This window comes from Ceratotherium simum, chromosome 23 (assembly GCF_057802395.1).
Source record: "Ceratotherium simum simum isolate JZ-2026a chromosome 23, ASM5780239v1, whole genome shotgun sequence".
NCBI lineage: Eukaryota > Metazoa > Chordata > Mammalia > Perissodactyla > Rhinocerotidae > Ceratotherium > Ceratotherium simum.
In genome coordinates, this window is record NC_141922.1 from 8731230 (window position 1) to 8803318 (window position 72089).

Below are 72089 nucleotides of genomic sequence, written 5' to 3' on the forward strand. Positions count from 1 at the left end.
TTCACGTTCTAGCCTCCACAAAGGCCTCTGCAGGGTCCTTCATATCCCAAAGGCCAATTTTATACATCCTATCCTTACACGCTCAACATGTGTCTTCTAAAACTAAGTAAGCTTTATTTCAGCCATAGAAAAATAATTCTGAAAAAAGAAAAAGAAAGAAAAATAGGACCCCTCCATTCAGCCTGATTTGTGCATTTTCACTGCATGTAATGCAATCACATTTTTTTCTGTTGGAGCAAAGGGAGCACTGATTTCTCTGATAAAGAGTAGGGGCCTTTGGGCATGAGAAAACAGGTGAGGACAGAGGAAATGTAAAAGTCAGCAGCAGCAGCACCATCACCACCACCATCACATCAGCAGAACACCTTCTGTAACAGTCTACTTCCAAGTGAGGTGAACTTGGAATCAAATCTTGGCTTGGCCAACAACTAATAGCGTGACCTTGGCCCAGTCACATCCCCTCCTTAAGCTTTGGTTTCCTAATCTGCAGAATGTAGATACCGATGCCTACATAGGGTTGTTGGGGGATTAACTGAGCTAATGAACGGAAAGCATTAAGCGTAGTCTCTGATACACGGTAGGTTTTACTACCTCATTACTACCCTTTCATTCATTTATTGTTATTTTAAGTACCTACTCATTACTTGCATAATACTGGGCATGGCTTTGTGAAGAATCAAAGAAATGTAATAGCTTTTTTCCTTCATACAGCTTATAATACATCCATTCATTCAAAAACAATTATTGAGTGTCTATTACATGCCAGACAACTTGTGGGTCTTAATTACATACAGGAATAAAATAAGCCAAGGCCTCTGCCCTCAAGTAGCTCACATTCTAGTGGAGAAGATAAGCCATGGAAACACATACAGTATATTTACAACACAGAAAAAGGAAAGCTCCACCAGAGGTCTGTAGCATGGGGTTCTCCCAGACCTCAAGAGCACAGATGAGATTAACCTGGTAGAGAGGGCCTGAGCAGAGAATTCTAGGTAGGAGAACCTGCGTGCACAGAGAACGTGGTATGTATGAGAAGCTGGAAGTTTTCAACATCCATGGAGCAAAATAGTTCTTGCAAAAGTAATGGGAGACAGGGCTGAAGAGACTGGCTGAGGACGAAGCATAAGCCACTGAAGAAGTTTGGTCTCTTTCCTGAAGAGGCAAGGAGGAGCCATGGAAAAGTCCCTCTGGAGTGTGGGGTATGATGGAAGTTGAGCTGGGCTAGTCAAAGACAAAATGAAAAGGGCAGTTAGGAAGTCATTGTCCAGATGAGCCATATGAGGGCACACACTAAGGCAGTGGCTGAGGGTGTGAGGAACAGTTCACGACTACCACCGCCACTGAAGAGGAAGACGTTATGGGACTCAAGACTGAGAGGATAGAAATGAGGATAAACTAAGACGGACCCATGCTACTGGGTGTTTGGCAGTGCCATTAACAATCAGGAAGAAGAGGACTAGGTTTAGTAAGGATTTATGTGCACACACACGCGCGCACACAGACGGTGAGTTAAATAGCACATAAAAAGGAGAACAATGTTACATACCACCAGGCTTTAGTTATTTGTGCCAAATTAGACAAAGGAACAAATGCTCCCAGTGCTGAGTAAGCAACACTGCTTGATCTCTTTTTCAAGAGTCCTTTTTGCACAATTTTTCCCCTTTTCTGGGAGCAACATCACTGATACATCTTGGAGTAATTTTTCTGTTACCTCATCCTTAACACCTAGAAATCTCTCAATCCTTAACACCTAGAAATCCCTCAATCCTTAACACCTAGAAATCTCTCATCCACAGCAGCAGTTAAGAAATTATGACCTCTTCTTCCCTGGTTTTCCTCCTTCTTGCTCTGCTCAGTATCTTGTGCTACTGCCAAAGCCTTCTTTCACTGCATGAGTGTGCCCATGTAATCTCTGGTGCATTTTAGAGTAGTCCAAGATTTATCGAGAACCCATAACTTCCCCCAAAATCTTTGATTCTGAGATATAAACAAGGTAAAGTCTGCTTCTAAGAACTTTATGAAATAGGCAAGGAGTTCATTTAGCCATTCAATAACTAGTTGTTCAGTAGCGTTGTAATACTGAGGAAGATGCTAGAAATGCAAAGTGGAACTAGACATGATTCCTGCCATTAAAGAGTTTTACAGTCTGATGCAGAAGACAAATAAATTGAGCCTTAAAGGAATGGGTAACAAGTGATACATTAGACCATAAGATGCCGTGGGAGCAAGGAATAGGAACAGCCAACCCATACATGAATGTTCAGAAAAGCTTTCTGTAGATGACATGCACATAAATCATAGAACACAAGTCTACTAGGAACAGTGTCAAAGCAAGGTATACACCAAGGGCTCTGGAAAAGGGACTAATTCATTCCTACTGAGTAGATCCGGCAAGACTTCTCGGAAGAGATTACATTTTAGCTGGAACTAGGAAGGGTCAAGTGAACTAATTCCTGGAAAGAAAGTGGGAGACATATGGGCGTGTTTGAGGAACTGGGTGATTCCTTTTACCAAGACCACGTTTAGATTTTTGGCTACAAGACAAAGAGGAAGACAGGCATATACTCTTTCAAAAGTTAGCAGATCTAGAGTTAAATAGTACTACAACATTCAAGGAATACTGCGAGGCAGTGATTAAGAGCTAAGTTAGAGGAAAATGCTCTGAGGACAAGTTTGAGGAACGGCGAGGTCACCAATGTGTCTGAATCCTAAGGTGCCTGCACAACCCTAAGGTCACAGGCTCCTGGGGGCTGGAAAGGCGCTCTCGCCCACGAGGTGGACGCGGGGTAAACGTTGGTTAACCGAGTTAATCTTTCCTCTCCAGCTAGAAATCGTGGAGGACCTGGAGCTCCTTGTCACTGTGCTTACACTCGAACCAAACTTTAGAAGAGACTTAGGCGCCCCAAGGGAACTCAGTGAAGCACCATTCTGCTGCAAATCGAGAAGCCAAGTCACTGCCCTCCAGAAGTTGCACCAAGGCTGTCCAGCCCTTCTGCCCCGAGTTCTACACCTCTGCGGGGACAGGAGGGGGATGGGTGGGGACTCTAAGGGATCCACAGACAGCAAAGGAAGCTCTTACAGGTTTTTCTGCAATGTTTTCTTTCCTCTCGCCCCGAGGGAAAGCTATGTAGGACAGAGTACTGAACTTGAAGTCTCTGCCACTACCTGACATTGAACAAGTCGTTTAATCTTTTAATCTCTCTGGGTCCTGTGTCCCCATTTATAAAATATGGAGGTTGTGAGCTCCATACTAACAGCTTAGTATTTAGGGTCTACCAGGTGCCAGGTGAGGCGTTTTCCACTAATCTTCACAACCACAGCGGTGTATTTTACTAACCCATTTACTCAAGACATTTAGTTCAGAGTGTTTAGGTAACATGTCCAAGGTCACACAGCAATAATGGCGGGGCCAGACTGCCATCCGAGGTTGCCTGACTCGAACACTAACCACTCCCAATTCGATACCGGTTAACCTCTCCTAAACTGAGGCCTCGGCTTCCCTTCTCGGGGTAACTACCCCGCCGCCGCCGCCGCCGCCGCCTCCTCCCTAATCGCCCCGGAACGCACCCCTTTCACCAGCACGCATGCTCAGTCGCTCTGGAAGAGTTTTCGTTCTGCCTCGGGAAATTTTTCACGCGGTTCTGGCAGCCGACCCCGCCCCGCCCACGGCTTCTCCTCACTGGATTGGTCAAATTCAGGGAGGTGACGAGGAGGCCAGATGACCTCCCAACCGCCCCCCGCCCAGCGCTCTAGGCGCGCGCGCTCCGAGCGTGCGTGCGTGCGTGTGAGTGAGCACGTGAGGCCCCGGAACGTGCAAGGAGGGCGGGGGCAGGAAACGGGAGGCGAGGGGCGGGGCTGCCGTTGCCATGGCAGTGACGTCAGGCGTCGGGGAGCGAACCCGGCCCCTTCCCCACGCGCGCGCGCGCACACTTGGAGACAGGCACACGCGCGCGCACCGCCGCTCTCCCTCAGACACACTGGAGGGAAAGGTCAAACTAAAGGCGAGGGAGCCGGGAAGCCGGAGGGAGCCGCCGCTGCCGCCGCCGCCGCCGCGCGCCATGACGGACGCGGCCGAGGCTGCTTTCTCTCCGCCGACGCCGCCGAGCCGCTGCTCTCGCCGCGCCCCCCGCCCCCAGCGCCCCCTCCCCGCGGCGCTCGCGCGTCCACGCGCCCCCTCCCCCCGGAGCTCCAGGCGCGCGCCGGCCGGGCGCGGGCGCGCAGGGTGGGGGCCTCGGCGGGCGGGCGGGCGGCCTCCTCGCGCGACCCCCGACGCCTTCGCCCGGCCCCTCAGCGAGAGTCGGTCAGGTGAGTGCGGGGGGCGGGGGGAGAGGGTGTCAGGAGAGGACAGGGTGCCCGGCGAGCCCAGCCCCCCGCCCGACCCCTTCCGGGGGCGCTGACAGGCGGTCGGGACCCGGCCTCTGGGGGGCGTCGCGGGGTCAGCCTGCCGGGGGCCTCTTTTGGCGCCCCTGCCCCTTGGGGTCGGGCCCCGGAGCGGTGGGGGCTCGGGACGGGGGCAGCGCAGCCGCGGGGCAGGAGTTGGCAGGGCGACCGGGGCGTGGGGACAGGCGGCGGGAGGCAGGTGGGCCCCGCTCTGGGGCTTGGCGAAGTGCGGGGAGGGGGCGAGCGCCGGGCCAGGTGCGCGGGGCCCGCGGGAAGCTCTCGGGACGTGTTTGTCGGGCGGTTGGGAGCAACTCTGCCCTTGGGACGAGGCGTCCTGCTTTTGCCCGGGCCAGCGCAAGTGGCGGCTTTTACAGCAAAACTCGGGGGAAGCCGGGCAGAACCGGACGGAAGGGAGAGGGACCGGGAGGACCCGTCTGGATGGGGACCAGACATGAACAAATCCGCCTTAAACTGCTGTGGGTAGCACTGGGGCATCATGTGTGGACGTTGCCATGCCAATGCTCGAGGTTTGTTGCTTATGGTTATTTTAGGACTAAATGGTTAAAAAGTTACACTTGGGAGAGAGGGAACTGCTTGAATGGTCATGAGTTCTTCCCTGTGTCTGCAGGAAATGGGTTAATCTTTCACCGCCCCCCCACAACTGAATCTATGCCCAGTGCACTTTAAAAATTATAAATACAAAACTAAAGCCCCGAAACAAGGTAATGTTTGTCTGATGAGTTTCAGGTCTCAGGCTCCGTGTTCCATGGGAGAAAAAGAGAAGGACACAGAAGTACGTGATATGCTCTGGCAGTCGTCTTTTTGTAATAAGCCTTGGAGCCCATCAGAGTGGAGTTGAGTTATAACTGCCAGGGTTAAGTAATCACGCTGACCCAGGGCCACCCACCAATCAGGAGCTTCCCTGAAAGTAACTTGGAAGACTGCTACCAGCCCAGTACTCTGCTGATTGTGGATAACCAGGGCTCCTGCTGCTTTTTTCTTTTTAATTTTCCACCATTATAATAATGTGTGCATGTTTGCTACTTATTGACCAAAGGTTGGAATGAATTACCCAGAGTTAAACTGCTGTCCACTAAGTCCCTTATAAATCATCAGGAGCTAGCTCTGACATATGTCTTTTTTCATATTTGAAAGTTGTTTGGAAATTTCAAATATAATAGTTTCCAATTGGTAAGGATTTTTGGAGTATAAGTCTCGCTTAAACGGCTTGTACCAAGTGGGTAATGTGTTTTAAGATTTAAATCTCATCCAGGAAAACTTCTTATTTGTGAAGGGTATGGGATTGTGACAGCTGAGGGACGGTCTGAAGGAGTCTTGGGTGAAGTAAGATAAGAGAACAACCAGGACACCCGGTGAATTTTATGTTAATTGGCAGGCTCAGCATATACAGACTTGCTCCTTACCTAAGCATTTCTGATATGTGGGTGCTTAGTCTGTTGATTAAGGCCCTTTGGTTATTTGTCATTTTCAGAAAGTTCTGGCAACAGAGAACCCTCACTTTGAAACTGAGTCGCTGTGGCGTGCAGCCAGGGTACCGAAGGTTTTCAGTACAAAATGTAAGGGAGGATTATTCAGTTTGGGATCTTGTTAATTCTTTCTGTGCTGCAGTTTTTGTACCTGGTTCTGTGCTGTGATGCCCCTTTGCATCCCGCTCCTCTTGGCTATGGCTGACATATGTTGCATACAATCCTGTAATGGGGTAGTTGAATGTTACAACCTAAAACGTCACTTCCTGTAATATATTAATAAATTTTTATTTTTATTGTTCTTCCTTCTCTCTTTTTAAAGGGAACTGTAGAATTGGGCAAATCAGCATTTACTCAGCATATCCCCCTTCTGTAGGTCTCATTGACCTTGGTGGCATGGTGGAGGTCATGTGTTCATGGAGATAAACAGTTCTTGAACACTTTCCTCCAGGTGATAAAGACACATGTGAGTGATGTGAGATGTGCATATCTTGATTTTTTTTAATCATTTTTTGGGGCATTTATTGTGATCATTGCTGGAAATAATTTATTGACCTCTTTTGGGGAATACATATATTTCTATTTTACATTAAAAAAAATAATCACTTAATTTCTTTGTTCAACTTTTCTAGTATTGTTTGTATATTCTACCACAGATGAACAGCTGGTTTTTTGGATGACATTTTTAAAACTTGGAAAATGGAGAGAAAGGCGGTAGTGCTGGGATGAATTTGGGCTATGAAAGCAGCTGTGCTCTACTTTAAGAAATTTGATATTTACAAGTATAAGATTGCAAAACAGATTAAGTAGTGGTTAGTTATGTTATATGAGAATTCCATATTTTACAAAAAGGATTCACTAAAAGTTACCTTCAAATAATCCCTTTTATATGGTACTTATCAAATGTGATTTGATTTATGAAAAATCAGTTGACATACAACAATTTAGGAACAGATTCTTGGCATAATGTAAGATTTATCAGTGTGTTTCTTGAATTGTCCCCTTCCCAAAAGTGTGTGGGGGCAAAGTTAATATTTATGGGCTTCTTAAATTCAAAGTTGTACCACTTATACGCTACCTATTAATGTTTTAACTGAATGGAAAAATGGTCATCTGATTTGTGCTGTACCATTTAAGGAATACATTGAAGCCTAATTAAAATGCCAAAATGTTATGTTCAGTTTTGTCTGGAGCCCCATCCAGAGTAGTTTAGTTACTGAAGTATCAAAAGCACCTTGTTGTAAGATACTCTGACTAGGTCGGTGGTCCTGCAGCATAGGCCAACAAGTGGTTGTACCCAGACTTCAACAAAATCAAAATAAATAGATTTGGTCTAAAGTCCACATGCAGTGAAAACCATTGCCTTGAATTTTTCTCGAGGTGCAAATTATTCTTCAGAATTAAAGGCTTGATTTTCCTAAGCTGTAATTCTATTTGGGTCACTTGTGAAAAATTCTATTTTGATAAAAGAACATCTAATTACTCTTTAAACTTTCAAGGGAGCTTTTTTTTTCTTTTAGTGCAGTTGAGTTTATTTGGAATCACGGGAGATGGCGAATGAAGTACTTGGAGTTTTCATTCTGAAGTCATTTTGCTTTGGTGATGTTAAAAAAAAAAAGGAATGTGAGTTAATATAAGTAGAACTTGTTTGTGAGTTAGCTCAAACTTTATATTAGGATAAGGCAGAAAGGGAGGAACTGGACACAAACTTTATTAGGGACAATTAATTAAATTTACTTTGCTTTATACTGTTCATGCCTGGCTTTGTAACAGTGACACCCCTCCTCCCCAATTTTAAAGTCTTATTCTTAGAGAAGGAATGTAAAGGATAAGAGCTAAGCATGTGGGTATATAAGTGTTCAAAGTATTTTTTGAGCACTAAATAGTTTTTTGTTTTCTTTTTGTGTGTTAGACAGAAAGCAAGAAATTATTTTCATACTGAGTAGGGGTTCAGAGCCCAACTTTGGGATAATGGGCAGAGTTTTATTCCTCTTAGCATAATTGAATAATATAAAAATTCAGGGAACAGCTTGAATGATGCCATTGATTTTTTAGTACAGGCTTTTAGTTCCTCTATTGAACAAATGAGCAAAAATGAAGATTGAAGATGGGATATGAAAAGAAATGTTTTCTTTTTTTTTTCAATCTCAAAGGACTGTCTCAAAGGGTTGCTAATTTTAGAGCATAGTGAAGTAAAAAAGTTCATTACTCGGACTTATCATTAATGAGGGCATGTAATTCAGAAATTTTAAAAAACATGCAAAAACAGACTACTTCATTTTTTAAATATTTGTGCTAAGATCTGTGAGAATAGAGGTAATGATTAGAAATTTTAATTGTAACTTAAGGCTGATTTATGTTCTCAATTTAATTATTTAACCCAATGTCACTTTTAATATGTCATTTAATTTTTCTGTTCCATAAAATGCAATCAATAGTGCAACATAATTTATGTAAAATTGGGTTTTTAAATAATATTTGCTAGACTTCTTAAGCATAAAATATTACCTAATAGTAGTATATATATGTGTGTCTACTATGTGGAATTTTAAAAAGTTTAGACCCTGTAATCTGCAGAAATTTGGGTAAAAGTTTTAAAAATAAGAAAGGCTGAGTTCAGAGTTTAGTCATAGATGATGCTGTAAATTGCATTTTCCTCATTCTCCTTAAAGGATTTTCTTTCACTGTTACATGTTTATATTTTCCAGACTCCAGTCAGGCTAGTTTTTAGTGTTGGATCATCTTGTCTATAGCATCAATAGAAAGTTTATTTGTAAAAACTGCCCTCTTTATTTTCTCCCAGCTGTTCCATCTGGGAGATTGTTTGCATTTCTGTTATTGAATGTGGTTTAATCAGAAGTTATTCTAAAGAGAAAGGTCACTGCAATTTTCACAAACTAGGGGAAAATGTAAATTTATTTTAAGATAATTTATGAACATTTTTGTATTACTGTGAGAACAATTAAACACAGTATGTATAATTTAATATTTCTAACTATGATTAGCATTTGTCCTAAGTTAACTTTATTTGATGTATTGTTAAAATCAACGTTGTAGGTATATAGTCTCTTTAGAAAATATCTATTTGTGGAATATTTTTTTTTAAACTTGCCCTTAAATGGGCAAGAGATGGGAATTTTGCTCTGAAACCTTCTAATTCAATATATAGTTAAATGTTTGATATTGGGTATTGTTTTGATTGTTATTTTACAAATGAAGATTTTTTTGTATGTTTTTGTAGGATTTTTTCAAGTATAGTTTTATTTATAAAAAGAAGCTTTTCTTTAAAAACAACAGGTCATTTTGTATTTAAAGGTTATTTGGTAGTCCTCAGACTTTTATATTTGAAAGAAATGGAAATGAGTAATTTATTAAGCTTTTTCCCTAAAATGCACCGATTTAGTTGGAGCATGTGATGTAATTTGTTTTTAGTGTAATGTAGAGTTATCTTTATCTCAAACAAATTCATAGTAGAATAGTTGGCTATTTTTGCAAATTTAGGAAGTGTAGAGTGTGCCCAGAAATGAAACGTTGACTGCTAAGTGTTGGACTGAGTTTGCAATATCTCATGGAAATGGTGTTTTCCTTTTAAAGGCATTTATATTGTTTCTAAGTAAAGACCATTTCTTAAACGTGCCTGTAAGTGAATATATAGTACATGTTGGTCAAATGAGGTATTGAAGGATTTAATTTATATCCTATGCTTCTCTCCCCTCTTCTTCCTTTTAATAATTGTCAATATTTGGCTTTTAGCCACATACTATGAGATAACTTTTAATGCATGATAGAGTGGCCCAGGGTGGTTGTTGGGTTTTTTCCTGTTGTCTTCTTATCTGCTGGAGAAAAGTAAGATTGTCCTGTAACTCTTAATATGTGTTAAACATTGTTTTGAACACTTGTTTTAAATCAATCTGCTATTTATAAAGGGGATAACACTTTAAAAATTCTTGACTGTTGAAGTGGTTATGTTCCCTGCAAATGTTAGTGTGAGGAGCAGGGAGGGTAAAGGTAGAGAGGATTGTAGGGATTAGATTAGATTGTATAAGGTGAATATAATTGTTTTGATATAAAACATGTTAAATTAATCATTATATATACCTTTTCCCTAGGACTGTAACCTTGCTTTTTTATTAGCACTGCTCACTGTGAAGAGTCAAGGGTAGCGAATTGCCAGGAGAGGCATATGCATATCTTTAATCAGTTTTACATGTTATTGCTGGAAACATATTAGATGGCTGTGAGAAAGATAAGCAGTTTCACACTGATGATCATTTTTGGTGATCACATTTAGAGCTCCAAATTTTATAAGGTGGGAGAACAGATGCTCAAGTGATAGGTAGGGAAGGATTTTCAGGTACAAAGTCATTGTTAAGAAAATTCAAGTACACCAATCTTGAAAAAAAATTACGTTTTACCAAGTACAATCATATATGCTGTATTTTCCAACACTGTACCAGTTTTGAATATTCTCTGGCCATAAATACACTAGTATTTGTCCAACCATAAATCCTAACTTTCAGGCTAGAAAATGAGGTCGCTTAAATTATAGTTTAACTGAAGAGTGAAAAAGCTGATAATTTATCTTCCTTTTTGTATTGTAACTTTTTGTCATTAATTTTCAAGGCCTAGTACTATTTGCTTAGTTCTATATGTGCCTAATTCTGTAATTGAAGAGAAACTAAGAGAATGAATCCTTGTACCTGAGAAATGAGAAGCATGTTGGCAGAGGCATGAAGTAAATAGAATGTGATTGTATAGATATATTAATTTTTCTTTCTAAAGCAGTGGTTTTGAAACTATTCTGTAAACAGTTCTGGAGGAAGTCAAGCAGGTTCATTCCAATTTCAACCTGTGTAGTTTTGCTTCAATTAATTTTAAGTGTGGTTTGCATAAGATTACACTTGAGAGCAGGGTTCTGTTCTTTAAAATAAAAAGTATGACAACCACTGTTGTTAGCATAATTGATCTTCCCACTGTCCTGCTTAAATCCTTGCAGTGCTTGGCTCTCTTTATTAGGACTTGTAAGACTTTTCTTTTCTAGCTCCAGCTTCATTCTTCGTCTCTTATCACTGTTTCCCTTGCTTTGCATATAAACCCCCACATTCTAGTCCTCCTTAAATTGCTTGATATTCCCTGACAGGAAAATATTTTCACATCTCTATTCCTTTGCACATGAAACTGCCATCACTCTTGACATGCTAGGCAGAACTCTGTTCCCTTGGAACCTTGGTCATAGCTCCAAAAAGCACTTATTTCATTGTTTTGTAACTGTGGCCTCCCTTGAGAGCAGAGACCATCTCATTTATCTTTGTATCCATACTACTTGGTGTTCATTAAGTATTCCAATGTCTGTTGAATAATTGCATTTAGAATTTGAGAAGTAGTAGAATTACTTTAATGCACACTCATGTGAATAAAACATCCCAGATCTAGTCTGCGTAAAGTATTTTTAGTGTCATAGTGTCAGATGTTATGCTGAGTATATAAAAGGTACCCAGTTGCACTTATCATGAAGTATAATAAAGCCAAAAGATGTATTATATGGAAAAATTAGATTAGGTACTAGTGGCTTTAAGTAATGTATTGGATTCAGTCATCTAATCCTAAAAGTTGGTTGTGAAAGCATTTTAATAATAATGCTATACAGTCCTGACCGCCTGTGAAAAAATTTCTTCATATGTGATTAAAGCTAATAGACTCAAAAAGACCTTCAAATGTCAAAGTATATAATATAACGATACCCACCGATAAAAGTTAAAGAATGGGCCCTGGAGCTGTCCTGCCTGAATTTATATCCCTTTCCTACCTGTCAGAAGCTGTGTGATCTTGTGCAAGTTACTTAACCATTCTGTGCCTCCTTTTTCGTATCTGTACAATGAGGGTATTGATGATAATACTTTATATGGCTGTGGTGAAGGGTATACATGAGTTAATGTATATTGAGCAGTTAAAAGAATGCCCAACACACAGAAAACACTCAATACATGTTAGCTATAATTAATTTCTAGTGGCTTCTTATTTAAATAAATGTTTATTGTGCACATTTCCATCCTTTAAAAATAATTGCTTTAATATACGAGTATCTAATTTAAAAGAAACTTAACATTTTTATTTAGTTACCATATCTGTAAACTGGCAACTGTTTTATCTCCTTACTGACTCATTCTTCTATCTCCCAGTGGAGTATAGACTGTCAGATGGATTGACATGGGAGATTGGAAAACTGTGTTCTGATTTCTCCAGCAGAGCATTGTGTTCCCATGACCTGTGCAATTCTTGGTAGTGCCCACGAGAGAGGAGGGAGAGAAATAACAAGTGTAGGAATGCAGTGACAAGTTCTTAAATAAGCCTTAACCTGTACCAAGTAAGTCTTAAACTTCCATACTCCTTAGCAGAGGATAGGTGTTCAGCTTTTTCCGTTTTTACATTTTCTTTTACTTTTTTGTCTTGGAAGAATAGATTTTTTTAAATCTGAATTTACATTTATTTCAGAAGGCACATACAAATTTACTTTAATAAGTCAATGAACCTGTTTTTTAAGCTCATTCTTTTTTTTTTTTTCTTTTTCTTTTTCTTTGTTGAGGAAGACTGGCCTTGAACTAACATCCATTGCCAATCTTCCTCTTTTTGTTTGAGGAAGATTAGCCCTGAGCTAACATCTGTGCCAGTCTTCCTCTATTTTGTATGTGGGACACCTCCATAGCATGGCTTGATGGACCGGTGAACCCTGGGCCGCAGAAGTGGAGAGCACAAATTGAACCACTGTGCTACTGGGCTGGATCCTAAGCTCATTCCTTTTTACATAAGTAGTATGTACTATGAAAATCCTATATAGTATGAAATCCTGTTAATGCAGAAAAAAAATTTAAGGGAAGAAGAAATTTATATTCCAAGACATTTTGCAAAGAGAGGTTATTCATTTCTTATTATAACAAATAATACCCAATGTGTCCTTACAGCCTGCTTTGACTTTCTGTCTCTTGTGTAACAATTCAAATATGATGGAAAGTTACTTGGGTAACTTTTTAAAAATATTTCTTTAAAGGGAAGAATTTAACAAACAAATTTGAGTGTTTACTATGCTAACTGTGAGTGATTTTAAGATGAGGGGCTGGCATATAAAGATAAGTCAGGCATTTGTCTTTATATACTACTTATGACCTGCTGGAGAGACCAGAGTATGCAGAGAATACTTGGGAATTGAAAGCTGGAAATAAGAATGGAAAAGAGCTAGATTTTGAATAGAGTAAGGAAACAAAATAAGACAAGAGACCATTTTTAAATGCCAGTGGCAGGCTGTGTAATAGTTTGCCATGGAAAATTTGAATGCTTATAAAAGTTGATTGATGCACTAGTATTGTCTTATAATTAGAACACTAGTTTAATATTAGCAAAATTTTGCTTAAGTGCCATTGAGAATTTTTAAAATATTTTTTTGCACCTCCTTGAAAATTATGGGAGTTATACTAGGTCATACGAGGAAAAACAACTTGTAGAATAAATAGAGTTTTGACTAAGCCTATTTCCTCTGTACAAACCAAGACGCTGTGTCTGTGTTTAATGTTATCTAACCTTGAAATTTCGTTTCCCTTCAACAGAGCATGCCTTTCTGTATCTGTTAGGCCAAACAACTTCTTGTTTTACTTCTTAACCTCAGTTCTTGTTCCTTGTTGTTGTTATTATTAGTATTAATATTATTATTATTGAATCAGAAAGGAGAAATACCGTTTGGGCGTTTTCAAATGCCTCAAAAATGTTTGGTTACATAGAGGAGTTAGATTTGTACAATTCACACCCAATTCGGCCTCCTCAGTAGCATTTCTACCATGTTATCATCCACCTTCTTGTTTTAGAAAGTTTCTGATTGTTAGAAATAACTTCTCACTGAGCTAGATCTATTTCCCCTCTGTCACCTATTGATCCTTGGCAGTCTAGGGCTATGTATGTGAAACGTTGTTATGCACAGTAACTCTTAAAGTATTTGAAAATGACTGTTAAATCCTACTTGAGTCTTCTTTTTGCTATGCTAAGGGAAAAGAGCCCTAATTCTCAAATCACATGCACATGACATGGTTTGCACACCTTTCTCCATCCACATTGCTAAACTCATGACAAAGTCTGTTTGTCAGTATACCTCTTAAAACACGGTGGGCAGAACTGACTACTTCAGATGTGGTCTGACCATTGCTGAATACAATGAAGCTATTATCTGGATACTGTACTGCTATTAATGCAGCCTGAAATTTGCATTACATTTTTTGGCAGCCACATTACCCTTTGATCATATTGAGCTTATGGTCAACTAAAACCTTGTCTCTTTTTCATGTGAACTGCTTTAAGTCTGATCTTTTTCATTCTTTACTTGCCAGCAGATGCTTTGAAAGTAAATGCAGAATATTATATATTGCATTACTATAAAAGTTTAAATGAATTTATCAAATTTTATTCCAATTCACTACCTGGAGATGTGAGCTAACATTTGTATAAAACAGCACAATTTCCATGGTGTTTTCCCATATATTTTTATTTAATCTTTACAACAACCATCCAAGAATCAGAAGAGAAAAACGACTTTCCACTAAGTCAGGAGTTGGCAGACTTAGTACTTTGTCACAGGTTTTTTGATTCCAGATCCCATGCTCGTCTTATCACTGTTCACTTAGTAAACATTTAGCATGTTCTTTACTATGTGGCCATCACCGTGTGGTGCTGCTGCGTCAGTGAGCAAGACAGATTACAGTCTCTGTGGTATTTATGGCCTGGCATATAAATAATTACTGCCAGTCACGGAGTACTTTTTATTGGGAAGGCACCGTGGTGGATTGTATTATTGTTCAAAATATTTGTTGCCTCTGTCTACCAGGGTCCTCTCTGTAGGAAGATTATATTTCCACTCTGTTGACATCAGTTTTGGACACTTGGCTTTCCTTGACCAGTAAAGTGTTAGAGGAAGTGGCATGTCCCGTATTTGAACAGATGTTTTAAATTCCATCTTGTGGTTCTGCCAGTGGCTCTTCTCCTTCTCTCATGGAACCAGCATGCCTTAGCTAGGGCTGGTTCCAGAATGATGGAGCAGAGTTGAAGCCGATCCATGACAGACATTTAACGTGAGTGAAAAATAAACCCTTATGTTGTAGGCACCGTGATTTTGGAATCATTTGTTACCATAGCATAATATAGCCCAAGTGAAGTGTGATACTGACATCATTCAAGGTGCTGTATAGAGATAAATAAGACATAGGCCTTGTCCTCAAGGAGCATGCAGGCTTGGTGGATGCATTAAATTTCTACCAGCTACTGGTAGTTGGGGAAGAGGAGAGTATATTTATGAAAAGGTCTTTGAAGTTGAGGATCTTTTCTGACCTTCGCCTCACCCCTATGCTGAATTAGTCAATATGTTTTAAATCCTGGGTCTATGGTCCAGCTACTCACTGTCACAACTTCTTATCATCCAAAATTTCATAAGCATGTTTTCTGTGTCCTCATTCGAATCACCATTTGTAAAACAAATGTTTAAGAGAATGCGCTTCTGTAGAATAGTCATCAGAAACTTCCTTCATAAATCTGTTAATCAGCATTCACTAGGTAACCTAAGAATCTACCTAATTGATCTTTTTTTCTGACATATCCAGAAAAATACCCTGAGATCCTAGGTTCTGTGTGACTTCTATTTGTGAGCGTTCACATTTCCCATAGCCACAGCTATGTATACACCTCACTTTCCATGCGGTTTTTAAAGACAAAGTCCAGGGTTGGATTCTGCGAGGAAGTTCCTTATGTAGATAAGCTAAGGAATACATGGCTAGGGTTCCGGGGAGCTCTTGAAACCTTTGAAATAAGTACATGTAAAATTTTGCATAAATATACATTGTTCTGGAATGTAGCTTTTGTTAGATTATCAAAGGGAATCATGACTTGCCTGGAAGGTTACAGACCCTGTTGTAGAGTGAGGATAGATGTGGAACAGGGATCTGGAGAGCACCAGTGTTTAAAGGACAGCTGGAACAAGAACCCAGAGAGAAATCCGAGAAGCAGTAGTTAGAAAGAGTTGAGCACCAGGAGCAAATACGTTACAGAAGCCAGTCCCTTAGTAATTCGGTTTTTAAAAATCTGTTCTAGAATTTTGCATGGATTCTACATCCATTTTCATGGCACTTCTTTATGACTCCTTGGAAATTACCAAATTTCTAGATACATTTAAAGTCTTAGGATATGATTTTTCTTCATCTGTAAATAAGAATTTAAAGCAGCTCCTTCTTTTGCTTTCGCCTTCCTTTCTTCAGCTTCAATTTCTTTTTCTTTTTTCCCCTTAATCTTTATTCACCCTTCCTAGATTAAAGATCATTCTTGTTTAAAAAGGCTGAGTTAGGATAGGAGTGAAACAGTTCTTTAGGTTATCTGTTGACAGCTGAGCCCAAGTAAGGAAGCTGGCCTTTGTTATTCTTTTTGTTGACAAGGCATTTTTAAGTCTTTTAAAAATTTTCCTTAATGCTTCTGACAAATCTCTACTTTTTTTTTTAAACAACTATATTGAGACATAATTGTTGTACAATAAACTGCACATATTGAAAGTGTACAATTTGATAAGCTTTATATGTGTCTACCCATAAGACTGTCATCATAGTACTAAACCATATCTGTCACCCCCAAAAGTTTTCTAGGCCTTCTTGGTAATCCCTGCCTTTATTCCCCAGACAACCACTATTTGTTTTCTTTCACTTGACTTTGGTTGGCATGTCCTAGAGTACAGTATGCCCCCTTTTTTGGTTTAGCTTCTTTCATTCAGTGTGATTATTTATTTTTATTTTTATTTTTTTAATTTTTTTTTTTGTGAGGAAGATCAGCCCTGTGCTAACATCTGCCATTCCTCTTCTTTTTTTTGCTGAGGAAGACTGGCCCTGGGCTGAGGAAGATCCGTGCCCATCTTCTTCCACTTTATATGGGACACCACCACAGCATGGCTTGCCAAGCAGTGCACCCGTGCGTGCCCGGGATCCGAACCGGCGAACCCCGGGCCGCCGCAGTGGAGCGTGCGCATTTAACCGCTTGTGCCACCAGGCCAGCCCCATCAGCGTGATTATTCTGACATTTATCTATTTGGTAGCACATGTTAATAATTTATTCCTTTCTGTTGCTAAGTAGTAGTTTATTGTATGAATATACTGTAGTTTGTGTATCCATTCACCTCTTGATAGACATTGGGTTGTGTCTAGTTTTTGGCTTTTACAAATAAAGCTGCTGTGAACATCTTTGTATTTACACATCTTTGTATGGACGTATGCCCTATTTTCCCTTGGGTAAATACCAAGGAGTGGTGTGGCTGAATCATATGGTAGAGGGGTGTGTGTGTGTGTGTGTGTGTGTGAGACTGAGTTATTTTAAGAAATTGGCTCGTGGGGGTTGATAGGTCCAAAATCTGTAGGACAGGCCAGCAGGCTAGAACCTCAGGCAAGTAAATTGATATTGTAGTCTTGAGTCCAAAGTCTGTAGGTTAGGCTGGCAGCGTGGAAACTCAGACAGGATTTCTGTTCCTCTGTTGACACAGAATTTCTTCTTCCCCAGGAAACCTCAAGTTTTTTTGCTCTCAAGGCCTTCAACTGATTGGATGTGGCCCACCCACATTATGGAAGGTAATCTTTACTTAACGTCAGCTGATTATAAATGTTAATCACATCTACAGAATACTTCCACAGCAACATCTAGACTAGTGTTGGACCAAACAAAGCCTAGCCAAGGTGACACATTAAAGTTAACCATCAGAATCCCTAAGTATTTCGTATTTTTTAATGCTGTTATAAATGACATATATTTTTAAAGTCCAATTTGTGATTGTTTGTTGCTAGTTCACTGTTTTGTTTTTGTTTTGTTTTTTAACTGTAGCCTTTTTTTCACTATTAAACAGATGAATGGCAGTCTTTATTTTAGGTTAGGATTACCTTCCATCTTTTTAGATATACCTTTTAAAAATAGGAATTATTTTAGACACTTCCTAGTGTCACTACTTTACCTCTCATTTTTCTTGTTTATTGGAATCATCTGACAGAAATGGCAATTTCATTTTAAGAATCTTGTCTTACCTCTTTGGAGTCATCTTTCTTTTTATTTTTTCATCTTAGGATTATAACAGTTCTTAAATATTTTATAGATTAAAACTATAGGTGGGTTTAGAGTCTAGAACCTAGATAATTAGCAGAGTAGAGGTGCTGATACCCAAAAAGGAAACAGAAAGTTTGGGAGAAAAGATACAAGTTCATATTTTAGATGTCACCTTTAGGCCATTCTCTTTCTTTGATGAAGTCATTTAACTTTTTTGAGTTTCAGTTCCTTATCTATAAAATGGAGCCCTCATGAAGTTAAATGAGATGCTTTGTGTAAAGAGCCTGGAATAGTGCTTTTAGACAGAATAGCTTCCGTTACTGTATTTTATTCAACAAATGTTTAATACTTACTATTTGTGTTTTTTAATGAATTTTTGAGTAAGTTTCTCAATTTCTCCAACAAAGCCTACAGACGCTGTTCCGAGCTCTGGCAGTATAGGAGTAAAGAAGATAAGCAAGATCCCTCCTTTCATAAAGCTTCCAGCATGGGAGGTCATGACAGGAGAGGCAGGCAGTAAGCAAGTAAAGGAATAAACAAGATAGTTTCAGGTCGTGATAAGAACTGTGAAGAAAATCGAAGAGGGAGATGTGATAAAGAATTACTGGGGTGGGAGCCCACTTCCGAGTGGGTAGGCAGGGAAGACCTCTTTGCGGAGGTGACGTTTGAGGTGACGTTTGAGTAGAGACCCCAGAAGGATTTGAAGGAACCAAGCGTGTGAAGGTCTATGTGAAAACTTGTCTGGCAGAGAGAAGAGAGCACAGAGCCTCTAAAGTGGGGAAGATTTGGCAAATTGGAGGAATTGAGAGAAGCCTAGACATGCCAGTGGAGAATAGTAGAGAAGGCAGAGAGGGCCAGCACGTGTAGCATCTTACAGGCCGCAGTAAGGAGATTGGATTTTATTCTAAGTGCAGAGGGAAGCCATTGGAGGGTTTTAAGAATGGAAGTGACGTGATCATTAAGTTAGATGGAAATGTCGCCGTGGACCTTTGGAAACGTGAACCTAACTCTGAGACATCAGCAAGCTGTATCCTTGAGTGTGACTTGGATTTCTAGTTGCCCGAGAAACATTGAAGTACTTGTTTTCCCTTATATAAAAATCCTACCAAGCTCTATCAAAGCCAAGTCTGGGTTAACTAGAGCAAATACTGTTTTATACCTTTTAAATTTTACTAAGACTTGTTACGTACCTGTGTTTTCAAAAATAGTGTTCTGTGGATTTTTTCCTTTTATAAGCACGTGTGGCAGTTGACTACCATAGCAGTAAAGAGCACGACTTTGGTTTCAGATATGAGCATAATTATTGACCACATGGAAGCATTCAGTCAATATTAACAAATCTTTATTACTAGAATATGATTCCATCATAGAATCATGGAATTATTGGGCTGAATGAACCTTACAAATTATTTAGTCATTAATTCCTTCCTTTTATAGAAGTGGCGGTTTAGATCCAAAGAGGTTAAGTGGCTCACATTATATAAACATAAAAAATAAAATAAGCCCAGTTTTTATTATCCTCCCAGTTGTAGGATGAGAGGTTCTTGAGTCAAAATATGGAACCTGGGAAAAGATAGTGACGTCAATTTGCTTTATGTCTACTGCCTTCTACTCTGTTGCTCATTTACACCTATGCCATTTTATATTTATCCCTGGCTACAGATATTGGGATGAATCAGACAGTCCCTCCCATACTGTGGAAACAGACAAGTAAACAGTTGCCATGTAAATTAAATGCCATGATCAAGGCAGCTTAGTGTGCTGTGGGAGCACGTGATGGGCATCTCTGTTAAGTGGCTCTAACTTCGTACAGTCTGTTTACCTACAGAGTTGAAGGTGCTTGGTCCCTTATTTCAGTGTAGTATGCATTATATTGTCTCAGCTATTTGGCCTTTCCTGAGCTTTTTTGCCTCGCAACCATAGCCCTGGGCTAAACATAAGCGAATTTGAAGGCTGTACATCAGACTGTACCTGACCAGATATCTGACCAGTAAGCCTTGTCCTGACAGCCCTGCTCTGCTCCTGCCACTCGAGAGTCCTGGGGCCTCAATATGTACCTGTGGCCAGTGATAAGCCACCATGATGGCAGCATGTCTTATTTTAAATAGAAAACCATTTAGAGACTAATTTAAGAATAATTGATCTTGATGTATTCCTCCTCTCAAGTGATGCAGATTTTATTCTTAATTTTTGAAAAATTTTTAGAGGAAAACTGAGAAACAATTATATTTTTTGTTTATTTTGGCTCATTTCCCTTTTCACTATATTTTGTTTTGGGGGTATGGCCATTCCTGAGAAAACTAGCACATGAACTTCATTGTTGATGTTATAACATGTTCTGAATCTTAAAATAAGGCACCAGAAATGCATTCAGAGAACAGATAGATAAAGTAGCAATGCTGTAATTATGAAGAAAAAATAGTTTCCTTTTAAGCCTTTCTCTTTCAAGAGCTTATAATTTTCTATATAACCCAAACATTATCCCTTGGGCAGGTATGTTTTATTCTTCCTCTTGTTCTCTGTTATAAAGTTTGATTAAAAAGAGAAGATACTAACTTTTTGTCTCCCACACAAGGAATGTTCATATTCATATTTCTTTGGTAAGACTCAATTCCATACCCCTGAGCCTGCCTTCGTCTGAAGAATAACATCAATATATTTTATCTACAAGGAGTATCTTTGACATTGTGTATGTGTGTGCGTGTAAAATCAAAACCCACAAGTATGGCATACCTTGTTGAGAATATTCGAGGATCAGTTCCTGATGACTGTATTATATTTGCACAGAGTGTTAGATGACAACCAGTTTTGACAGTCTGATGTAGTAGATGATCTGGCATTCTCCATCTCTTGAGTCATATGAAGATAAAGTTATCCATCTCCATTATCCATCTCCTGGACCTTATGAGGAAGGGAACTAGAATTTTAGAAGTGTGAACTGAGAAAATTAAACTCAAGTTAGCAGCCTAAAAAATGATAAAACCAAATTGTGTATGAAGAACTGTTTCTCTCCTTTATTTTGTGCAGATTGAGGAATTGAACTATAGAAGTATTTTCTATGAAAGGTGAATAAGCTATCTGTACTGAATGATTTTAGCTTGTATAGAAAACATCTTTAGCTGTATTAAATATAAAGCTGTCAGCTCTCTGAAGGTCTCTGCATTAATAACTCATCCTTCTCAGTTGACAGCGGAGGCGTGTAGCACAGGTGAGAGCAGGCTCTGGAGCCAGGCTGTGGGGTTCAGAGCCCAGGCCACCAGCTGCTGTGTGGCTCTGGGCAGACTGCTAGTGTCTCACACTCATCATTTACAAAAGAGGATGATAGTAGTACCTACCTAACAGGGCTGTCATGAGAATTAAATGAGTTAATATATGTAACATTCTTAGAACACCGCCTCAAACGGAGTAAGCACTGGATAAGTGTAACTATTCTTATTACTGATGCATCTCTGTAGTACATTTTAAGTAGCTGGTTTTATTGATAAAGTTTTCATAGAGAATTTGGCATTTGAATTGGACCTTGAAAGATAAGCAGGATTTATAAAATAATATTGAAAATGAGGAAAACTGTGTGATCAAAGTTGCAAAGAGGAAGTAAAGAATCTTCTTCCGTTCTGTTCTCCTTCCATTTATTGCAAATGTGTCTGCCACTGAGCTCAACATTTGATGAACATTGCATTATCTTACTCAATCCTCACAGTAACCCTGCAAGATAAGTATCGTAAATTTTACAGATGGGAAAGTAGTCACAGGAAAGTAAAGTCACTTTCCCAAAGTCACAAAGTTAAATGCTTGGCCTAGTTCTGTCTGACTGTAATGTAACTTAATTATCCAATACTGTCTTCCTAAGAGTAGACTATCAGAAGATGATTCCAAAAAATATTTAAAAGCGTGGATGCTCTGTGGTTGGAGTTCTAAACAATAATAGAATTAGGATATTAGGGATGCATGTGGTCACTTTGTCACAGTGGGGGACTCTGGATACTGTGCATGCTAGTCATTTCAAAAGATTGGCGAGAAATGTGCATGCCAGTTCTTGCTGAATACGTCCTTGTTTCGCCTGTCATTCTAGCGGTGTGGAAGTACTTGTTTTTTTCTCAACCGAGAATGGCAGTACTGTATTTTGGTTGTTGAAGTTCTTATTAGAAATTGTGCAAATGTCCCCAGTGGCGTCGTGACTGACACCCTGGACTTCAGTGCTTTTCACACACGTGGGTTCTCTAGGATTGGCTGCTGTTTGAGCACCCTTCTCGGTTCCCCACGTCAGAGGAGTGTCTCCAACTCTGCTTCCTAGTCTTCAGCGTTTATGGTTTCATGTTTGTAAGGTTTGTTTGGAGTAGAAATAGGATGATCTTAATTCTGTTACTGTTTATTCCTTCCATCCTCTAGCTGCTTTGTCACACTTTCTTTTGAAACTTTAAGGGAATTGGTAATTCCATCTTCATACTTTTTCTTCTCGAGTATCTCACTGGCCTTATTCAGACTTCAATTTTAAATTGTTCCGTCCTCATATATGACTTCCTTCCATTAATTAGCCGACGGTTCTTTTTCCCATCTATATTTTTAATGCCTTTTCTTTACCATCTAGAACTTCCCTTTCCAGAAGATAAAGCAAACAACTCAGCTGCTAGCCTTTATAAATCTAGAATCGAACTTAAATGAACTAGAATCTTGGTAACTAGGATCTTTCCGTAGAATTTATTTCTTTCCTCTGCTTTTAAGAAAAAAGGCCATTATATGGAAATAAATAAATACCAGAGATTTAGCCAAAAATTAAAAAATAAAAAGCAAGACCATTCAGGATTTGTCAACAAACTATTAACACCTGCTTTGTAGGCTATAAGAGACTATGAAGATTTTTACTTTTTAGTAAATTTCATATCTGTACCTTTTTTTTTTAATCATTCCTGTCGTCATGAAGCAGGCCTTCATGATCTGGACTGTTAGAGTAGCCTTATAGCCGGTTTCTTATCCTTCTCCCCTCCCCCCTTTTCAGATCATCATCTATATTACCAGCAGTCTGATCTTTCTTAAACAGGGATCTAATCTTGTTTTGGGTCTTAAAAATCTTCTTTGGCTCTTCATTGCCTGTAGTATTATTTAAATCCCTGACATGCTTCAACTTTGTAGCCTCCTTTAAATGATTAGCTCCATGAAAATAGGTATCTTACCTACTTTATTCACCACTCTCTTCCCACATCTAGATTCCATAAATACTTGATTTATTCTATGAATACTCTGGGCCAGGGCTTCACAAAAGGTGTGCCTCTAATTGGTTACAGGTTTGTTGAGAAGTACTGATGGGTGCCTTCCACCCTTGGGGTGGCCAGATGGAGCCTGGCTCGTTCAGGGCTCCCCTGAGAGTCATTGGAGTCTGAGGTCTCTGCATAATGATTGGTGTTGTGGTGAGCACAGGCAAGAAGATCCTCTGCAACCTGGACATTTGCGAGCAGCTTGCTTCAGATTATATCACTGCCCATTGTAGGTAAGGGGCCATGGAGCTGCTGGAGAGTTTGTGTTCCAGGTGCCTGAGGAGCCAGCACAGCTGAAGGTGCTACTAGTCAAAAGTTGGGATGAAAACGGAAGAGGCCAATGAGGGATTCCCAACTCTAGGGAGAAGTCTCAAGTCTGTCTTCACACGTGTTGGATGCGTTTGTGGCTGATATGCCCATTTAGTGGCATTCAAGTTAGCTATGGGCTGACCAGTCTAACATTGTATGTTCATCTGCAGATTTCTTTTTAATAATGCACATTGATATGAACTTGATGTGAAGATGTTTAAATTGCTTTGAAACCTATTCATATTATCCTAAGATCCTCCCCAAAACCCCACTGCATGGTCGTATATCCTAGTTGTAAGTCATTCTAGTTCTTTTATGTGAGCCACCGCCACAGCATGGCAAGTGACAGATGGGTGGTATGGTTCCGTGACCAGGAAGTGAACCCGGGCCAGCGAAGCAGTGAGAGCACCGAACTTTAACCACTAGGCCATCAGGGCTGGCTCTGTTCCAAGAATTTTTGACAGTACTTGCCAATGAAAAGATCTTTTGGATCTTTAAATATAATGTAATGTAACTGAGTGACTAAAAGAAATGATTTTTTTCACTTGAGCAAATAAAGTGTAAAGTTCTGGTTATAACTTAATTTGCACAATAGTTTATTCTTAAAATGCTATTTAAATTAACATTTTAATACCAATATATTTAAAATTCACTGGAGGAACTTATTTATGGGAACTCAGGTTCATTTTATAAAATGGAAAATATAATTAAAAGCAAGTTTATCTTCTGTAACTTAAGATTGTAAAGATTTTCTTAACTGAAAAGTAAAAACCAAGAGTAGTGTTTCTAATATAATTGTCATTATATCATTATTTATATGGGCCCAGTTAGCCTGTTTGGTGCAAATGAAGCCAGTGTTGTTGATTTTTTTTTTTTTTTTTTTTTTTTTTTTTTTTGGGTGCCCAGGTTAGTTAATGCCTAACCTGAGTTAAGTCAAATAGAATTCTGTAGAACGCTCTTGTATTCACAGACCATGACCCTCATGATTGTCTTGCCTTTCAGATGCAGACTCTTGCTTTCAGGGGGAAGATTTTCAAAATAGTGCTTTATTGTTTCAAATATGCTTTTATACTTTATTTAATCTTCACAACTACTCTGTGAGTTATTTTTAATTCCATATTATAGGGTTTTCTTATTTTATAGATTGAGAAACTGATTCTGAGTAGTTAAGTGACTTACTCAAGGTCACACGGCTAATGTATCAGTGGAAGTGCAAGGGATTTGATTGAACAGATGTGGCCTCTTCAAGGAAACAATGTGAATAGACTTGATGAACAATAAATTAGTAGGAGGGTCATTTATACCTCTTGTCTTTAAAGATTTTATTTATTTTATTTTTTCCCCCCAAAGCCCCAGTGGATAGTTGTATGTCGTAGCTGCACATCCTTCTAGTTGCTGTATGCGGGACTCGGCCTCAGGATGAACGGAGAAGTGGTGCCTCGATGCGCACCCGGGATCCGAACCCGGGCCACCAGCATCGCAGCGCGCGCACTTAACCACCAAGCCACAGGGCCGGCCCTATACCTCTTGTCTTTAGAAGAGGATTCTTTTTCTCAAGTATAGCATTAAGTAGATTTCTTACTTAGAGAAACTTGAAAACAATATTTAAAACTAAGTAGATATAGGGGCCGGCCCGGTGGCATAAGCGGTTAAGTGCACACGCTCTGCTGCAGCGGCCCGGGGTTCGCCGGTTCGGATCCCAGGAGCGCACCGATGCACCACTTGTCAAGCCATGCTGTGGCGTCCCATATAAAGTGGAGGAAGATGGGCATGGATGTTAGCCCAGGGCCAATTTTCCTCAGCAAAAAAGAGGAGGATTGGCAGATGTTAGCTCAGGGCCGATCTTCCTCACAAAAATAAATAAATAAAACTAAGTAGATATAAATGGATAACTTTTCTGAAGATTAAAACAGCTCTGAAATTAGGTAAGTGGAAAGAAATGTAGCATTCATTTGAGGTTTTATGTAGAGAGAGATATACACATTTGTGTGTGTGTGTATATGTATTCTCTGTCACTAAGGTTCACAATTAAGGATTCTTAGATCCTTATTTGCTGAAATCTCCTTTTGCTTATGTCTTGAGGCTGAAGTTGGCAATTTTCCCCCAGATGTGGAATTTGAAAATTAAGTACACTTGTTGAAATGTGGGTTGCATTATCGTGATGCATTTATAGGTGCTACCCTCCAGGGTTATGGGAAACTTTGAATGTTGTTGTTTGGCTTACAGTGTATATGAATCATGGAAGGAACTCTAGATCTATACTAATTACCAGTTTTGTTTTAGGTGCAGTTCATGCTGTTTACTTAGGTCTATAAAGCAGAATTTAGAGCGTCTGCACACCCTGTTGGCCGAAGAGACTCTACGTTTCAGTTACCCAAGTGCTATGGGGCCACAGACCTGCTCAGCTTATCCTGATTTAAGTGGTGTTAACACCCCGAGTCAGCTCTGTGTTGTTGGTGACAAATTTTACCACATTTATGACCTAGGATTTTGAGTGGGCAGTATTTTAAGAATCTAAAAAATGCTGGCTACCATTCAGTCACTATCAGTTTTGATTATGGTCAGAGAATTTTGTTAAGAAACAAATACAAATTTCTGATTGCCCTATAGTTTAATAAAAAGTATTTGCAGCAACTAGAAGGATGTGCAGCTACAACACACAACTATCCACTGGGGCTTTGGGGGGAAAAATAAAATAAATAAAATCTTTAAAAAAAAAAAAAAAAAAAGTATTTGATCATTTTGCCAAAACACTGCACTACTCCACTCCTCCTCCAGCTTTGAAGTATTCCTATGCAGGCTTCTTTTAGGTAAGTACGTAACAAATCAACGCTTATATAAATATATGGCAGTCATATTATAGAAAGCTACACTTTCTTTGTTCAGAATAGTAATGGAGAAAATGTATAATTACACTGAAATGAGCAACTAAATTATCCATTGATGCTTCCTGGGGTTTAATGTAACCTTTTCCTTCCACTCCTCGTGCAGCGTGCACTTAGTCCGTAATATCACCACTCCATTTTAACTGAATAGTTGTTTCAGTTTTGATCTGTAATGGCGATTAGGGTGACCAGTTAGTCCTTATTTGCCCAGGACTGTACTGGTTTTAAAACTGAAAGTCTCTTGTCCAGGGAACCCTTTCAGACCCAGACACACCCTGACAGCAGGGCTACTCGTGTTATTGGACCTGTGGTAAAAGCCTAGTTTGGTGGTTGTATGAATTTATCATGCATCAGAATCACTTGGAAGGCTTGTTAAACACAGATTGCTGGGTCTCGTACCCCTAGTTCCTGATCCGTTCTGTCTGGGGTTGGAGCCTGAGAATTGCTTTTCTAACAGTTTCCTGGATGGTGCTGATGCTGCTGGTTTGGGGACCAGACTTTGAGAACCACTCGCTTAGATCAAGCCATGTAGCCTGTGAATATACGATGATGTTTTTATTAAGAATTGTGGAGAAAAAGGACTGTTTCTCTACCTTCCAAGCCTAAGCACTAACAGCCCCAAAGGATGTTTGTGTGTCTGAGCTGTGATCATGCAACACAAAAAAACACCTGATCCCGTTAGAGGTGACAGAAATGGGGAAGAGGGTAAAAAAGACTAATTAAAAAGTCGTTCATGGTATGCATATACAGTAGTCCCTTCTTATCCACAGGAGATATGTTCCACAGCCCTCAGTGGATGCCTGAAACTGCAGGTAGTACCGAACCCTGTATATACTCTGTTTTTGCTTATACATATGTACCTGTGATACAGTTTAATTTATAAATTAGGCACAGTACAAGATTAACAACAATAACTAGTAATGAAATAGAACAATTATAGCAGTATACTGTAATGAAAGTTATATGAATAAGTGGTTTCTGTCTTTCTCAAAATATCTCATTGTACTATACTCACTGTTCTTCCTGTGATGATGTGAGATGATACAGTGCCTGTGCAGCGAGATGAAGTGAGATGAATGACGTAGGCATTGTGACGTAGTGTTATTTTTGGACCCTGGTTGACTCTACAGAAAGCGAAACCACGGATAAGGAGGGACTACTTACTGTATTTTGATAGTTTATAATAAGTTTCCTAAGCAAACTTTCATTTGTTAATCAATTTGAATCCCACATAATCCGAGTATCTGAAATGGATAGCGACTTCCAGAGAACAGATATTCATTATTATAGCAGAACTGATTTAAGCTGGGTGTAGTAGCGATAATAGTACCCACCTTGCCTGCTTGTCCAAGTTCTCACTATAAAAATCCACCTGAAAGGTGTGAACACGCTGTGCAAACGAAGACGTCACAATGATGATGATGATGTGCTTTACAACTGGGCCCTACTTTTCACTGCTCTCATCTTCATCATCTCCTTGATTATCCAGGAAATTAGATGGGGTGGCTCTATTATTTATTAGTTATTATTATATCATAATTATTCCCCATGACTTTTTTGACAGCCTCAGAGACTTCAGTTCGCCAGGCTTAGAGGTGGTCCTCAGGTAGGTGGTTCTAGATAGTGGCTCATAGTCCTGAATGGCTGAGCTTGGTCAGATCAATTCTCCAATTTGTACCTTCTTCCTCATCTATAAAATAAAATTAACACCTGCTCTACTACTAATATTAAAACTAGGTATAAGACTTAAGATGAGAAAGTGTATGAAAACACTTCAAAGCCTTTGTTACAAATGGCAATTAATAATAATGAGTAAATGGTAAGTAAGCCGCAGAGAACAGGAAGCATGTTCTTTTCATCTTTATATCCTAAGTACCTTGTTGCTTTATAAATTTTTCAAATAAATTGAGTTTATTGATTTAGATATCATTTTCTTTTCCTTTTTTCATCTCTGCTGTTTCTTTTACTTGAAGTAAATAGAAAATGATTATTATTGAATGCGTTGTAAACAAGAATAGAATATTTTTTGAGATATCTGTGGTTTTGGGGGAGTTTTTTTGTTGTTGTTGTCTTTTAATATGGGCATTTTCTGCCCCATTACCTGTTTTCCATTGGGTTGTGAATTCTTGCGTTCTGCCGGGCTTTTCTCCCTGTCTCCATTAAGAATTGACATAATCACCTGGCTGCTGCTCCTTGCATCTACTCTCCAAGCTATCCTGCTTGTTTCAGAGTTCCAGGTCAAAATTGTGGCATACCATTTCTGAGAGATTCCCTAGGCACCACTGAATTTCAGCAAATTAATAGATTTCTGTTAAATGATTCAAAATCTAGGCCAGTTGAGAATTTTACTTGATTTTTTTTTCAGTATGTTTATCTTAAGTTACAAAATGATATTTCTTAACTCTTTTCTTAAGTGTTCTAGTAAAATTTTCTAAACCTGGTAAAACTTGCTTATAATAATACTTTTGGGGGATGATGTCTTCATTATGGGTTGTCATATTGAAAGAGGTGTATATAGATCTCTAACTTGTTTTTAACATTGTACTTGAAAGATCTGTGAACTGACAGAATCTGGCAAAATGTGACGTAGCATACATTATATATGGATACTCATAAACCGCCTTCGACAGATTGATTTGACAAACATTTCCAGTCTCAGGACAGTAGCACTATTCTAGCCAACAGTTCAGTAATATCCATTTCTGTCTGAACAGCAGATTGTTTGTGTGTATGTAATGTGTTCTGCCCATTTTCATAAAAATGTGTAAATGGAAAAGTAAAGTGCTGACACTGTTAGTAAGAGGGGTAACTCTCAAATATGTAATACAGGGGCCGGCCTCATGGCTTACCAGTTAAGTGCTCGAGCTCTGCTGCTGGCGGCCCGGGTTCGGATCCAGGGCACGCCCTGATGCACCACTTCTCCGGCCATGCTCAGGCGGAGTCCCACGTACAGCAACTAGAAGGATGTGCAACTATGACATGCAACTATCTACTGGGGCTTTAGGGAGAAAAAGGGAAAAAAAAAAAGGAGGAGGATTGGCAATAGATGTTAGTTCAGAGCCGGTCTTCCTCAGCAAAAAGAGGAGGATTGGCATGGATGTTAGCTCAGGGCTGATCTTCCTCACAAAAAAAAAAAAAAAAAAATACATTTGTGACAAAGATGGAAATGAGTAAGCATGCCAAAAATGGTAAATCTTTAGCCTCAGCTACACCCTCATTAGACTTGACCTGCTTACTGGGTATTTGATTATGAACAAAAGAGCAAAATTAAAGAACATTTATGAAATATAGGTTGTATATTATAATTATAGTGGCTAGAAGATATTTTGTAATTATAGAAGGTATTTTATAATTTTCTTATACTTATTCAACTTCTGTACATTTAATTTTCAACTGCCTTAAGAATACATCATATACAAATGTATGGCATTTGACAAAATTCTCTAATAACCCCGAAGAAAAGATTCTATGTATTATGTGTGTGAGTTAAATACAGTAGCTCTGATAAAAATTTCTGTCTTTTGTTCAACCTTTAAAAAAATTAAACTGAAAACAGGGAAATTGAAGGAGAGAACTGTAATAACTAGTTCATTGCATCTTAATGTGTAGCATCCTAATTAGTCAAGTATCATGTGCCTACCTAGGCATGAAATAACTATTTTTTTCCTAATTTAAATTGGGAAGTTTTCAGTTGTAGAACAGCTTGAATAGCCTTTGTTGTAAATAGCCACTAGATTTTTTTTTGAAGTATTCAGAAACAATGAAGGTCATCTTGTATCCATAGAGACCACATACACTTTCCTCATTATTTCCAGCATTATTTCTATGATGGGTAGAGTTATTTTTTACACTTAAACCAAAATATATTTCAGAAAGCAACCTTTAACTATTATCACAGGGTAAATATCAGTGACTGAAATCCTTTACTCCATAATTTCTAAAAAACAATTGATATTAGAAAATTAGTAGCCTTTTACAGTTTTGTATATTGGTGTTTTCAATAGTTATCCTGTAGGATATTTGTGTCCATGCGCATGCTCACATACGTATTATGTACATATGTGTGTATGTTCATTTCTTGGAAATCGCTGTGACTCAATTTTGTAAACTCTTAATTGCTTTAATAGTTTTTTTTTTTTTTTTTAAGAAATAGTGATTTTACATGTTTTAGATTAAAGCAAATCTTGGTTTTTGGTGGAGTGCAGATTTACTGTATTTCACCTGGTCCTCCTCCTCTCTGTCAGGAAAGTGGTGTGGGGAACAAAATGGTTTTAGTGTATTGCTTTATAAACAAAGCCGAGGTCTTGAGTGTGTTCCTCTTATTGTCTACTTTGCTTTGTTCGTTTCCATGGACTGTACATCCCGAACCTAAATCAACTGGGGGTAGGGGAAGAAAATGTTAGAGCCTTACTCAGTGTAAATCCACCGCCAGTCACACCCACTGTATTAGGAGTCTAAATTAAGACACTTTTGTTGATGAAAGGAGTCACTTTTAGTAATATCAGGGCAACAAGCATAAATTGACACTGTTTTGGGCGGATATATGGTCACTCTAATCGTTAGGGTTGTCATTCTGGTGTACTGTTTATTATTAATTTTGAAACTCGGCTTAGGGAGAGAAAACCTCATTTTTGCATGTATTAAATAAAAAATGTATCTTCATGTAGGATAACTGAGTAATATCTTTAATGTTGCTTATTTGCCAAGATAAACTTATTATGCGTATCTTTTTTAAGTTAGTTTATTTAGGAAAAATTGCTGTTGATGAACCACTTATTCTTTTGCTAATTAATAGCATTAATGTTATCATTTTTGTTCCAAGATGTCACAGATATCATTCCGCACTAGAAAGCTTGTAAATCATGAGATAAAGCTGGTGACTGGGAATATTTCTGTCTATTCTTTCTGTTAATTTGTTGTTCAGAAAGTCTGTTGTTGTAAACATCCCCGACTGGAAGCTGTAAGACATGGCTAAGCTTTCAGTCAGATGTTTGCTGCCACCGGCTATTCACAGACGTCATTTTGGTGTAATTATACTGAAGAAGTGGAATTGGGAGGCTGTGTAATGAGTGTGGAAAAACACCAGAAATCTTCAGATTTCTTCATTTGCTGCTCTCTGTGAGAGGGCATGTGTTATGACCGAGTTTAGTATGAGACGCTGTCATAATAACAGGATATCCTCTCACACATGCCATCTGAGCTTCCCAGACTTGAGATGCTGCTGCTGGACCTTGGAGAATTTAGTTTAAAAAATTTTTTTTCCACTATGGTACTTATTTCTGTTTTTGCCCTGTGAATGAACTTTTATTCTTTATTGCCTTTCCAAGTAGGGTAGAGTTTAACTTCCCAACCGTTCAGGAGACTGATTTCCTCCTTTAGAAATTCCGCATAAGTTCTGGAGAATAAATTTATCACCACCACCACTGCTCCCCAGCAGTATACATGTATGCAGCCTAGAACATTCAGTTTTCTCTGTAGTGAAGAGATGATGTATAATAAACTTTGTCTCCCTCATCTCAACCCCCCCCAACTTCCTGTTCTCCTCCTCCTGAGTGATGTCACTGCTCCTAATCAGAACTCTTCTCTCAAAAAAATTGCATGACTTTAAACCAATGAGCCTATTTACAGCGTTTACCATTGGTTATATTTGTCTTAGTTTATTAACTATATTTTCCTGAGTATTTTCAGGTTATCGCTTGCCTTTTCTCTTTCTCATTAGAGTTTGGATGCCCTGTGAGCATGTGTGCTGTATCTATTTTTTGTGTTTCCCCACAGAGCTGAATAATACAAGGCTTTCCTCACAGATGGCATTCAGTGTGGATTAATTGATAATGTATAATTTTATAACAACTTTTTTTCTGAGTTTTAAAATTTTTTCTTATTTCTATTTGTTTTTAGACACTGGGAAACGTTTCTATTTTATTGAAATTTTTGTCTTCAATAAAGCATTGGTATTTTTATCATTTATTATTATTAAACTGCTAAACATAATACTGTGTCGGGTTCAGTGCATAATTAAACCGAAAGGTAAAGTTCTTGCTAGTTTTTTACATGCGTATCTCCCTTGATTAGATTACAAGCTTTCTGAGGACAGCGACATGTTATAATTCTGTTTTCCTGCCAGGAAACAGGAGTAAGTAAAGCACCTTGCATGTATAGATTTTATTTTATTGCATCAGTGTCAACTGTTTCCTTTTATCTTTTATCCAGATAAGCAAATGACTGTTTGGGTCATAATGTAACTACTCCAGATGTATCTGTGCTACAGCATGGATCTTTAAACACTCCTTTGTTAGAGTGGTAGTTTATAAGAGTTATTTGGCCGGGAGTAGAGGGAGGGAGGGTAGTTAGTTGCTTCAGACACAAGTAGCTTTGCAACTTGTAAGTGTAATTTTCAAGCTTGATGATTAGCATGCATCAAGCATCCCTTCCTCTTGAACTCTTCATAAAGCAGATTTATTGCATATTCTGTGACCCCCTGTTTTAGCACATTGGGAACCTCCCATTCCAGATAGCAGCGAATGGATAGAGCCATTTATGAGAGCGCAAGAAGTGTTTCCTTGCAAAGGTAAAAAGAGTTCTCTGGTAATAGGGTTATTTTGTTGGACCAGGTGACATTGTTTCCTATGAAAAAGTTTGTTATATAGCTTTATAATTCAGTAAGATGGATAGAAACCTGCCTAGTTTAATAATTTGCACAGCTGAATTTGAAAGGTTTTTCAAAATGATAGCCCAAATCTAAGCTGAAAGAGGGGTAGGCATTCCACATAAAGCTGTTATACTCTGCACAGCTAGTCCACTTCTTCCTGGATGCTGCAGGATTAATGGTTCAATCTGTGTTATGTAACATTTGTTCCATATTATTCTGCCTTAATGAGGTGGATCGGAGACCACGTCAGCTTTAATTCTGGAGGCACTTGCTTCTACAACCTTTTAGTCATTTGCAGATGACTTCTTTATGTTTTAATTTTGAACAATCACAAACTTCCCATTGGCCTGCAAATTTAGCAATTGATTATATAGAACAAATGCCTTAAGATGTTAGGTCATCAGTATTTGCCAGTAAAGTAACAACTTGTTTCCCATCCTTTAACTTAGAATTCAGGGAGAAGTGTGTGGTCTTTATGAACAGGTCATAGAAAACTCCAAAAATCTTTACTGTAAAAGAAGATTTTTGATCTAATTAATATTAGGATAAACCATTTTTAGTTCTGAACACCATTCTGAAAATGGCAAGGTTTTTTCCTTACTATATGCTTTGAGACTACTGAGGGGTTACTTTTTTAAGCAAAGAACTACAAATTGTGTCTTCAAGTTCATTTCCAATTAGATATGCTTGTGTACAAATATTCTTGGTTAAAATTACGTTGTTGGGTAGGTTTTCATTGGTCTCAATGCCTGAGTCTCTTCTACAGAGTCGGGGGCTTGGGGGGACCCAGCAGTTCACGGTGAACTTGAAATCCCAGCATGCCTTCCTCATTGCATGTGGTGCATTCTGCCTCTGGCTCCCTTTCACTCCTCTGGTTAAAACTTCACTCCGTTCACTGAATGAATGTGCCTTTATTTGCTGTGCATATTCAGGAAGAAATTTTTTGTAAGTTTGAGTATCAGTCCGAACTTCATTACTTTTCAAAATGATGCTATTTCAGATAGTCTCTGCCACAGTTTCCCCAGCCTGCTTAATTATAGGTGGACATATGATATGTGTTTTGACGTTGCCTTTTTTTTTGGTCTGTAGCATATTGCAAACTTCTTAATACTTTGACATTCACTGCTGCCTTTGCTTTGGCTTTCCAACATAATTTGGTGAAACAGTTACTTTGAGGGCTTGTTAATTAAAACACAGATTGCTGGGCCCTGCAACAGTTTCTGATTCAGGAGGTCCAAATGCTGCTATTCTGGGTCCATGCTTTCAAAACCACAGAACTCATTTTACATTCTTTTTCCTGTCCAGTATTATGCCCCATTAGAGACTGAAGAAAAATACATAAAATCCCCAACGTAAAAACATGTAGTAATCCAAAAGTTTGACTTTAAAAAGGTTTGTTGAAAACCTGAGACCCATTTTTTTCCCAGAGAAAGTACATAGTAATTGTCTAGCCCACAAAATATATTTGCAAGGAAAAACAGAGGAAAAAAATATTGTTGTAGTAGGAGTAGTTGAAACAGAAAAACAATATACTAGTAGAGAAAAAAAAGTATGCATGTATATTTAATCTTAAGAACTGATGCTTCAGGAAAAGTAGCCCAAAGGGGACAAAAGGCCAGGTGGAGACAGGAGGTTCCTGAAGGTCCTGGGATGCCTCTGAAATTCCAGAGATTTTTGAGTTTGCTGGCACTGGTTATCTTTAATTTTACTTCCAGATTTGAGGATTTTCTCTTCTTTGATGCAAGTGTATTGATGGGGCCACTTTTAATGCTTAGTAGAGGTATTTGTGGTAATATTTTTTTAGTCAGAGGAACGCAGAGAGGAGGAGGGATTTCTGTGAGGCAACTTAACGACACTTGGGACAGTAGAAGGTGGAAAGAGACGAGAGTGTGGGAAAGATGTTCCTGAGGTAAAATTATCTGAACTGTGAGTGTGGGGGAGGAGACGGGGAGAGGCGTGGGAAGGGGGAAAAGAAATGAGGAAAAGAAAGGCCATCGGGAAGCTTTGAGCTCCTCAGAGGTGTTTTATTAACTTTGACTTTTACCCAAAACAGGAATCTTCTTCGTGAAAAAGGATGGGTGATTGATGCATCATACTGGCCATCAGATGGGTTCCTATAAATGCAAGTTCAGTTGCTTTGAAGAGAGAGAGATAGGAAGATGGGAGGCTGTAAAATCAGCCACGTTTAGATCTCTGGAACATGTATGGAATGTTTGCATAAATTAGTTCAGTGGAAAGAATGTCACTTCTGCCTTTTCCCTTGGATTCTAAACTTTGTCTTAGAATACCTTTCAAGTTGACTCTTGCCTCATTTATGTGGATCCCTGTACCTCCTGTTCTTTTTTCAACAGATTCTACAAAGTTATCTTTTTTAAAAATAATAATAATTCATCCTATGTACCTTAATATAAATTTGAGTCTCAGGTAAAGGACCAGTATAAACACAGTAAAGGATTTTGTAAGTCCTGCTTTAAACCAAGTTTCAGTTCATGTAAACATCCTACACTCAGCTGTAATACATGGATTGGCTGGGAGGTGGATGTTTACTTCAGCTGACTTGGAATGTCAGCCGTTAACATTGAATATAGGGTTTGGCGAGAAGAGTATACAGAGGCTTGATTTTTAATGTAATTACTATCAATTTAAATTACTGTCACATCTTTTCAATTGCATTGTTATATCTCTAACGTGACATAAGACTCTGGGTATTGGGACAAAAGAATGTCCTTTGGTGGGTGGGGTCAGATTGGAAGGCATTGCAGTGTGCTTTGATGCCATACATTTGTAGCCATCTGGGCCCTACCAGTGAATTTGCTATGTGATTTGGAGGAGGGAAAGCCACTGTTTCACAGCTCCTTACTTCACAGGATTGTTGTAATGATTGACCTACACGATGAATCTGAAGTGGTTCATTAGTCAATTCTTCTCATATTAAGTACTCAGTAAATGCTAGCTGTTTTTAGTGCTAGCTACAGTGCCTCATAACAGTACATAGCATATTTTAAGTGTTCAGTAAATAATTGCTATTATGTTTAAACTAGACATAAGTTGTTTTATTTTAGCTACCAACTTTCTGGTTTAGTGGAAATGGCTTGAATCTTTGATATTACTGTAATTTAGTGATAAAGAATTTTGAAGCCCAGCTTCTTGAACTCATGTCCTGGTTCTGCCACTTACTAGCTATGTTACTTTAGGGAAATTATTGCTCTCCCAGTGCCTTAGTTTCCTCAGTCTTCTAAATTGGGATGTAACAGTACCTACGTAATAGGATTGTTAGGAGATTAAATGAGCTAATACCACTAAAGTGTTAGAATAATTCCTGGTACGTACTAAGCTCTTGATAAATGGCAGCTATTATTATTATTATTTTAAAAACATGCTTGTCATCTGTTATTTTTTCACAGAGTATAGTTGTGCCATACATTTCTAAATAACTTAAAGATAAGCTCATACTTGATAATTAATTAGTTCTAGATATATATAGTTTGGTTTAAATGATACTTTCATGCTTTTATTGAAAGTACTTAAAATTAATTTCTGTAGCTTTGTTTATCAATTCCATGAAATCAGCTTTACTTTTCATTTTTTGGTGACACATCTTGCATTCTGTATAGATAAAAAAACAAAACAACCACCACAAAACCAAAATTACTTAAGAAGCACACATTATTCTAGCAGCTTGGCGAGTGTCCCTAAACTCATCTCTGCCTAAATACAGAATTAGAATTCACATTTGTTGCTTCTCCTATGGAAGATGTCTACATCTTATGAGAAAGTCACATAAAAATGTGAAATAAGGCATGATGACTTGTTCTTGAAAAGGTGCTGTCTTTCTAATAATATTTTATTTGTTCAATAAAGTAATTTTTTTATAATTATAATTTTTATAAAGTAACTTTTCATTATTTTCTTTGATATTAAGTGGAGCTGTTCTGTTATGTTCTTGGATGCAAAACATTTCAGTGAGTTCCACATGTTCATTTGAAACTTCTCAAATGCTTAGATTATTTTATAATTTATAATACTTCAAGAAAAATATCACACTGCATTATAGAAGCATCATATAATATAAAGTTAGTTTTATGAAATGTGTTTTTCAAATAAAACATAATTGGGAGTTCCCCATCAATTTACCTCTCAACCTCAGCGAATAAAATATAGAATTTTTCTTTTATATTCTCTCATACAAAAAAAATAGTGTAGTGTAGGCTGCCAAATGGCCTATAGGTTAAATTACTAATTCTGGTGTTTTTTAATTCCTTGCCCTTTTTTCTTTTGTTTAATGGTCATGTATTTATATCTCTATATTACTGATTATATAATGGGGTCTTTGATCATGTGGGCTGTCAGCTTTGCTGCACTTTGTCACTGAGTAAAAGCTCTTCATGAAAGTTGAGTTGTAGTTAAGTGACAGTTTGAGTATTTATCTTGTTTTAATTAATACAGTGAAACATTCTAAGTTATACTGAGCTGTCCCCCACCTTTACAGGAAAATACATGCCTTGATTTCTTTAAAAACTGTACATTTATTAGAAATGTAAAATTATTTTCTGTGAACATAAGCCTATCAGTTTAAAATGTTACAGAATCTGAATAAATGTTAAAATATCCCCATTTCTCCTCCTCGTTTACCAGTTGCCATTTGTTATTTAACTGATTGTAGAAAACATAATATAAAGTTTGATTTCTTCAACAATATTTGGATGTGTTCTGAAATTAACCTCCACCTATTTTCTGTCGTTTGAAAATTTGATATCTCTCCTCGTAATTATTTGCTAAGCATTTGGCATAAATTATCTTCTCTCTGTTTCATTTTGTCTTTCTCGTCTCATCGATTCCCAACAGTAGAACTTTATGGTTCCAAACAAATGTCTCCTGTAGATGTCAGTAGTCGAAAAATGTTGGTTAAAATGGGGAATCTGTGATATACGAGAATTTACCTTTTAGTTTTATTCATTTCAGTTTTTTAAAAAAGTAATTCTACTTTTTGATAAAGGTCAAAGTGTTATTCAGTGCAAGATATTATGCAAAATTATGGTAAGTAACTATATGATCTCTTTTCATTGTTAATGGCTTAATGAGATTTTTTCTTAAAACTACAAATATACTAGTATCAAAATCTGGATTAAAATGAAAGATGGTTTTCTTTAACTTTTAATTGTTCACAAAGCTACCAGTATACTATAAAACCAACAGCAGTTTCACATTTAGGATTTTTATATGTATATAAATTAGGATTACTTTTTTATATTGGCCTTAATTTCCTTAATGTTATTGAAAAGAACCAGTCCCGGGGGTATTTTTATCATTTACTACACATTATTCCTGTGAGGCTAACTAAAACTGTTCCATGAAGCAAAATCTTAGCGGTGGAACCTGTTCAGCTACTTAACCGTCTGTCTTGGGACTGACTGGGTGCAATTATAACTAGTTTAAAAGTTCTGACCTTGTCCTTGCTTATTTCACAGTGACTCCTTTTTTTTTTTTACTCTGCTTTATTGCATCCTCGTATATTGCGTTATTTACAAGACCCTCCACCAGCAAAAAGACTATGACTTGCTGAAGGCTCAGATGATGGTTAGCATTTTTTTTTTTAATTTTTTGTTTATTGCAGTAACATTGGTTTATAACATTGTAAAAATTTCAGGTGTACATCATTGTACTTCTATTTCTGCATAGAAATACCGTATGATTTCCTTCATTAAGTAGTAGATAATCACAGTGAATCTTTCAAGACTATTAAGCTATGTGTTCAGTATTTGTCCTACTGTCTAAAAGTATTTAAAAACAGGGTTTGCACTATTTGTTTTGTTTTTTAAAAGTAGTTTGAGAAAGTTCCTTTACTACTTGTTCTCCATGCAAATTTTATAAAAGCTCAAATTCCCCAGGGAAAAAAGGATTTTTGTAAGGTTTCTTTGATTGAACAAGTATAAAAGATCCCTAAAGGTATACGGTTGCCTTAATGTTGACATTATAAGTTATCAGTGAAAATTGTTGTTTTGGGTGTTGTATTTATGTTTAACAATCACTTGCTTAAAATTATCTTCCGAGGGTAGTCAGTAGCCCAAAAAGATTCCATATTAACCAGAGTGCTGAATTACTTTCAAGTAAAGGTATGAATATGAGTGAGAAACAGAGTTTGGGGACTGGGTATTGGCAAATCCTTCATTTTCAGGTAACTTCCTAAATGTCTGGTCGTTCACTTTGTACTATTTAGAGTAAAATGTGCAAGTGCCCCTTTGTTCTCTTCACATTCGCACACCACAGCCTTCCTTTCTCTTACACTCTCAATTGTTAATAATGCTGATCCTTCCAAACTCTTTTTGACTTTTTACACACGTGTACTCTGCTGATATGGGTGGGATTTTTAATATCATGAAATCATACTATATATATCTTTTACTTTTTTTCATGCATTTTAGAGAACTTTCCATATCTATGCATCTCATATTTTTTCAATTCCATATATAAATGTACCATATCGTATTTACTTCCCTATTGGTAAACCCAGAGGTTGCTCCAATATTTTGCTGTTATAGCCAGTCCTGCAGAGTACAAATATTTTGATGCATAGGTGTAACTAATTCTATAGGACAGTTTGTAAAGGTATAATTGCTGTGTCAAGGAACATGTCGATTTAAAATACTTATAGATACTGCTAAATTAATCTCCAAAGAGTCTCTGTTTATACTTTCATTAGCAGTGTGAGAGAGTAGCTATTTCCTCACATCCTTGCCAGGGCATTATCAGTCATGTGTTCATTTTTGCTGATCTTGTGGCTACAAAGTAGTATCTCTTTTTTATTTTCATTTCCTTGTCTAAAGGTAAAGTTAATTAACATCTTTTCATATCTTTATTGGCTTCTTTCTTTCATTTTTATTTTTTTTGATTGCACGTTCATATTCTTTGACCATATTTCTTTTGTTAGTTCTTATTGCTTTCTAGAGACTCCGTATATGTTGGATATTTTTTTCTTTTTATGTTACATACGTTGCAAATATTTCCTCCTCATCTGTCATGTGTTTTTTAACTTTATTTAAAACTGTTATGTAATCTTTTGTTGCTTCTGGATTTTGTTGTCTTTCTTAGGAAGGTCCTTTCCACCCTCCATATTATAAATACATTATCCTAAATAGATTATCTTTTAATCTTTTAAAACTATATTTCATCAAAGCTAAGAAATGCCATTGATTATATGCCGTTGATAATACAACACCGATGTTTTCTATACTGAAGAAGAAAAACAAATCTTGCGAAACAGAGTGCTTTCTCATTATTTCAAATTTTATTTTACAGTTACTTAAAGATCTTTTAGACATTTATTCAGACCAACTTTTTAAATTATAAAACTTATATAAAAAGGAAAACCTATTCTACCAATTCTTCATCTTTGCCTTAACAATCCATAGTCTTTGGGTGTTCCTTCAAATTTGTCACTCATTTAAATACATCTTTCATTATTACTCTCCAAGTATTCACAAATACCACGGTGTATATGAAACACCTATTATGGCACAGATACTTATCTAAGTGCTTTCATATATGTTTTCATCTAACCCTTGCAGCAACTCTTTAGGGTAACTGTTATTAGTGCATTTTACAGTTGAGGAAACTGAGACTCAGAAAAGTTAAGTTGCTTGTAATCACAGAGCAGTTCAAGTGATAGAGATCCCTGATGTCAGAGGTAGTGCCCTGGGCACCCTAAGTGGTTCATATCCAGGATATGGGTCTGAGTCATTTGTGGAGATTAAAAAAATAAATACATGGAAGAGGTCTACCCTCAAATATACAATTAGTCTAGAGTGGAACAGCTATAATTTTTTAAAAGTGTGTGATTCACCTTTTCAGAACCAGTGTATGCTGTGCTGCCAAATAAATGTTCACTTTTGTCCTTATCTTATTGATAAGTTTGCGGATATTTTGTGGCCCCTGTCAATTTTCATATTGTTATAGCTCTAGAATCAACAGGATTTATAATTGGGTCTTCATTTTAAGGTGGGAAATACAGTGATACCAAGAAAATTCCATAACCGTTCTCTGCATTTGTATGTTCAGCCCAAACCAGAGCAAGCGATTGTAGTTGCACACTAGCCTTGAGCAAAGTTATCTACATTCGAATCCTAGTCAGTCTTAATAGTTGTCCACTTTCAACCTTTAAAGGAAGGTGTGTTTTTAAAACTGCATGTACAATTAGAGTGATAGAATTTTTATTATGACCCTAAGGAAGTCATTCAGACGTTTTTATTTTCTCACAAGCATTCAAACTTTTAGCTTCAAACTGAACATACAAGATAAACAGTTTGTACTGTTTACTTATCTATAAAAAAAATGATTGAACATATCTCAGGCAGCTCGGACAAGGCAGATCTTAGAAGACTCACAAGGGCTGACCTTAAAAAAAAACTAATCAGAGTCTTTAGAAGATTTAATGTGGCCGTGCCATACAGGGAGGTTGTAACTGTAAGGGTTAGAGATAGTGCTCTGGGTAGACCAGAACGCAAGTCTTTTCTAAAGTTGTGTTGGATATCCTGGGATTTGAATTCATGCCTTGCAATAGGTTGAGTATGTAAGAAAAGGTGTTCATAAAAGTTGGCAAACCTGTTTTACTTGTTTGTCAATCTTTTCAGATCATTGCTTATAAAACACTGATATTTATAGTAAATATCTTGTTTTAAATATAGGCTAACCCTATTAAATCGTGTGTCCTCATGCTGCACTCATTTAATGACTTCACCCTCTGCTAAGTTGACCTGTGATTTGAGGTAGCTCTCAGTGCCAGTGGAGTGTTTGAAGGAGTTAAAGGGAAAAGCAGGAAGGGAATAACATTTTCAGGAAAAAGTGATCATAGAACGACAGGACTTTGAAAGAATAAAGGATATATCTCTGTTACGTGACCTTTCGCTAATTCCTGAAGCATGCTGACCTCATATTCCTTGTATGTAAAGGACAGCATTATAGTCTGCTTTTGTTTTTGGTGAGGAAGATTAGCCTGGAACTAACATCTGTTGCCAATCCTCCTCCTTTTGCTGAGGAAGACTGGCCCTGGGCTAACATCCATGCCCATCTTCCCCTATTTTATATGTGAGACGCCTGCCACAGCATGCCTTGATAAGGGGTGCGTAGGTCCACGCGTGGGATCCAAACCCACTAACCCCAGACCACCGAAGCAGAGTGTGCAAACTTAACCACTATGCCACTAGGCCAGCCTCAACAACAATATAGTCTTAAAAGTCTCTTTACCTCTGTGATTCCATCCAGTAATCTCCTTTTATTGTGTGTTCATGTGTGTCAGTAGAGCACAATATTTAGCAGAGTGAGTTCTAGGTTAAACCACCTGGACTCGTGTAAAATGGGGTTTCCCGTCTCCTAAATTGTAAGGAGGATTTAATTAGATAACACAGATAAATTATTTAGCACACTAGCTGGCACATACTGAGCTTTCCAGAAATATCCCCATTCTTCAAAACTCAATTCAGATGTCAGGTCAGTAGTATCTGGATGTTGGACCTCCTAGGTAAAATTTGTCTTTTCTTTGTGCCATAAATGTGCCTTAGTACTCACTTCTAATTTAGTGCTATCATTAGGGCTGAATTTATCACTAATTTGTCTGTGTGTCTACTTTTATTCTTAGATTCTGAGCCCCTTGAGGACAGAGACAGGTTTGTTCATCTTCATGAATTCAGTGTTTGGCATGATAAATTCTTGTTCAATAAAACTTTATTCTTGTTTTTAAGTAGACTCCCCTCCCCCTCTCAATGGAAGATAATCCTGGAGCCAAGGTGACAAACAGAAATGTTCTCAGAAATCCTGGTCGTGTTCTCAAGCTGCCATTTTTTTTTTTTTTTTTGACAGCTGTTTACCTTTGTACCCCTAAGGATTAGATAATTTTTTTACTTTACTTCTTCACAGTGTTTTTCTTATAATAAGAAAATAAAGTAAGAAAGTGACTGCCACTTGGAGAAAACTGTCCACTAAATATGAATGAAAGTGCTCTGATGAGAAATTGTATAAAGGCATCCTAATGGCACTATAAAAGTATTGATCGTGGAATCAAAGCCCTGGGTTCATATCATAGCACTGCTACTTTCTAGCCATATGACAATGGTCAAACTCTTTTCTCTCTCCAACTCTACAAAGTAGGCATAGTATCTATTTCATGTTACCTGTTATAACAGTAAGAAAAGTAGACTGTAGGAGGGGAAGGGTTAGAGAGAGTGCTCTGGATAGACCAGAGCACAAGTCTTTTCTAAAGGTATTAGAATGATGTGAGATATTATTCATAAAGTACTAGCACTGTGCCTGCTTAATAGAAGACACTCAAATATTTTTTGAATGGAGTATCAGGTGATACATCCTTTAAAACTGAGAAAAGCCAACTTATTTTACCATATACACACTTGTTTAGAAGTTAGAAATATTGTTGTTTAAATTAGTTGTACCCTTGCGGCCGGCCCCTTGGCGTGGTGGTTGGGTCCAGTGCTCTCCACTTCTGCAGCCCGGGTTTGCGGGTTTGGATCTTGGATGCAGACCTACACCACTCGTCAAGCCGTGCTGTGGCTACAATGCATACAGAATGGAGGAAGATTGGCATGGATTTTAGCTCAGGGCTAACCTTCCTTAAACAAAAAAGAGGAAGATTGGCACAGATGTTAGCTCAGAGTGAGTCTTCCTAACCAAAAAATAATAATAATAAATAAATAAATAAATAAATAATTGTACCCTTGATTAGATGTTGAAAACAGAGCTAAAATGTTAAATGATGACCAAGTAATTTTACTACTATCACGCTAATGTTGTAGGGAAGAGTAAACCAAGATCAAATGGCAAAGGCATACTCAAGAATTAAGTTGCATAATTAAAGGCTTAATATTTTCTTAACACAAGAAGGCACGTCTCCACTTCATCCTACTTTCCTATAGTTAATCACTGATAACGAGAGACACACGCTGAAAACATTAGAGCTATCTAGGTCTTTCTTCACTGATTGCATTTTTATGAAAAGAGGAAGTGTAGAGAGAATTATTCTCAATACAGTCATGCACCACATCACATTTCTGTCAACGATGGACCACATATACGACGGTGGTCCCATAAGACTAGTACCATACAGCCTAGGTGTGTGGTAGGCTATACCATCTAGGTTTGTCTAAGTACACTCTATGATGTTGACACAATGATGAAATCACATAATGGTACATTTCTCAGAACTTATTCCTGTTGTTAAGGGGCGTATGACTGTACTGCTAATACAAATAAAACTGGTTGTTGGATGCCTTTCAGTCTAGTGGTTATTGTATATAAACCCTCATTGCCTATTGAGAGTTTTATCCAAATCATTTCCTGGTTACCATGTTTTAAAGCAACCCCTCATAATCCCCCATTTGTAATTTCTTCTCTCTCTGTTCTTACTCATTTTCTACCTTCATACCTTTTTGCTAAATAAACGTTTTCTTCCAACTCTGTTTGTGTTTTCTTCATTTGATCGTTTTTCATAATATATCAGTTAGTGATTGAACTTGACTACAGTGTAACAGAAAACTCCAAAACAGTAGCTTAAACAAGATGGTGGTTTGTTTTTTTTCCCCTCTCACATAGAGTTTGTTTTCAGGAATCTCGGTGGCACAGCAGACTGAACTAACATAAATCTTCCTACCACCACTATCCCATAGCTCCAGACTCATAGAGATGTCAGATAAAACATAACAAATACACAGCTGACTGCAGAAGGAAATCCCAACTACCAGAAATGAAGAGAAAACAAAGCCAGAGCTGTAAACTCAGGAGCTGAAATCTACTCTGCCCAGGGGATGGTAATCTTGGCTGTGACCCTCACCTGTGGATGCTGGGACTTGAATTGCAAGAGACATGACCTGACAAAATGCAGGGAAGCTGAGACTGAGACCTCTGCAGGAAGCCAAGACGTGCTGCAGCCTCAGGAAGGGGGAAGCACAGCTCTACACAGCCGCCTGGGTGACTACAAAGCACCTTCTGACCCTGAGACAAGGTGGAAGGAGAGGAAGAGTTCCATGAGAAAGAGACAGTGTACACTCCAGTCTTGCTCTCACGGTGTCCATGCTTAGCTTTAAAATTATTACGAGTACCTCCTTACCGTGCGGGGCACAATCAGGTGCTGATGTACAGCAATGGATAAAACACAGAAGTTTCTGACCTCTGGGGCGTCTATTCTAATGCCGTTGGGAAAGAATTTACTAATGTGTATATCAGACACACTTGAAGACAATTTTTGAAATGACAGAAGGAATAAAATGGGCTATTGTTCATTTGTATGAATTCTTTATATATTTTGGATATATATATATATATATATATATATATTATATATCCTTTAATGGATATATGATTTGCAAATATCTTTTCCCAATAAGTAGGTTGTCTTTTCATTTTGTTGATGGTTTCTTTTGCTGTGCAGAAGCTTTTTAGTTTGATGTAGTCCCATTGATTTACTTTTTGTTTCCCTTGCCTGAGGAGACATATCCAAAAAGACATTCCTAAGACCAATGTCAAAGAGCGTACCACCTATGTTTTCTTCTAGGAGTGATTTTAGGGCTTGCATTCAAATCTTAAACCATTTTGAGTTCATTTTTATGTATAGTGTAAGATAGTGGTCCATTTTCATTCTTGTGCATGTGATTGTCCAGTTTTCCCAGCACCATTTATTATTTACTGTCCTTTTTCTGTTGTATATTCTTGGCTCCTTTGTCGTAAATTAATTGACCATACTGTGTGAGTTGATTTCTGGGCTCTCTGTTCTGGTAAAAACTTTTTTTCAATGAAAAAGACAACTTGATATCAGAAAAGAAATAAGCTGTGAATAAAGATAGAGTTAAGATTTTTTTAAATGACAGAGCTATTGTGAATTTACGTGGATAAATTTGAAATTTTAGATAAATATTTTTAAATGTGGTTCATTGTATATATAATATCATTAAATAAATCTGAATCTATTTTTAAAAATCTGCTCCACGTAATCTACCAGATCTAGATGGTTTATAGTGTGGTCTGTTAAACCTTTAAGAAACAAGTAATCTTTATAACTACTGTTCTGGAGAGTAGAAAAAAGGGAAGGCTCAACTTTGATACTCAAGTCAAATGGGATAGGTGAGGGAAGAAAGTGTAGACCAGTCTCTCTTATGAACATGGCTGAAATAGCCTGAGTATTAGCGTTTCAAGTTCACCATTTCAAATACACACATTCATTATGACAAAGTAAGGAGGGTGGTGGTTTAACATTGGAAAATCTTTTCTTGTAATATGCCGCATTAATAGATTGAGGGAAAAAGCCATATTATCATCTCGGTGAATGCAGGGGGAAAAAATCAACAAAATGCAACACTCATTCATGATTTTAAAAATCAATAAATGAAACATCTTCTTAATAGATTATGAATAGACAGAAGTTTTCTCAGTATGATAAATAACTTACTAAAAACCCACGATTGACATCACAAGTTAATGGTGTAACATTCGAGATGTTCCTTTAAAGTCAGCAATAGGACAAGGATGGCTGTTGTGCATCTGTTCCACCTTACAGTGAGATCTTGGCCCATGCAATAAGACTAGAAGAAGTAGGCGTTAAGGATTGGAAAGTAAGAAAGTTATTAGTGGGTGAGCTAATTGTTGATTTGAAAGTCCAAGGGAAACTACGAAGTGTTATAACTAATAGGAGAGTAGAGGGGTTTTGGATATAAGACCTATATGCAAGAATCAGTAGTGCTCCTGTCCACTCAAAACAGTCTATTTGAAAGTGTAATGTTTAAAAGAGTTTCATTTAGTACAAAAACTATAAGGTACCTGGTAATACACCGGAAAAAAGATGTGCAAGAATTTTATAACAGCAGACCGAAGTAAATGGAGCAATGTTCCATGTTTGAGAATGGGAAAAGTCAATTTATTAAAGCATCAGTTCTCTCCAAAGTAATCTGTAAATTCACTGAAGTTCCAGTCAGATTCTCAACAGAATTTTTCACGGAATTCAATAAACTTAATTTGGAAAGACAAAAGGCCAAGACAGTTTTTTTAAAAAGAAGAATAAGGGGGAGGGATACCTGTCATGCGAGACAGCAGGACTTACAAAGCTATAGTGATTAAATAGTAGCCCTAGTGGGGCAAGGATAGATGTACAGAATAAAAGTCCAAAAACAGATATCTGAGAACTTGATATGTGACAGAAAGTGGAGAAATGAAGGACTTGTCAGTAAATGGCATTAGCACGATTGTGTGTCCATGTGGGAAAAACTGACATACCTCTCTCACACCATATACAACAAGAAATTTGGTGCATTGAAGACCATCTTAAAATATTTTAGAAGGACATAGAGGAAAATATTATGACCCAGCGTAAGGAAGAAATTATCGAATGTGACGCAAAATGAACCATAAAGGAAAAGACTGATACATCTGACTGTATTAAATTTAGAAACTTAAGTTTATGACGAGACAGTAAATATGAAAAGGCCACAGACTTGCAGTGTACTTGGAATTTGTCTGCCAGTAACTGACAAAGCAAGTGTCCAGATTATATACAAGCCTAATTAAGGGGGGAAAAAACTATATTAAAGAGGACCAAAGGATCAATTAACACAAAAATATGTTTTAGGTCTCTAAGTAGTCAAGGAAATGCAGATCGGTACAATTAGATACTGTTTCATACCCAGTCACACAATACCAAGGATTGGCAAGGATCTTGAGAAAACAACTTAACACTTTTTTTCATCACTTTAGTAAAATTGAAATTACGCATTGCTTATAACAACAGTTCCACACCTAAGTCTTTTTACAAAACCGATATTCTGCGTCATACTGAGGTTTAGAAATTCTTAAAACACTTGAAACTTGTCATAGACATTTGTGGCAGGGAAATAGAAGGTTGAATTGTTCCTTCCCAAAACTGAAAAATCAAATGGATGTTTTTATTGTAAAACCAAGTCCTAGCTCTAGATAGAAGAAAACCCCACTATTTTGTTTTAAATTAAGCTACATTTGAAGATATTAACAATAAGTACAGTTTGTGAACTATCACCGTCTCCTGCATTGGTCATGTGTTGACTTTCTGCAATTATCTAAGACTTATTTTATAACCTTGACATTCATTCACACAGAGGTTATGGTTCAGATTAGGAGAAAATATGTGTAATAAAACAATTTGACAAAAGTATTTTTTTCTCTTTATATGTAATAGCAGAAAAACACAACAGCAATTTGTTGCTTATGATAAAATTCGTATGATAGTCTAATATTTCTTGAGACCTTTGCTTTAATCTATTAGTATCTAACACAGATTTTATATATAGTACACTAGATCAGAGATTCAGTTTCCTTATTAAGAAAGGCTGAACTTTTGTAGTCCTCCACCTAAATACATAAATTTTAAGTTCTAGTGATTAGCATTATAGATTGATTTCCTTTTAAGGAGAGTCACATGTTTTACATATCTCCAATTTCATATTTTTATTTCTGAAGGAAGTTACCTGTGTCATCATGCCCACAATATATTGTGTGTGTATACAATAAGACATGTACAGGGATGTTTCTTACATCAATGTGTGAAATAGCAGGGAGGAAAAAAGTCACACGACCCTAGCATTAGAGTCTCCAGTCAAATCCAGTCCATGGCCCGTGAACTACGAATGGTTTTGACATGTGTGCAGTGAAGAATTGACTAAGCAGATCTGGCTTATTCAAATCCCACACATTCCACAGATAAGTCTGGCCCTTGACCAGCTCCTGGGAGATAACCTCTAAGCTCTTGGAATATCCTGCCTCATATGAGTGCCTTTGTTTACCTGGGACCTTGAGCCACACCAGATAGTTTATGCTAACAACGATTTGTGGTGGGAGCCTTGCACCACACAGTATCAGTTTGATCTCTGGAGGAGCTGGAAACTGAATCAAGTCAGCCATGTGGTGCTCCATGTATAGAGGAGAGTCTATGAGACTGACTCCCAGTGAAAACTCTGGACATGAAGTCTCGGGTGAGTTTCCCTTGTTGACAGTATTCCATACGTGTTGTCCAGCATCATATCTGGAAGAATTAAATGTCATCCATGCAACTTCTCTTAGGACAACTGGAGGTTTATGCCTGGTCTCTTGGACTCTTCCCTATGTGCCTTTTACACTTGCTGATTTTAAACTTTTTGCTATAATAAATTGTAACTGTCAGCATAACCACTTTTCTGAGTTCTGTGAGTCTTGAACTAGAGGGTTGTCTTGGGGACCCCAACACAACATATTTATAGGTTTTTTTTTTTTAAAATATACAATAAAGACCATATGTGTCCTGCAAAGCCTGAAATATTTGCTGTCAGGCCCTTTACAGAGAACTTTTGCCAACTCATGCATAAATGGAGCAAATAGATAACCTATGTTATTTTCATACATTGAAATCGTAACAGTTAAAATGGATGAATATCAATATAAATAAATCTCAAACTACTTTAAATGAAAAAAGTAACAGAAGGATAGTGTAGTATGATACTATTTATGTAATTTAAGCAGCTATGAGTAAATGTATATGTAAAACATAAAAAATAGGATATCCACAAACTTCAGGATAGTGGGGAGCTCTGGGGGAAAAATGGAATGGAAAATGAGACTTATTCGTCACATTTTCATTCTTAAAAAGAGATTCAGGGGGAAAAAAATCAGCCCTCATAAATGAAAAGGAGGTTTTGCTTTAGTAATATTTTTCACTTATTTACTTAAACCATCTTAGCTTAAAACTGTAGAGTGATGGTGTTAAAGACCTCAGCTTCTTCAAACAGAGCCCTCATGTGCTAAGTTAAGAAACAGGCTTTGGTAGGTGAAGGGCCCACGGTTGTGCTGACATCTTATTGATAAAGGAGAGGCCACTCCATAGGAAGTGTGTGAGCACCGACAGGTGCAGTGATTCTGCACTGCGGAAACGTAAACGTTGATTCTTTCAACATGAAGACATAAGGGCTGTGCTATGCAATCCAGAGACATATTAAGTTCTCTTTCAATTTTGTGAATCTATAAATTGAAGAACATTGAGAGACTTGGTGAGTAAGGAAGAAAGAGAAACTTACTTTCTGAGAATTCATACAACTAGCACTTTTACAAATAGTAAAGCATTGCCTTCTCAGGTTAATTTCCTTTATGCCGGGGCCCACTAAATCCACTGTAGGTTTACAATGGAGGCAATACACTTAATTTGTATTTTCTTTAAAGAAAATTCTTTGGGCCGGCCCCGTGGCTTGGCGGTTAAGTGCGTGCTCTCCGCTGCCGGCGGCCCGGGTTTGGATCCCGGGTGCGCACCGAGGCACCACTCTTCCAGCCATGCTGGGGCCGCGTCCCACGTACAGCGACTGGAAGGATGTGCAGCTATGACAGACAACTATGTACTGGGGCTTTGGGGGAAAAATAAATAAATAAAAAAAAAATCTTTAAAAAAAAAAAAAAAAAAAAAAGAAAATTCTTTGCTCTTTGTAGCAGTCGTAGAGATCACACCAAGTTTAGTGTCCACTGATATCTAGATGATTTTAAGAGTATTTAAGTACTATTTGGATCTTAAGTAATCAAATAAGAAAGTGGTTTTTAAAATGCTTTGTAAACTGCAAATTAGGGTAAAAGTGGTACTGGTAATATTAACCACACAGAATTCAAATTTCTAGTATATACAATTATATATACAATATATAGTGTATTTCTAGTATATACAACTCAATTCAATTCCCTACCGCCATTCCGAGAGTTACTGGGAGAAGCAAATGAGATGATAAACATCCAAAAAAAAAAAAAGAAACCCCTTATAAATGTTAAAATACTATGTAAATGAGTCTTATAAAAAGTATTATTATCACCCTGGCCGTGATGACACTCACGTGGGCTAATTATAATCGTGAAGGGAAAAAAAACATACTCTGGTTTCCTGAGACCAGAGATGAGCTGTGTCGGCTATAAATAAGGAAAAGTTACTAACAGTCATCTCGTTTTTTCTTTGTAGCCCATATCAGGTTACATGAGAGGTGAGAGAAGAATAAGACTTCGTTCCTGTGCTTTTTTTCAGTTTAACATTTATTGAGCACCTACTATGTGTAGGTGGAGGGAAGCTAAGTGCTTAATATATTAATTGTCCTCACATTTGCCTGACAAAGTATTATCCTTATTTCTCATATGGAAACTGAGGCTCAGAGAAGTTAAATAACTTAAAATCTAATAGGTCTAGAGCTAGCATTTGAACCCATTATTTCTGGCTTGCTTCAAAACATGCTTCACAAACAACCAACAATACAAGAAAGCTAGAATCCAAGTGTTAAACAGTCTGGTAAAGAGAAACACTTATAGCAGATAAGTGGAAGAAGACGATAGTGTGGGCTGGTGCAGTTAGGGGAGGCTTCTTGAAACAAGACTTGAAGGAGGCCGTGAAGGATAGCTAGCTAGGACTTGGTAGGTGAAGAAGAACGAATGTTGTTAGCAAGGGAAGGTGGTATCTATGGTTACCATTTACTGGGTTCCTACCTTGTTGAGCCCAACAGTGTGCGTCTTGGAAATGAGAACTCGAACACTGGCTGTGCTGCGTCTGACAGTCATTTGGTCCCAGGACAAGAAACGGGTGGGTGAATGGGGGAGTTACTGAGACAGCATGGAGAACTGAAGAAGAAACCTGGAAATGTTGGAAGATTCTCCTCATTTTCAGAACTCAGGAACAAGGCCCAAGGTCAGGATAAAGCCTATGATGTAACATCTATAATTTTGTAAACACACCACATCAGAGAACTATTTAAACATTTTGTGGATGGCAACTGATTTTTTAAAATCCTTTTTAAAGTAGATATTGAGGTGGGGTGGACAGAGGTTGGGGTTTTGAAACACGAATAAAATTCAGTAGACCTGGATACTATACATTTTCGCTTAACACAGTTCACTGATTATATGCATTTATGTGAATGTATTGAGCCTCAGTCACCAAGTTTGTCCTACCTTTTGGGTGTGGATATAAAACAATCAATATAAAAATACTTTGAGAAATACAAAGATTCGTGTAGCTGACAAGTGGCATGTTCAAGCAGCACTGACATCATTACTACTGCAAAAATTATAATAGGGAGTTTATCATAACATGTGCTCCAATATGGTTTTAAAAACTTTTCCCCCCTAACTTTAAAAGGCTTATGAAATAGGTATTTATATATTTTTCATTTCTTTTGGCAATGATTTTTAAAGAGAACTAAATCATGTGCTTTCCAAGTAAAAGAGGTAACCGCAGCCAAGGGAAGCCTCACTTTGGGCATAAGGCACTGTGAGTGCTGTAACTGTTCAGCTTGCGTGTTTTTAATGACAAGATTAATAAACGCATAGATGGTAAATTCCCCTACCTGCTTGTTTTCTGCTGGTTACCGCAGTCAGGAGGGTATGTGACCTACCAAACAAGTATTTTCTGCACCTTCAGTGTGTCCCACCCTGAGTTTACCTGTACAGCAATGTTTTGCAATATTTTAACCCATATTCCACCAGCCAGTTTTGTCAGATTTCATTTCTTGTTTGTATTGTTAAAACAGTGCACAGGTTTTTCATGATCTAAACTCACGCCTGTTGAGACTTGCTGTCCTGTGGGGAATGAGACAAAAACAAGGCAGTCTCTGTCACTCTACCTTTTGAACATTGATTTGAGGGTAAGGATCAGACTCCTTGACTTAGCACAGACACTTATCTAGACCAGCGGTTTTCAAATATTTCTGTAGTGGAACCTATTCTTTAAAAAGAAATCTTCCACCAAGGCCCAATATGTAAGGCACATGTGAGCCCACTTGCTAAGCTGATTCCCCAGTTTCCCCTCCTAGCACGTGAGGGGCACGATCTGAAGGCCACTAATGTAAGCCCACCTTCTGTACTCTCGTCTTTGGACACCAGCCTCGGCAAACTCTCCAATCTAGCCATTCCTAACCATGTTTAACTCTCCAGAGTCATGTTTTGCAATCCTGTGCATTTGCATTTGCTGTTCTTCTACTGGGAATATTCCTCGATCCTCCTGATCCTTTATTTTGATGGTATTTAATTGTCCTTGATATGATCTTTTCCTAAAAATCTTCCCTGATACCCTAGCCTGGGCTTCCAGACCATTAATTTTATTACTCTTTCATAGACATTACTACACTTTAATAGTTAATTTGTCCGACTCACCTATACTGCAGTTGTATTCTGTTTGAGGGCAGGAACACATTCTTATTTAATGTTCTGCTTCCAGTGTTAGGCACATGGTTGATAATCAATAATATTTACCAAATGGGTGGACAGACAGACAGAAGAAGGAATTTACCAATAGACCCAGTGAATGAAGTGTCCCAATACCTTGAACCAAGAGGGACAGTAGAAGGAACTGATGAGAGAAGTCTCTTTACTTGGCCAGCTGGTTTAGAATTTGCCTGTAGGTTAAGTGTGGACCTGATACCACTTCCCAGAATACAGTCATCACTGAGTTAGCCCTAGGGAACAGTCCAGCATGAGTCACATGCCTTCTCCCCATATCTGGTGCTGTGTATTTATAGCTAATGCTGGTGGTTTTTCACTTGTTAAACAGCAAAAGAAAAATGGTTGCATGAAGGCCAAGCAAAAGACTAATGGAAACAGTTTTAATAATTAATTTTTAAAAGGCTTACAAATGACAACTAAGCTGGGAAGCCATAGAAACGTTGAAGCTGCAATTTCAGCTAAAGGATGCTGCTCTTTGGATTGTTCTTCTGGGGTTAAATGGGGGTAATTAGAAAGCTGGCAGGAAGAAGGCCAGTAATACTTTGTTTGGCTTGCCTTTTTTTTTTCTTTTAGGCAGCAAACCATATCCTTGAAAGGAAGAGTATTTTACATTTGAGCGCTACAAGATGGTGAGAGTCGATGAAACGTGGAATGGAATGAATTGGACGCTGTTACTTAATATATGTTATTTTATTGTAAACAATTTTCAAAATCACTCTTAGATAATATTTAAGCTCCCCTTTCCTTATAGCCTAATTGGCACATTACTTCTCCCAAATAATTATCACAGAGCAAAAAGTTGTATGGAGCTTTTCTACTTAAAGTTTTTCCTTTCCGTATATAATTCCACTGATGGGTTTCAATGAACTCTAAATAAAAGGTTAACAAAATTAAATTCATAAATGCAGCAATTACCCTTATATGAAAGAGAGAATGGAACTGCATTTACTGATCATCTACCATGTCCAAAACACTGTTAGGTATCTCAGGAAATCTTCACAATTACAGTCTTCCCTTGATATCCACTGGGGATTGGTTCCAGGACCCCTGAGGATACCAAAATCTGGGGATGCTCAAGTCCATTATATAAATTGGCATAGTATTTGCATATAACCTATGCACATCCTCCTGTATACTTTAAATCATCTCTAGATTACTTATAATACCTAATACAATGTAAACGCTATGTAAATAGTTGTTATACTGTATTGTTTAGGGAATAATAACAAAGAAAAAAGTCTATGTACATGTTCAGTACAGGTGCAGCCATCATAGGCTTTTTTATCTGCGGTTGGTTGAATCCCTGGATGCTGAACCGGCAGATAAGGAGGGCCCACTGTACTCTAAAAGGCTATCCCCATTTTATAGTTGAAGAAACTGTCTTGGAGAGGTTAGACAGTTTTCCCACCCACACAGCATGTGGCACAGATGGGGCTTGGACCAGGTCCATCTGACTTAAGTCTCTATTTTTTCTACCGTTTTACTGTGTTCCAATGACCATGCAGTTAGGAAACCTTGTTATCAGAGGTAAGTATATTATAGGAAGCAAAGAGAGGTGCCCTACGATGTTAGTTTCCTCTCTTCTAGCTCTTTCATTATTTCTCCGTTGGAGAAGATGAGCAAACCTGAATCCCGGCACCCCTCCTTTACTGATCTATTTATTCAGTGCCCAGATTGATGTTTTAAAAAGATGATAATTTATGTTTGAATAGTAATTTAAGACTTTACAAAGAATTTACATCATCTCATTTCATCCTCATTTTACAACGGAGAAAATGAAAATCCGAATAGATTTGTGACTTACCCAAAGTCACATAGCTAATTAATTGCAGAGGAATTTTAACTAAATCCAGAATTCCTGATTCCAGATACTCTTTCCAATACATCCTCAAGTGAGAACATGTGTGATTTTTCTCTAAGGATGAAGAAGATTTCACTCTCTAGAGTTCCATTTGTTTCTTCTCTTATCTTAAGAAGAGCTTATCCTTCCAAGGCGTGAAATTTATTAGGTATTCACTCACAAGCCTCTCCATTCCTCCTGTAATTATCTGGATGTGCAGATACCACTCTCCATGGGAAAAACGTCAAAACATTCAGCAAATGGGCTTAGAGGAACACATGCAGATAGTTAAACGCTTATATATTCCAAATGATATGAGGGTGGTCCTCAGCACAGCAGAGAGAGGAGGCTTACAATTCCACCACTAAAGGAGAGCTTCCAGCCCACTTTTATCCCTGTGACTTCTTACATGACTACTACCAAAGGCCACCAGCTAAACAGGCCCAACACTTTGCCAGAAGATGTCAGAACAGGAGGGGCAACTGTAGTGGTTGTGTTGTCTCATCTTCTCATTTTACACTAAGAAAATTGAGCTGGAGGAGGAGGGGTGACCTTGGAACCATTGCCCAAAGTGAACAAGTAAAATGGCAGAATGGGGAGAACACTGGATTTGGATCACAGAAACTGGTATTAGAGCAATATGCTTCTTTAAGCCTCACTTTCCATAACTGTAAAATGAGTATTATAACACCACACAGTGTTGTTGAGCATGTTAAATCAGATGACATGTGAACAGAAGAACTTGTGTTTTTGTGTAAGAAGACTTAGGGGTAGCAATTTGAAAAAGAGCTGGAAACAGCATTTATATAAGATCAAGAAGTATGATCTAACCATAGCAAAGAAGGGGAGTAGTGTTAACAAAGACTGTGAGGGGTTGGTTTAAAGATCCTCAACATTGCCATTTTGATTGGAAAATATTTTTTAACCATAATGCTTTATTCAAGTTATAGCTATTGCCATTTTATGATGATGATAAAGATGACAAAACAAGGTGAGTCTAATCTAGCATGTCCTTTCTTCCAGGACATTGATCCTTTCACTTCCCTTTGTTGCCCTCGGTATTGAACATGCATACTTAGATGTATAGTTATTATATCTTTATTGGTATAGAGAACAATGTTTTATTCTATCAAATAGTTTTAACCATTATGGTCTCTGGAAGGAAAAAAAAAAAAATAGATGGATTTTCTCCTTCTGGTAATGGAAGTCTCAATATTTGGACCAATCTTCCCACAGAAGACAACCAAAACACCTGGACCAAAATAATTTTTTAAATCAAAAAAGAATAAGATAGTGAGGAATTGCCAGCTGAGATCTGGGGAAAGGTGCAAACTTAGAATAATAAGCCCAGCATTCACAACCACTTTTGTCTCGGGAGTATTTGCCAAGCTAAAGAGGAAGCTAAAAGTCACAGGTGCATATCCATGGCATTCTGGGGCTACAGTTCTAAAGGTGTGTCCGGGGCTTACCCAGGTGGGTAACGTCTTGTAAACTCTCCACTTTGGTCTGCAACCCAAAAGATTAATATCCTAGGAACAAGAGGCAACCAGAAATAAACCAGTCATCAATCTATTTAACCAGGCTTCATGTCAGATGGGTCGCTGAGAACACAGAATATCTTGAAATTTGTAGGCACTCCCAGGTATCTAGCAGAAGCAAAGGAAAATCCTCTTATGCTTCAAATTATTTCTGTAAATAAATTTGCAATTACAATATACTGTACACAATCAGAGATAACCAGGCCTAAGGTGGCAAGACAGCATGAGTGAGAACAAAAACAGACCCACAAGGACTTCGTATATTAGTATTATCAACACTGAAAAACAAATGAAGTAACTGTTCTAAATAGAATTCTAGAATTCATGGGAAGGGTTTAACAGCAGGTTAGACACAGTTAAAGAGAGTGAATGAGAAGATAGAAGAAATTATACAGAATGATGAATGGAAAGATAAAACGATGGGAGGTGGGGAATAAACAGAAGAGACAGAGTCTTAAAGAATACACTGAGAAGATCTACTATCTGTTTATTTGGAGTCCCAGAAGGAGAGGAGAGAATAGGGAGGAGTCAATTTTGTATGGGGTAATAGCTGAGAATTTTCCAGAAATGGTGAAAGGCATTAGTCCACAGATTCGGGAGACCATACTAATGTCAAGCAAGGTAAAAAGAAATCCGCAACACAGTGCAGGAAGCTAAAGACAATGAGAAAGTATTAAAGGTAGACCAAAAAAAGGGAGAGCTTTTAAAAAGTGAGAAGTTTTCTCAGTAGCAATAAGAGAAGCCAAAAGACAGTGATGAAATGGACTAAAAGAAATTAGTGCCAAACTTGAATTTAACATTTAACAAAAATATCCTTCAAGACTGAAGGGGAAATAAAGACATTTTCAGGTGACAAAATCAGAGTTTATCATCAATAAACCTGCATACAGGAAATTCTAATGATAATCTCCAAGCCGATCTAAGATTAGTGATGCAAGAACGAATGAAGAGCAAGGACAGTGATAAATATCTTGTGGAGTTAAAAATATTCAGAGAGAACTAAAATGCACTGCAACTCCGACAAATGAATCAGAAAGCAGGTAGATGGAGTTTGTGTTCTAAGGTCCTTAACATTGAGAAGAGAGTAAAGGAATTGATTCACATTAGACTCTGGTAAGTCAACAATGCCTGTTTTACTTCATGTGACCACTAAAAGGACAAAAATGTATTACCAGCTAACAGTGAGTCTAAAATGCAATGATTAAAAACGACAAAAATCTAGAGGATGGTGAGACGTAGGCCACATGTAGATTCTATATGACTCCTCAGAGAGTCCCCAGCAAAACAATACCCCAATTCCTCTCAGCAGTGATCAGCTCAATAAAGCACCCTTGAACTGGGTGCTTCCTTGTTTTACTCTTCCCAATCCCCATTCTTTTCCCCTGGGATCATATTCCAAAATAAATTCTTGCGTGCAAGTACTTCCCTGGACTCTGCTACTTTGGGAACCCAGGCTAAGACACTTGGTACCACAAGCAGCCCTACCAACAGACTTTCCAGGTGGATTCTGGTATTGGACCTATCAGATAGTGATAGGAATCCCATTAATGTTGGTAAGCAGGGTGATGTTAATCCCTGGTATGCAGTAGCATCACAATACCTGAGATTTTCACCGTGGTGAGTTGGAATGATGAAGATGGAAGATGAAGCATTGGTTTATGCGCTAGTGGTAACACATAAAAAATATGTGGTCAATGTTAATTATAAGGAATGTAGAACTAGCTGACTTTGGTTACTGGTCTTTAGAAGTCTTGTAAAAGGAAAAGAAAATGGCAGGCTTGGTTAGCCAGCTATCAACCTCAAGGAATGCTGTGAAAGTCAGAATGTTTCCACAGCCGCGTAGAGATCCCCTGTCCTCACAGCCACAGGAAGACTGCAGAAATTCAGTCCCAGGGTTTAACTGTGTGTGCACTCGAGTTACTAAGGAGAACAGATACGGCTTAACAGCCTCTGATGTCAGTGTCAGGGCCTAGATGAGGAAACAGGACCTTGAGACATGGAATAGGGATATTTGGATGGACAAACCTGAGGACCTTGAACCTGATTCCTGTGAACACCAGAAGAAGCAGTGCTCTCCCCCTTGCTAGAAGAGAGTAGTCTTTCTTGTCTGCAGGCCATGCAAAGACACCACCAGAAGTAGGAGCCTCACCGGATGATGCTTGTCCTCAGATGTGCCTCTACCTCCCTTATTTCTTCCAGAGCAACAGAGTCAGGTCAAGCACAGCCCAAGCGGGGCAGTCCAGCTCCTTCTCTAGGAAGAAATATTGTATACACCCAAAGAATTGTAAGATTTGGTTAATATGCCCTAACATGGACCAGGAGACCTCACGTTGGGGTGCATCTTAAGAACAGCTGAGGAAATATGACCTCTGTGTATTTCAGTCTGTTCATCTGTAAAATCTGACTAATAGTGCCTGTCCAACCTACTTTATATGGTTATTAGAGTAAATGAAGAAATTAATATTTATAGTGAACTCCCTACTAGGCACTGTATTATTTCATAAATTATTTAATTAGGATAAAATAGGATATGTGTAAACACTCTTAAAAATTATAGTCTTGTTTAGAACACTTTTAAATATGTTATTTTAATAGTATGCCCTAAGAGAAACTCAGTTCTAAGATTTGTGAAACAATGAGTAATAGTTAAAAGGAAAGGAGAAGAAAAGAAAAGAAGGAAAGGAACCTGACGTTTCAAAATTACAAACATATTAGGATATGGCTTTGAGTAAATTGTTATTTTTTAGGGAGGAGGATGGACCACCTGAATAGTGTTTTAAGGAAAGTATCTATTCATCGATCTTGGGAAAAAACAGGGCAGGAACAATTCTAATACAGAAACTCTGGATAAGCAGTTCTGTGTTCAGTTGAACGAAGTGAATTCCCACACGATACCTTCTGGTGTAGGGGCCAAGGACGTGGTCTCTGCAGCCAGCCTGCCTGGGTTTGAATCCCAGCTCTGGTGCTAAACTCACTGGGTGATGTTGGACAAGTTACTTAAGCTCTGTGCTTCAGGCTCCTTCATCTGCAAAATGGTGGTATCTACCTCTTAGGATTGTTGGAAGATTAAATGGTTTAACTTATAAAATGAATGGTGGCAAGTACCATAAAAGTGGCTGCACAGCAGTGGAATGTCACTCTGGTGACATCATGTATGTGGTACACAGTGTCTAGAATAGAGTAGACATTTAAAATATATACAAATTGAATAAATGCACTGATGCCTGGGGGTATGCATGAAATGTGATCGCTGAAAATGTTTGAAGCTTAATAGCAGGTGCATGGAGATTTGTTATACTATTTTCTCTACTTTTGTGTACATTTGAAATTTTCCTAATGAAAAATGCTTTTAAAAAAAATGTTCATCTAGGAAATCCAGTAGTTGCGTATCTATATGCTCCCACGTCAGTTCACCTTTGTACTTGACCATTTAGTGGTCTGGGAGGTTGAGGACTGATGTCATGATATAAAGGAATGTTTTCCTCATATTCACATTTTAGAGAGCATTTGATTTGTAAAATATTTGAGCTAAGTCATGTTAGAAATAATTTTGCCCCACTCTCTGGTCTCAAGCTGGGCTGACTGTTGGTTCTTCTCTCAAAGTCCTTTCTTACCTTTTTCTTGGGCCTAGAGAGCCTGAAACAAAGACTAAATTTCCCAGTCTCCCTTGCAGCCAGGTATGGCCATGTAATCAATAGAACGTAAGCAGAAAGGACGTGTGCAGCTTCCTGCCGTCTGAACATGGGCTTGCCTGCAACCCATCCTCAACCGTGCAAATAAGGCAACACCCTAGGGAATGTCAGAACAGCAAGATGGAAGGAACCTGCATCCCTGAATGACATCATGCAGCGGAGTTACCCTGCAAACTAGGTCGCCCAGACTATTACTGGAGAAATAAATTTCCATTTTTCTGAAGCTACTGTATTTTGGTGTTTCTTTGTTAGAACAGCCTGGCCGTTACTCTCACTAATACACAATATGAAGAGTTGGAGTCCCAGAGAGGAGAAAGTACTTCTTGCTCAAGGTCACACAGTAAGCAAGTGACAGAGTCAGAACTTGAACCAGTGTCCTCTGATACCCATTGCATTGTATTTCTTCCCTTGCCTAATTGATAAATAGTGTAATCTCTGCCAGAGGAGTCTCATTCCAGCTAGATGTTTCTACGCTCGTTTCTTTGGTACAGGGCCCAAGTTACCGTTTCCTTGGCCGAGGAGACTCAACACTGTCCTGAGGTTCAGTTTAAACTATGAAATTACTTATCCCATGCTATGGTCTGAATGTTTGTGTTCCCCCAAATTCATATGTTGAAATCCTAACCCCCAAGGTGATAGTACTAGGAAGTGGGGCCTTTGGGAGGTGAGTAGCGAGGTGAGGACACAGCGAGAAGTCAGCAGTCTGCAGCCCGGAAGAGAGCCTTCACCAGAATGTGACCATGCTGGCAGCTTGGACTTCCCAGGCTCTGAACTGTGAGAGATAAATTTCTGGTGTTTATAGCAGTCTGTGGTACTTTGTTACAGCAGCCCAAACGGACTAAGACATTCCCATAGCCTTTGCATGTGCCTTTACTGTGGGCCTTCTTCAGAGTTGTGTGTTTAAAATGTGTGTTGCTGGGCTCAGCCCCATGGCCGAGTGGTTAAAGTTCCATGCGCTCCACTTCAGCGGCCCAGGTTTGTGGGTTCAGATCCCAGGCGCGGACCTACTCCACTCACCAGCCATGCCGTGGCAGTGTCCCACATATAAAGTAGAGGAAGATTGGTAACAGATGTTAGCTCAGGGCAAATCTTCCTCAGCAAAACAAAGTATGTTTCTCATGCTGAACTATTAGCTTCTGAAGATCAGGGACATATTTTATCCATCCTTGTGTTCCCTGTGTTCTGTGCATAATAGGGGCTTTATAAATGTTCGTTGGTGATGAATTGAATGACTGAATGAGTGAGAAAATAGATATTTGACAATGAGAAGAAAATGTGGCTAAATTTCAAGTCGTTCTCCAAGGAAAATTTAGGAAGTAACCTCCATGTAAACGCACACCGAGGTTTGTGACACAGGCAGAGACAGGGTCAGGACCTCCAGTGTGCAGATAGCATTGTTTATTAACAAATGTTGTAAAGTTAAACAGTAGCTAAAATATCTTAGTTGTCATGTTTAATGATTAGTTTATGTAGCCTCACCACAGTAGCTTGAAAGTGGAGCTCATTTATCTTTCCTACATACTGTAAGTACAGCACCTGTGTGTCAGGACAGTGCTCTCCTGGGAGGAGTTAATGGAGCTCAATTGGTAAGCAGATGTCTCTAAAAACTGCTTTTCTTGATTTCTTGCTGTACCCAGGTGCTGGCAGCCAATAGATTATTTTTAAAAACAAAAACCATAAGTGCATTTGTGTTGGTAAGGTAAGGAGAATTTTATAGTCTAAATGGTATAACTCACTTCTAATTTTCATCAAAGTACAAGGACTCAGACAGACCTGGGTCTGAATCCAATTTCTGTTACTTGAAAGTTGTGTGATTTTGGCAAGTTTCATAACCTGTCTGAGCCTCATTGCTAAAGGAGAGTTAATGCTAGACTCCAGTGAACTGGTAAATGTTTAACAATTGGCTCTCAGGGCAAAAAAACCTGGTTTGTAGTGCTTGCTGATTTCCATGGGGGTAGTTATTCCCACCATGGCCTATTTTAAGCTGCCACCATGAAGTCCCTGAACTCAGAGTGGGGAAGAGATGCGCAGTAGTAGTACACCATTATATAGTATTTCCACTGTATAGTAGACGTAATGACTCTAGGACCTAGGGAATAGTAAAACGTAGTGAAATTTTGAAAACATAATTAGGAAGTGATGAGTTTTAGTATTCATTACTTCTGTTTTTAATATATATATAATATGTATAATATAACAATTTATATAACTTGATTTTTAATAAATGGCTAACTCTTGGGCTTGGCCCGGTGGCCTAGCGGTTAATTGCACGCACTCAGCTGCTGGTGGCCCGGGTTTGGATCCCGGGCACGCCCCAATGCACCGCTTGTCAAGCCATGCTGTGGTGGCGTCCCATATAAAGTGGACAAAGATGGGCACGGATGTTAGCCCAGGGCCAGTCTTCCTTAGCAGAAAGAGGAGGATTGGCATGGATGTTAGCTCAGGGCTAATCTTCCCCACAAAAATAAATTAAAAAATAAATGGCTAACTGTAGAAACCAGCTCACCAAATTCCTGAAAATTTAAGTTAACCCTCGTGAGCTGTACATACCAGTTTCCAGCACATGACCGCCCGTCTCCAGCTCTTGGATTTCATAAACAACACTGCAATGGATAGATTGCTCCACGACATGTACCCACATCATAGGAGGTATGACTGGAATGTGACCAAGTATACTGCCAGATTGTTCTCCAGAATGGCCGTACCAGCTTACCTTCCCACCAGCAGTGCCTGAGGGTTCCCATATTCCCCTGACAGGGTGCATCACCGAGGGAGAAGTAAAATGTGGGTGGACACTGCAATAGTATGCAGCATTTGAAGCAACAGCTAGGCATCTGTCCTGGAATGTGGATCACATAGTGCTTAGGGATAAAAGTAATAGTAGAATGAGATTTGTAGCACAATACTATTTATTTAAATACATACAGAACAACAGACTTTTTTTTAACAACATACAAATAAAAAAATGCGCATGAGATATATTTGAATGGTTGCCCATGGAGGACAGCAGGGGGTCCATGTGTCAACAGTATTTATTGAGCATTAAATGGGATAGTATATCTACAAGCATCTGACATGGTGCTTGCCACTTGGTCTCTTCCCTCACACCTGGCCAGCAAAAGCTATGCTGATTTTATGAGCCACATTCAAGGTTGTATTATTTCCCTTAATGATCCGTGCAAGGTTCCATGTTTAAATGTTTCTAGAAAACATTTTGCAGAAAAAATACATGGATCCTTTGTTTACTATATTTCCATAGTTAAGCAATACTTTCAATATAGGAACTACATATAGCAATCATCAAAACTTAAAACCATCATGGCCATGTATTGGCAGTATTGGCAGTATTGCAGCGCAACAAGCAGTTTCAACTCTGTCTTGTGTACATCATCCCACTTAATCTTCACAAAAAAAGTTTGAAGCTTAGAGAAGCCAAATGTTTTGCCCGAGATGAGAGAACTAGCAAGGACAAGGGCAGCAGCTGCCCAGCAAATGCAGAAACTACCTGGAACTCTGCCAGGGAAAAGAAAGGTTGATGTGGACTTTGCCAGGTAAGTGTGAGACCATTGGGCCACACATCTACATCATGGTTACTCTCTCCTGCGTTCTTTGTTCCAAGGCAGGAACAAATATTATGACAATGATTAACTTCCAAGTGTGAATTAGTTTATATTTAAGTAAAGGTGAAGCTGTAAGAACCTTGGACGTTTTAGAAAACGCTTTGCCTTCATTTACGTGATTAGAATAACAAGTCTTAAAACACTCAAGTTCCCAGGATCACACAAAAATTTTCCACATAGCCAGAACAGGAAGCCCAATTTCCTAACTCTTAAACCAGGTGTAATTTAATAGAATCAGACAGACGGGAAGTCCTAGAAATCTGCAGGGCCATTAGCTGGCTATAAAGCTTAGCCAAGCTGCTGCACATTCCCAAGCACTGTTTCCTCAGTCATAAAAGGGGGTAATACCTCCTATGGCTCATATGGCTGTTGCAAAGACTATTCATTCATACGTTTATGCATTCATTCAACAAATATTTATAAAGGCAACTTCTATGTGCCAGGCACTGTTCTAGGCACAAGGATATGGTAGTGAGTACATCAAAATCCCTGCGCTTATGGAGCCTACATTCTAGTAAACTTATATTCAAGTAGCTAAATCAATAAACATGTCTATAAATCAATCAACAAGTCCTGTAAAAATTTAAAAAAAAAGGCAGAGTAAGGGTATAGAGAGTGATGGAGAAGGATGCATTTTAGTTAGGGAGATCAAATGTAAGATTTGAGCAGAGACCTAGATGAAATGAGGGAGCAAGCCATCCAAAGTATGGAGGAACATTCTAAGCAGCGAGACCAGCAAGGAAAAAGCTCCAACGTAGTAATAAACTCAGCCTGTAACCAGCCTCCCATGCAACTAAGGGTGACCATGTAACCCAATCCAGGCCAATGAGACATGAGAACACATTCACTGAAGAGCGTCCAGAGAAAAGTCGCCTCCTAGTAAGAGGAGAGCCCCCTTTTCCACTCAATCTCTTTTCTTCCTGTCTTGGACATGGTTATGTGAGGACTCATGGCCAGAGCTGTGAAAAGTCCTTGCAAACGTGAGGCAACAAGCCTAGGCATGAAAAGCAACTCCTCTAATCTCCAAACAGAATCCAAGATTGGAGCCAGGAGAGTGAGATGCTTAGAGCTCACTCCTAAACCAAGCACAGGGAGGGTAAGTAACTTATCCAACATCACACAGCTAGTATGATATAGAGTGGGTATTTGAACCCAAGTGTTTATTCCCAAACGGCTTCTTTTGTTTTTTTTCACTGTATCCTTTTCTCTACCTACAGCCCTCTCCTCAGCCCTCTTCTCTTCCTACATGCTTCCTAGGCAATCATACCCAGGGCAGTGCTTTCAACCATCACTTCCAGGAGGGAATTCAAAGTCTACATCTCTAGCCCCAGGCTCTCTAATAAGAGCCAACCCCTGCCCCTCAAATTTCTGCTGGTTGGTCCCATTGACTGTCTTACTAGTACTTTAAGTTCTTTGTGGCCAAAACTGAACTCATTTCTCCCTCCAACTACTTGTTCTTCCTTGATTTAGTTCATTTTAGGTCATAAAGCCTCAATTCTCCTAGTCTCCACATGGTGTTGGACAGAACATAGGTTTTGAGATCACAGACTTGGGTTGGAATTGATTGGTGTTCAGTTGCAGAATCATTGGGAGAGCTGAAGAAATAGATTTGGGTTGACTTTCCGGGAAGAATAACCAAAGCCACACAGCTGACCTGACCTGGCAAGGGTGCTGCTGTGTCCAGAACCTCAGGACCACTGTCCTCATCGAGAGGGAACCAGCATAATCAGGAACAGCCGTTGCCACTGCAGCTCCAGCCCCATGCCATATCTTCTACAATTCACTCCGCAAAGTAGAAGCCCTACTCCTCTTCTCATCCTAAGCCTGTTTTCTCTTTCCACCAAATAAATCAGTGGTGTTCGGCAACCGCCACCAATTCCGTTGTCTTTCTACTTACCATTTTCCTCATACTTCTCTAGTGCCAGAAATATACCAGGAGTACGTCCCCAGGAGTATGTCCCCATCCCAGTTCACTGCCAGTGACAGTTTTCACAGTTGCACCACCACGACGTGCCAAAGGCTGTCAGGACTCCCCCCACCACCAGGGAGGGGGTCCTTCTTGCCAGCCGGCCATTGAGTTGGCCATCTCTGAACTCCTATTGTAGAGTCGGCTTGGAACGACTTCCAGTGCCAACTGCCTTAGACTGAGAGCCCTGCAAACAGACTCATGGAGAGTTGCTGCAGAAAATTGACTGGGAGTGTTTTCAGGGGATACCCCTTTAAGGAAGTAAGGAAGGCGGGAATGGGCAGAGGGAGAAGCTGACCTATGATGTGGCTGTAAGTGAGGCCTCAGCCAACCCAAATGCTCCGTCTACACAGCACCCCATCTGTCCTAGGTGCTTAAGCACCTTCAGACCCACTGGCTTCTACGGCCCAAGTGGAAGAGCACCTTGCACAGCAGCTGGCCTCTCACTCTGGCCCCTCACTGTGGCCTCTCACTCTGGCCCCTCACTGTGGTCTCTCACTCTGGCCCCTCACTCTGGCCCCTCACTCTGGCCTCTCACTGTGGCCCCTCACTCTGGCCCCTCACTCTGGCCTCTCACTCTGGCCTCTCACTCTGGCCCGCTCAAACCTGGCTGCTTTTCAGGATCCTTCACTTGTCCAAATTGAAGCAAAGAGGCCGGTCATTGGACTGCCCGCTTGGATGGAGTGCAACCTTGAGTGGGGCAGTCCCTGCTACTGATGGCAATTCCCAGTGAGGGTCACGGCTGTGAAAATCTGCAGCCAGTATGCCCAGGATCCGAGGGTGCTGTGTAGGCCCTAAAGAGGGGATCTGGGTGGAGCACCACAGGAACCACGCACACGAGCGTTTTACTTAAAATAAAGGCAACAGCACCATGCTGGAGAGTGGAAGGCCAGTGGGTTTGGCTGTCTTGGTGTCTGGGATCCGTGTTTGTGTCCCAGTTCCTGTACTTACTCACCACATGACTGTGTTCAAGTTATTTCATCTTTCTGAACTTTTGATTCCCCACTTGAGAAATGGGTACGATCATAAGAACACCTTACCCTGCCACTGCACACAGCTAAGTTAAATCAAATGAGCATCTGGACGTGAGAGCCCTTGATCAACTATTGCACCAATGTGAGGGTTATTATTAACGTGGTATGACTTCAGAGAAGTGCACAGCAGGGCTGATGAGTTCTAGGGTGGAGCTCGTTGTGGTTTATGCCAGAGTTTTAGGTGGCTGAGTTTTACAAGGAGGGAGACAGAGCTCCTGGTCCCTGTGCTTCCAGCAAGAGAGAACTTGTAGGCAGAGGACCCTAAAGGAAGGAGGAAACTTGGTGAAGAAGGGAAAGAAGGAGAAGAAAGAAGAGATGAAATCCCAATGAGGGAAACAGACAAGAGAGTGAAGCCAGCATTCGTTAAACAGCTACCCAATGCCCAGTGCTATGCTTGGCGCTTACATCTATGTTCTCTCTCTATCAGAGAGGTTATTCTGTTAGGAGTCTTTGGTTGCAAGTGAAAGAAAATCCAAGTCAAACTGTCTTAAGCAAAACAGAACTCAAACTAGCTTAAGCAAAACAAACACACACAAACATAAACAAAAAGAGCATTGGCTCAACAACCAAAAAGAAGGGCTGGCTTCAGGAACAATGTGATTCTTGGACTTAAATAGTGTCTCCAAGACCCAATTTCTGTTTTCCGTCTCACGGCTTTGCCTCCCATTACACTGGCTTTGCTCTCAGTGCGTATGCATTAATCAAGATGGCGGCAACCCAAGCCTTTCCCTCCAGCTTCACTCAGATCCGCTGGGGAAGAGGACCTGCTCCACTTCATCGTCCATTCCTACCCAAACCTCACCCCTCAGCACCTCTCCTTGGGTCACACAGCAGCACCCGCATGCTGGGTCACACAGCAGCGCCCATGTGGGTGCTCCTGATGCAGCACCCATGTCCAGGAGAATGTGATGTGCTCATGGACCCAGGGCCTACACAGAGTGCCTGGACTGAGAGTTGGGGAACAGATGGTTCTCCATGGGCATGCAGTGATGAAGAAGGGTGAAGTGAGTAGATGCTGAGCCGGAAAACCACAGATGACCACCTCACAGTGAAGAGACCTTCACTCTATTGTAGAGGTGAGAAAACTGGCGTTGGGCAGGATTGAGTGACTTCCTCAAGGACACACACTCTCTTAATAGTTGTTTGAGGGAATGCATGATTAAGACATAGCTAGAAAGTGGTAGTTCTGGAGTTTGAAACAGTCCATATGACTCTGAAGCCCGTGTTGCTATTCTGGTGCTATATACCAACTCTGTGACCTTGGCTGAATCACCTTTTTAACCTTTGTCCCTCCTCCAGCTCTGACAGTCTACAACTCTACCTTGAGGAAACATATTACCAGATGAGCTGTAATGGCAAAATCCAGTAATGTCATAACTATTGCCAAGTATCTGGTTCTCTTTCTTTCCAGTATTTGTTTCAAGTGAGAATAAGCACAGTTCTGCTTAGCCATCATCATTCTATTTAGGTTCCCTTTGGCTTACTTATACACAAGGGCCCTATTTCTCATCCTGCACATGGGAGATAATGGATGCTTTGGCCTGAAGCGTGTAGTTCATTTAACAGTTCAAATCCTCTTCCTCCTTTTCCCTGCTTCCCCAGTTACCATTGTTCTGTGCTTCATTATAAGACAAATACTTCTTTCCACTGTATTGACCCCAAATATTTCATCAATTCACTTGTGTCACTGAAAGCCAAGTGTTTATTCAGGCTGGCAACAAACAAAGGCGACTTTGTGAGGCTGCGACTGCAGACAAGCGAGCCAGATTACCTTTTACAGGATTGGTTATTTTTTATTTGTAAGATGACAGTGTCTTTTGTAAACTTGATATGTCTGTGGCACATAATTGCATCAACCTAACAGTCTGTTGTCATTTTTATCTGTATTTACTTCTACTTTTGTCCATCTTTTGTCAGTCTATTTATAGAGTTGTAGTATTGCGTAGTTATAATTTTCTATTTTGTTTATTTTACTTCAAGGATTTTTCTGTGCTGTTAACCTGGATTTCACTGTTGTAATTGCCGCTTTATAGTCAGCAAGTATTTGTTGGTTCATTCAACAAACATTTATTTAATAACTACTTAAGTATACCTCTGTGGGTTTCCCCCAGTTTTTATTATTGTAAATAATGTAGTAAATGTCTTTGTGCACATACCTCTCTTGACCTTTTGGATTATTTTCTTAAGATAAATTCCCCAGAGCGGGATCATTAGGATGAGCAGTTTTATAGCTCTGAAAGCTAACAGCCAGCCATGTGTGAGGGTATCACTGAATCTGTTTTCTCATGATCCTAGTCATTCATAAATGAGATAAAAACCCTACTTTTTGTAAATACAGGACCTTCCATGAACTGGCTTTTGCCTGTGTCTCCTCCTCATTTCTCAAAACTTCTCGACTTTCTGTTTCCCTCACTTCCACCCAAACAAAACGTAGATTGCTTTTTATGTGCAGGACACCTTGTTTTGAACATGAAATTCCATCACCATAGGTGCTGTACTAGAGCATAATGCTGACAAATGGCCGAACAGTCATTATAAACCATTATCCTCTTTGCTCAGTGTTATGGACTGAATTGTGTCCCCTAAAATTCATATGTTGCAACCCTAACCCCCAATGTGATGTTATTTGGAGATGGGGCCTTTGGGAGGTGATTATATTTAGGTGAGATCCTGAGTGTGGGGTCTTCATGATGGGATTAGTGTCCTTATAAGAAGAGAGCAGAGAACTTTGTCTGTCTGTCTGCCTCTCTCTCTCTCTCCCACATGATGAAACAGCAAGAATATGGCCATCAGGAAGCCAGGAATGGGGCCCTCTCAGAAACCTAATTGACAGCACCTTGATCTTGGACTTGATCACAGCTTCCAGAACCGTGAGAAATAACTGTCTGTTGTTTAAGCCCCCCGGTCTATGGTATTTTGTTATAGCAGCCCAAGCAGACTGATACACTCAGGATCCATCAATCTTAACATTTGTAATGTTGGGGCTGGCCCCGTGGCTTAGCAGTTAAGTGTACGCACTCCAATACTGGTGGCCCGGGTTCGGATCCCAGGTGCACACTGACGCACCGCTTCTCCGGCCATGCTGAGGCCGCGTCCCACATACAGCAACTAGAAGGATGTGCCTATGACATACAACTATCTACTGGGGCTTTGGGGAAAAAAAGAAGGAGGATTGGCAGTGGATGTTAGCTTAGAGCCGGTCTTCCTCAGCAAAAAGAGGAGGATTAGCATATGTTAGCTCAGGACTGATCTTCCTCACACACACACAAAAAAAAGACAAAAAAAATTTGTACTGTTAGTAGATAATTAAATAGATATCTAAATAGATCATTTAGAATTGATTCTATTTCCACATCTTATTTTCAAGACTTCTCCAGACAGTCCTGTATATACGCCTATTTTATAGAAAATATAGATCAACAGGGACATTTGGGAAACTGTAAGTTGTTCAAGGAGGCTTTAGAGTGAGGGGTGCTCTGTGAGGGATGTCCCCGGATGAGGGGACTCCAGGAGTGGACAGGGGCCAGAGCATGAAAGCCCTTCTCTGCCAGGGTCAGGAGTTTGTCATTGGACCATCAGACGCTGGTGTTTGGAAGGTTTCAGTGGAGGATCACATGGTCAGATCAACATGTTAGAGTGAGCTCTCAGCAGTGTGGGGGGTGGAGGAGGCTGGAAGCAGGGATCCCAGTGAGGAGACTTGCAAGAAGTGAGGGATGGCAAAGGCCCCCAAGAATGCAAAGCACTAAGAACGAAGGATGCCAAAGTTAGGGAGACCTTAGAGATAATTTAGTCTAACTCCCTCATTTTATAGATGAAGAAACTGAGGACCGGAGTGAAAAACTTGTCCCAGGCACTTTAGCTTGTTCAATAATATATTCAACAAGCATTTCTTGGGTCCACCACCAGCCAGGCACTGTGCTAGGCACTGGTATGCAATAGACACATTCTCAGTTCATCCACTGGGGGAATCTGACAGTGTTTTGGGATAATATTAGCAGTAATAATGCTCTCATTTAGATAGCTGAATACCAATAAATATTCATTTCTCTTACCAAAATATTTTACCATCATAGCTCGCTTAATTAATTACAGTATTTTTGAAAATATAAAGGTGAATTAGTTTATCCCAGTATACTTCTTCCTGGTGAGAATAAAAGCTGGAGTGTGTATGTCATGACTAGTTGTCCTTCTTTTTGGCAGATTTTTTTCCCTCCACCCTCTAGTTGAGAGTCTTCATTACTCCACACAGCCCCCATTTTGCTGTCTCTAGTCAAGATTTCTATGGAGGAAACAAAAAGATGGAAAGAAGCCTTTATTGTGATCCTTCAGGGATTGGGCAAACACTTGCATCTGTGTTATTTCATTTAATTTTTACAAAAACCTTTGTGGGTGGATGTTTTAGTTCTAGAAGAGAACGCCACTGTTGCACAGGTATTACAAGGTGGAACTGAGATTTGAATTTGGGAGCTAATTCTGGATAGTCAGCATGTATTGCGTGCCAATGGTTTACCTGGTATTGTGTGATGTAGCATTTCACCTCAGATGAGACATGAGGCCAACATCAAAGGAGAATTAAAAGCAGTTTAAATCAAAGGGGCACAGATTCCTAAGAGGGACCATCCATCTAACCTTCTTTCCCCATTTCTCTCTCATTTTTTGGCACAATATGGCAAATGCCACTGAAGACCTCTGTCTGTCTTGTCTCTCCAAACTCCCCCAAATTCTCCTTTCAAACCCATCCCATTGGCTCTGGTCTTTCTCCCCTGCTGACTTCACCTTTTACTTTTATTCGTTTCTCTTCTGGCAGCACATCTCAGCCCCTTCCAATGTGAGCTGGTCTAGCTTTCTGGACTTTTGTAGTTCTGCTGCTCTACCAGTCCAGCACAAAGGCCAGGACTAGAGACCACAAGGGAATTCTCCTTAGAGTGAGCAGAGACTAAGATTGCTTATGTGGTCATTTTTTTTTTTCACTTCCAGTCTCTATTATCTCACGTATTTCCCCAAGAACCTCTTGAGTTGAGGAGCATTATTCCTATTTTACAGCTGTGGGAACAGAATGCTTAGAGAATGTAAGAAATTTGTCTGGGTTACACCCTTGGTGGTGGCAGGGCC

The 72089-nt window shown here is 39.0% G+C and overlaps 1 long non-coding RNA gene across 3 annotated transcripts; it reads left to right on the forward strand.

The window, feature by feature from the left end:
- Positions 1-4276: 4276 nt before the first annotated feature.
- Positions 4277-45918, forward strand: LOC147913976 (uncharacterized). Of its 3 annotated transcripts, XR_015555944.1 has the most exons (3): positions 4277-4305; positions 17430-17497; positions 44728-45918. It is a non-coding gene; the product is annotated as an uncharacterized LOC147913976 (long non-coding RNA). The 3 variants fall into 3 exon arrangements; XR_015555942.1 differs by lacking the exon at positions 4277-4305 and having other exon boundaries at positions 4632-17497; positions 44667-45918; XR_015555943.1 differs by lacking the exon at positions 4277-4305 and having other exon boundaries at positions 4632-17497.
- Positions 45919-72089: the final 26171 nt, after the last annotated feature.